This window comes from Tripterygium wilfordii, chromosome 21 (assembly GCF_013401445.1).
Source record: "Tripterygium wilfordii isolate XIE 37 chromosome 21, ASM1340144v1, whole genome shotgun sequence".
In the NCBI taxonomy this organism is placed as follows: Eukaryota; Viridiplantae; Streptophyta; class Magnoliopsida; order Celastrales; family Celastraceae; genus Tripterygium; species Tripterygium wilfordii.
This window is the reverse complement of record NC_052252.1, coordinates 9044364-9116452: the sequence shown is the minus strand read 5'-3', so window position 1 is coordinate 9116452 and position 72089 is coordinate 9044364. Positions and strand designations below refer to the sequence as shown.

Sequence of the window (72089 nt, the reverse complement as noted above, 5' to 3'; positions counted from 1 at the left end):
AAATGGTGTGTGATGCTCTGCTTGTTTATTAGTGGTTGTGAATGAGTGGCTTGGACATTGCAACTTTTGCTGTGTATATTCTCTATTATATCTTGAATATAACTGGTTGCTGGTTATTGTTTTCGACATTGTGACTCTTGTGATATTTATGCTTAGCATTTTGGTCAATTTTACATTAGTTTCCATGAATTTTTGAATCTGTTTTTCTATCTTGGAAGTGCATGACTGACTGCATTTTGGTGATTTATTGATAGCAGTGTGCATACTTCACTATTACCTGTCGTAATTCTAGCCATGCTATAGTTCAACTGAATATATAATCAGTTTCCCTCTCCCCTGCTTTTCCTTTCATGTGACATAATGGTATGAAAGAGGCTCCATGCATTAACCTTCATTAAACTATGCTAAGACAAGAATGAGTTTAATTGGGGACGATGCTTAATAAGCATTTGATCCTGTTTCTTGTTTGGTTTTCGATAACATGCACATGTATGACCTTGTTAAGGTTTAGATTCTTATGACACATTTAAGGTTGAGTTGTTTTACATAGCTAATAACAAGTAATTTCACAATCCCATTATTAGTTTATGTCATAAGTGGCATACAATCTAATTTCCTTTTTAAGGAGCTTCATTGCAACCTAGAGGTCACGAGTTCAAGTCATGGAAATAGCCTCTGCATTTGTAGGGGTAAGGTCTCAAAGACGTTCAAGAGAATATCAGTATCTACTCTGGTTACTGTACTGATAGAAGACCAATTATGGACGTGAATAGCATTTACTAAACATTTTCAGTGGAATAATACTGTAGCAAAATAATTAAAGTATCTCGTGTTTGGATTATTTATTGAATTTAGCAGTCGCTGATCTGGTTCAAACTGTAATTGACTTGTTTCAAGGTTCTGTATACTCATTTGGTAATTTCAAACTGTAATTAATTGAACACTTTAAAATGTTTCATTTTGTTTTGTGGCATGCCAACCCTGTTTTAATGTAGGTAAACTGTAGTGCTGAGTCTTTCATGCGTGGAATAACATTTCTGAGTCATAACCTTCTCTCTTTTTTTTTGCGATTTTTTGGGTGACAGAATTGAACGATGCCCTGAAAGAAGAAATGCAGCATCTGAAGTTACTGACTGGCCAAGCTATGGCAAACTTTGACTCATATGGAGCTGATCAGCAATTCCATCCCAACAAGAATGCTATGCATACTCTTTTAACCACAGACCAGCTTCAACAGCTTAAACTTCGTCCTCAAAAGCAGCAACATCAACTTCAGCTTCTTCAGCCGTATCAAATGCATCAGCTGCAGCAACAACAGAAAGCTGGGAACGTGAAAGTGAAAGGATCCACACCTCCTCCAGGCCAGAAAGACAAAACATCTGATGCTTGATTCTCCAGCCACAAAAAACTGATAAAACAACTGGCCACCGTACCCCTGGTATCAAGGGGTGACTTCTGTTCAAAATCGCCGTTAGAAATATGGAATTGCATAGGACATCTTTGCCTTTATTATATTCCCCTAAACTTTTTTCTCTATCATTATGTTTAGACTATCTATATTACCTTTATTTATATGCAGTTCCATCTTTTATTTTTTTTAATTTTATAGCTTTCCTGGTACTAATGGTGACATAGCACCTTTATTGCAGTCCGTTATGGTATGTCTATATAACCTTTATATGATATGGTTCTGTCGCTCGTCAATGTCATGGTAGTTCTTTGGATAGAACTCTGGTTCTTTCTGTGTTTTCGACCTGAATAGTATTAGTATGTCGTGTTGTGAGCGTGGTTTTCGTTCGATGATTATTATGCTATCGGTTTTGGTAGCAAGAGTGGGGAAAGGTGGATGGGGTTCTCCATCAAAAAAAAGGTGGATGGGGTAGATGAGTGATAATTCTGAGGTAGAAGCATTTTTGTTTTGACAAGTTTGCATTATAATGCAACTTACTTTTCAATATTTGTTAGGTCTAATGTGCTTTGTAATTGCAGAAGTTGGGACTCAGGATTTGGTTCCTGCTCTAGGATTTCCATTTATATGTCTTGCTGGAGTGATTTGCCATAGCAATTGTTAAGTATGAATGCCAATTTCTGATGAACCCTAATGCGCAGACAAGCTAATGGGGTTTTGACTTGAACCCCTAAGGATTGAAGGCATAAGTTGTGGAGTACAGGTCTGATTGGATATTAAGTTCCTAGTTTACAGTTTCATTACATGTTTAGTTTTTGCCTCTTCAGGCTTTATTTAGTTTATAGCTACTGTGTAGAGTATTCATTATTTCTTGTCCAAACAAAAAAAAAAGTATTTTAGTAATTGGAAAATCCGTTAAACCTCAAAATGTATAAAGATATAAATGTATTCAAAAAACTATGAAAACGGTATTGATGAAAATTGTCGCAACCGGAATTGCTACGCGGGTGGGACTTATTAAAAGCAATGAAGTCATCACCAATTGTATTAGAGGTGCAATTGGTCACCTTTTAAAATACTAGTCTACGATTAGAAAATTTGGTTCGGGGGTCAATTGAGTGTGGGGAATGTGTTAGTACTAGGGATGACAATCTTACCCGCGGGTACGGGGACTCGAAATTTCTGGTTCGGGTGCCACCCGAATGCAATGTTGTGGGGACGGGTGGGGTATGGTAATGCCATACCCGGCCCTAAACCCTAAACCCTAATACTCTAATAAATAAATATATATTTATATAGATATATCATATATATTATATAATATATTTAGGGTTTAGGGTTTAAAGACCCTAAACCCTAAATCCTAATCATAAACCCTAAACCTTAATACTCTAATAAATAAGGGTTCGTTTGGTAGACAATTTTGACAGTAGCATATATTGTTACATATATTGTGGACAATTTATGCTGGTATAAAATGGTAACATATATTATTGTTGAAATGCTGGTAGGTGTTTGGTGTTACTTTTGCTGGTAGCATATATGGTGTTAAAGTTGTTGTGTAAATTACGTGCATGGGTATTATGCTTTTAAGTTGTAATTGTTTCATTTAAATTAATTAAATAAAATAAAAATTAATGTTAGATATTTAAATATTTGAAATAAAATCTTTAGAATTATAGAAAGAAAAATGAATAAAATTAAGAGAAATTAATTGCACAACTAAAACGAGGAATTTTTTTTTTTAAGTTATCGTTTCATTTACGAGCTGTGCACCGTTGTTCTCAATTGGAATCAATACTGGATCAAAAGAATATTTATAATAAAAAGAATCGAAAAATAGGTTAGAGAGAGAGAGGCGAAATAGGGGGATAGAGAGAGACGGAGAAAAGCGGAAAATGGAGGTTGCACTAACATAAAGGTCATTATAGTCGGTTTAATAAAATATGTTGGACAAAACTGGAAAATGGTTGCACAAATGTAGAAAATTGTCCATTTGTGGACGATTTCAAAACCACAATAAAATTGTATCAAAAATGTCTTGAAATACCCGCCCGAATATTGCCGTTTGGTGCGTACAAACAATATATGCTACTAGAGCAATATATTGTCAAGTAATATGGTGAGCCAAACGGGCTCTAAATATATATTTATATAGATATATCATATATATTATATAATATATTTAGGGTTTAGGGTTTAAATCCTAAACCTAAACCCTAAACCTTAGTACTTTAATAAATAAATATATATTTATATAGATATATCATATATATTATATATCTATATTGTACATACATATATATATATATATATATATTATATAGGAATATTAATTTGTATTTAGTATACTTATCGTCTTATCTTCTTATATTTTTCATAATGAAATATATGATATGCTCTCCTACTCTCCTAGTCCATATTATATATAATTATATACTCAATAGTCAATACGTTACGTCCTAAACCCTAAACCCTACGTCCCTACTTCCTAAACCCTAAACCCTAACTAAATAACAAAACCAAAATATCTTTTTTGTTGTAATTTGTATCATTATGACATTATAATCATATATGTAAACCTTAAATTCTAAACCCTATGTAGTCATAAACCCTAAGTAAACCCTAATACCCTATATATAAATAGTTCAATACTTTATACTACGATGTATATATTAGACTATTAGTATAATTTCTTTTTAAGGTAAATTTTCCGATTACCGATATATATTAAATATATATTAATATTATTTTTAAGTTTTAGTTTTATTTAATTATGACCATTAGATTATTGATCTCCTACAATCTAAACCATTGATTAATTAATTTTAGGGTTATAATTTAATCTTATTCTTATTAACTTATTATCTTATTCTTAACTTTATTGATTACCAGTTTACCACTTACCCTAACCTAACCCAACCCAATACTCACGACCTCTGCCTCTCGTCGTTCGTTTAATCGTTCCTTTCGAGTTTCGACGACAAGTCCACAACACGAACCCGACTGGCCGACTCTCATCTCTGCCGCCTCTACGTAGCACCTTTGGTTGGATCTAGTCTCTTCGACTCCCCTTATCGAGTCTCATCTCTGCCTCGCTCGTCGCTACACCTTCTCAGACAAGACTCACAATCTCACATAATCTCTGCCTGGCTCCACGACTCGAGTATCTCATCTTTGTCTAGTTTCTTTCTCTCTAATCTCTTATCTCATCGTGCCTCCATATTGGTAACTGGTAAGTCAATTACTCAATTCATCTCTGCTTAATTTTTGATTTAGGGTTTCGGGAAGAACAAGTGAACATAGAAACTATGTTTTGCCGACCCATTATTTTGATATCTATTTGGAGATTCACTTAAGACATTGGTTGCACGTGAATGATGAGGCATATTGAAATTAAAAAGGCTTACGGCATATTGAAATTTTGGCTTACGGCATATTAAAATTAAAAAGGCATATTGAAATTTAGGACATTGTTGTTTAATGTTTCTATCTTCAATACCTAAATTACATCAAATCTGGTGTCCCCTACCTAAATGAGTGATGGAGAGTTGCTATAAGCATTTGCTCATTCACATATTGGTCTGGTGGAAGGCCTGGATTTTGTGGTGGTTGTGGTGCTGCACGCCTGCATTGCTGCTCCATCTTACTCAATTTGATTACCTTGTTTTGACTCAGTTTGATTACTTTGTTCCAGAATTGTGATGGAGAAGGAGAGTCCAACAGTGGGGTCTACTCCAACAACCCAAAGTGCTCCAACAGTAGGTGAAAGTGCAAGTGCTCCTCCTATCCAAACAAGTCCCAATGTAGGAGCTGAAAATGAGGTAATATCGAACTCAAACCGTACTTCTATTGAGGAAAATATTGAGGAAAATTCTAGAAACAATAGAAAACACAAATCACCTGCATGGGATCATTTTGAAGAGAAGTACGTTGGTGGAAAACGGAAAGCAATGTGTCCCGATTGTAAGAAGGTCTTAGGGGGACAAAGTAAGAATAGGACTAAGCATTTGCTTGACCATATGAAGTCATGTTTGTATAAGAAACAAAAGACCATAAACCAATCTATATTGAATCCTACAAAATCTAATGATGGGTCGATGAAGCTTGGTACTTACACTTTCGACCAAAATCAAGCGAGGGAAGAGCTTGCAAAAATGATTACATTGCATGGCTACCCACTATCTATGGTTCAACATGTGGGCTTTAAAAGGTACTCTCATGCTTTACAACCATTATTTAGAGTCGTTTTATGAAATACAGTCAAGAGTGATATCATTAAGATTTTTGAGTATGAAAGGGATAAAACAATGAAATTAATGGAATCAAATGGAAGCCGAATTGCATTGACAACCGATATGTGGACATCAAATAATCAATGAAGAGGATTCATGGCCATCACTTCACACTTCATTAATGCTTCATGGAAATTGCAAAGTCGTCTTGTGAGGTAATTGTCATTATACTAGTATTTATTATTGCTAAACCAATACTATTATTAACTATTATTATTATTATTGTTTTTTTTAGATTTATATATGTTCCTTGTCCACATACTGCTGAGGTGCTTACAAATGCTTTCATTGATTGCTTGTTGGATTGGAATTTGGACTGTAAATTGTCTACTTTGACTGTTGACAATTGCACTACTAATGATGTTATGATTGAAGTCATCCTAGACAAGATTCCTCCTAGTTCACTTATCTTAGAAGGAAAACTATTTCACATGCGGTGTTGTGCACATATTTTGAACTTGGTTGAGAGGGATGGGTTGGATTTGATCAATGATAGCATTGAAAAAATTCGATATAGTGTCATTTTGGACTGCAACCCCAAAAAGAGATGAAAAGTTTGTTGAGGCCGCATGTCAATTGAAAGTTCCAAGTACTAAAAAATTGAAACTTGATTGTAAAACTCGGTGGAACTCTACCTACTTAATGCTTAACACTGCATTGATTTATAAAGATGTGTTTCCTCGTTTGAAACAACGCGAGACTTTGTATAAAAGAGTCCCCACTGAAGAAGAGTGGTCCAAAGTTAGGGATATTTGTTCTAAATTAGAGATGTTTTTTGATGCTACGGAGTTGTTTTCAGGAACTTTATATCCTACTATCGATATTTTCTTCTCACATATTTGCCAAATCAAGTTGGCAATCGATGAATGGATTAGAGTTGATGACATTGATGTCAAAATTATGGCATCAAAAATGAAGGTGAAGTTTGACAAATATTGGGATATCATGAACTATTTGTTGGCAATTGGAAGCATTCTAGATCCGAGGTACAAGATGAAAATGATTGAATTTTATTATCCTCTTGTTTATGGCGACACATCTTCTTCGGAGATTGAAAAAATAAGGCAAATGTTGTATGACTTGGTTAAAGAGTACCAAAAGAGAGATAAACTATCCAAAAGAGTTAATCAAGGATAAGATTTGCATACTTCTTCATCAAGTTCAAGGCCTCCACTTCCCAAGCGTGGTGCTTATGCTACAAGATTTGAAATGTTCTTGGATTCTACTCCTACCAATGAACATGTGAAGTCGGAGATGGATCACTATTTAGAAGAATCTCTCTTGCCAAGAAATACACATGACTTTGATATTTTGTGTTGGTGGAAGACAAATGACATCAAGTATCCTACTTTACATGATATTGCTAAGGATGTGTTGTCCATTCCTGTGACGATCGTTGCTTAAGAATCAACGTTCAGTGCTAGTGGGAGGATTTTAAGTCCTCACCGTAGTAGGCTTCATCACAAAACTGTGGAGGCTTTTGATGTGTGCCCGAGATTGGTTATGGAGTCAATGTATTAAACTATTCTTCAAATGAAACTTTTCTAGGTCTTCAATTCTTGATAATGATTATTTTTTTAGTTCTTAATATTTGTTATTTTGTTTGTCTTACTAGAGTCTACAATTTTAGAGCCCCAAAATTTTGATGATGATTCTGACAAGGAGGTAATATTAGTTTTTTTTATTCTTATTGGTGCTTATTATATTGCCCTCTTATTTACTGCATTATATTCATATTGCAGGAGCCTTGCGATACCACAAACATAAATGTGGATTGTGGAGAATGCTAATTGAAGTATGTAGTTTGCACTTAGCAGGTAGTTTGTCCTTTGTAGACTATGATGATGAACACGTAGTATACTTTTTACATATTTGTGTAATTGGTTAACAGCTATTTATCTATCTTTTTTTTAGGATCTTGCCAATGCAGGAAGCTAGGAACCACCAAAAGACTAACATGCTATGGCTTGTGTGCTGGTGCTAACAAAGCCTACAAAGGGACAACTTGGGCAGGAGGAGGCGAGGAGCGGTGATGGACCATTGATGGTTTATTATTTATTAAGTAATTATAAATATCAGTAGACAATAATGGTGGTGAACTGGTGATGGAGGTATCTTGGACCTCTTGGTGTGTGAATTGTGATTTAGGCTCCTGGCTCCTTTTATTTTTTCTCTTGGTTTGATGTTATGTCTTTAGTATTTTTTTTATCTTGGTTTGATGTTATGTTTGTAGTCTTTAAAAGTAACATTATGAACGTGTATATTCCATTAATAGTAGTCATATCTATTAATTGAAACAATAGCATTCGGGTTTAGGGGGTTCCCCGTCCCCATCTGGTTCGGGGATCCCCGAACCTCAGGGGGGCGGGGATTGAGTTCGGGGACGGGGACGGAGATGGCATACCCGCCCCCGCCCCGCCCCGCCCCGTTGTCATCCCTAGTTAGCACTCCACAACATCCGCTCACGCAGTTATCAGCACTCAGACAAGGGCTAATGCATTTTTTTTTATTTTCTTGAAAAAATTGATTTCTGAAAATTTGACCCATATGGGTACAGAATACCACAAGAGAGAATTTTATAAAAATCCAAACAAAGGTATCTTTGAAATTTGATTTTTGGAAAGTTCCTCCCTTACGGGTACATAATACCACAAAGAAGAAACTTATAAGAATTCAACTAAAGGAATTGAAATTTGTTTCTTGGAATGTCATGCTTTCGAATTTGACAATAATCATTTTGATTAAAATCATTTTTCTCAAGTGGGTGGTAAAACCTTTTTGTTTCGGATGACAGCTATTTCAATTAAAAGAAAATAAAACAAATACAAATCAAGTGTTGGCCCAAAATAAAAACAAAACCAAATGTGGACTCAAAAGGAAAGCAAATGGGCCCAAAAATTATAAGAAAACAAATGAAAGTAAATGTTAATGAAAACCGAAGACCCAAGTGACAAGAGAAACAAAACAAAATAAAATGAAACAAACCCAAACCAAATGCCAGAAGCCCAACTCCTCTTTGGTCCAACCCAAACTTACTTCTTTTCCTACACCAACTCTCTCATCCGTGACTTACAGTGAGGTTGCTCACCCTTCTCCAACTCCCATCCAAGAAACAACAGATCATCCATTTGAATTTAAACAGAACCTTAAATGGAATTAAATCAAGACAAATCAACAATCACGTAGTCTCCAAATTTATTTCATCGGAATAACACAAAGAACAAAGTCCGTATTTGATGCAAATGGAGAAAACAAAAGAAAAAAAAATCGCATCAAGGGAGAAGCTTTTCCTGTACGGGGACAAAATCTCACGAAGGAAAAACTTGTGAGTTCGACGACTCTATCCAAATTGGCGTGCTTCTGTCAATAGGAGCTCTCATCCGTACGAGGACAAAAGACCCACGAAGAAAAGAACTCATGAACCGGAGCAACACCATTAGGGATGGTATCATCGTCTATGGGAGCTTATTTCTATACGGGCACAAGGATCCCACAAAGAAATGAACTCCCCTTTCTCCCTCTCCTTTGCACTTTTGTTTAAGATACTAATGAACAAACAAGAAAATTTTGCAGAGAAAAATGAAGAATATGGAGGAAAAGGGAATGGAGGATGGTCTTTGTGAGATATGCTTCTACCTTGAATCCAAACTCTCTCTCTCTCTCTCTCTCTCTCTCTCTCTCTCTCTCTCTCTCTCTCTCTCTCTCTCTCTCTCTCTCTCTCTCTCTCTCTCTCTCTCTCTCTCTCTCTCTCTCTCTCTCTCTCTCTCTCTCTCTCTCTCTCTCTCTCTCTCTTCTCCTTTCTTTCTTCTCTACCTAGCTTTTTCTCTCTTTTCTTCTTCTGTCAAAAAATCACTCTTCCTAGTTGAAACCCATGCTTTTTGTGAGATATCCTTTCTTTTCTTTCTAAAACTTTTTCTTTCGATGAACCTTATTTGCACCCCATTATTTACTGATGATACCCCACTCTAAATAAACCCCACCTAAAAATATAAGAATTATGAGTTCACCCCATTTTGTGTTTTTTCTAAAAACCACAATCTACACCCGTAGAACCCTATATTTTCAGATTACCAATTGTTTGTCAATAGATGTTCCTCTCTAAAAAATTGAAGAAGAATCTCTAACGAGGAATGAACCCAATTGCCCAGTTCAGGAGAACCCGTATGAGCACAAGCTAAAAGGAAACATCATCCCTCATAGGGCTTTTATCAAACACTTTTCTTGCATCACCCAAGTCACCAATATGCGCATGCATATTGATTAAAGAAGTGTGCACGAAGACAACAAAGTGCCCAAGCTTCAAGATATGTGCATGGATATGTTTCCCTTCACAGGCGGCCCCAAATTTAGCACAAGACTTCAAAAGGAAAGGGAAACTGGGTGTTGTGAAGGCACAAACATGGATGAGCTTGGTCATGGCAAACTGGGTGTTGTGGAGGCCGATTTTGATAGTCGTTGGAGAGTGAGATTGGAAGTGGGTCTCCGTCGAAGGTTTGTGGAAGAGGAAGAGAATGGTAGGGTAATGGGGGTGTTGATAGATTAGGTTTTTTTTTTAAGTCTTTGGGGTGTACTTAGTAAACGGTGGGGTGCAAATAAGGTTCATCTTTCTTTCTCTGCCCAAGGTTTACTCACGCCTCCTCTTCTTTTTAATTTTGTTTGTTTTTTGTTTCACTTGCTACCTCTCCTCTCTATCTCGAAATCCTCCCTTTTTCTTTTGTGTCGCTTCCCTCTATCCCTAATCTGTCTTGTCCTCAACCAGTCGACCCCTTTTATATTGAGAATTTTAAGGGTTCATTTGATTTGTGGAGCTTGGGTTATGGGCTTATGAGTTTTATGGCTTGGGCTTGTGGGCTTTATTTGTCGGCTTGGGTAAATTTGAGAATGTGGCTTGTAATTTATGGGCTAAGAGCTAATTGGATATTGGAACACAAATTTGGCTTGGGGTAAGTTAATTAGGCTTTGAGGAAAAATTTAATTGAGCTCTAAATTTGGGCTTTTCACAATATATTTAAAAAGAAAATGTTTGAATGAAATAAGAAATAAAAACAAAAGTGGCATTTCTATAATTATAACATTTCTATGTTAGAAATATATGTAGGACAAAGTATAATAGTTAACTATGATTTGTGGTAATGAGTTTGATTATCACTTTTCATTTTTTTTCTCTATTAATAGTTTTCTATGAGATGGGGAGTTGGCATAGCCACATAGCCACTTGAAAGAGAGGATATGCAACCATTCTCACTTTCTTGTTGTGAATAGAATCCCACATCAGTTGTTTCACAGCCAATCGAGTGGTTTATTAAACCAAGCTCACTCTTTATTTACAACAAGACATGTTCTTAACTCAAATGAGTTGGGTTTTGATCCATAGTAACTGAGCTTACTTAGTGAATTAGGTTTCAGCCTATAGTAGCTAGGCTAAAGAGAAACAAAGGCGTGCGGGCTCGATGTATTCATAGTGAACTGGAAAACTCAAAGCGGACATGTATTGGGGTGTAGATTTCTGACATGGTATCGGAGCGATTTGATCCAGTTGGACATACCCTCTACTCCAGTTGTTGGGTCTAGCATAACCTAGCCCAAAAGTGTCTGGGAGTGTTACGAAGAGAATAGATTTCTTATATGGTATCTGATGTGCACATATTTTGTCACACTTTTATGCGTATTTCTATGTATATTCTCGATAAATTTAGATGGAATTGAGTTGATGCTATTCAAATTCTTTGTGTTTCTATTGTAGGATAGTTGGCGCGAAGATATAGAGCAGAAAAGATGAGCATCGAATGAATCTGCGTCAAAAATTCATTGGAAGGCCGCTCGAGCACCCTAGAGCACTTGAGCGGGCCATAAATATCCCGTAGAGACGACAACCATATTTTGGGGCACTCGAGCAAGCAAGGATGACTATTCTGGACCAAAAGGCTTATTTTTGGGTGCCCGAGCGTCCTCGAGCAGACTCCAACGCTGACAAGTGTAGATTTTGATATTTTTTAGGTTTCCTAATTTCCTAATCCTAAGATATAAATAGGGGGACCACGAAATTAGTTGATACACATCCTTTTCTGGGTTTTTGGGCTGCAAACCTCTTCCTCTCTAAGCGTTTGTAAGATCCAAGGAATCAAGACTTACTTCCCAACAACAATTCAGTGCCAGTTTGACACACAATTTTGGAAGACAATATATTGTAGTGGTGAAACAAACAGCTTTTTTTGGGTGCATATTTCCATGCAATTTTGAAACCATATTATTGTCTTTTTCAAATTGTCCCATTTTGAACAATTTTGAGACAATATTGAGGTTACATTACCGAAACACCCTTATTTTTAACCATTAAGTCAAAAACACCCTTAACTATTATGTTCATTAGTTAATTAATTAAATAATTAAATAATATTTAATAACTTTTTATTATTTTCATTAGTTAATTAATTAAATTAATAATATTTAAATATTATTTATTATGTTCATTACTTAGTTAATTAAATTATTTAATTAAAATTAAATAAAAATCTTTAATTATTATGTTTTATTATTAAAATGCATATTACCCCTATACATAATTTACACAACAATTTTAACAATAAATATGCTACCAGTAAAAGTACAACCAAACACCTACTAACATTTTCACAACCATATATGCTACAATTTTTTACCAGCATAAATTATGTACAATATATGCTACTGTCAAAATTGTCTACGAAACGGACCCTCCATCAATTCAAGGGACTTTTCTTCATCTCTCTATCATGTTCTCTCTTTCTAGAATTGTTTTTGCTTCTTGGATGATGGGTTATAATTAAATATTATTGTCTTTAATTTCTATACGTATAGTCTATTATTTATTTGATTGCTTGATCACTAATTGGGTATGAAATTAGGCTCATCTAATTAGGACTAAGGAACGAATACAATTCACGTGTCCTAGCGGAATTGAAATTAAAAGGAAACCAATTGTCGATTGTCATAAACAAGGTTTAAGGGATTCGTTGGTTGTTATAGTTCTTTAAATCGTAATGAGTTATTAACCTTAGGTTAACGACTGCATATGAACATGATTAATCCATTGTTAATAATATTTGTTGGCACTGCGAATGAATGAACCAACATATTTAAGAAAGAATCAACCATAATTATGTGTTTATTAATTAAATGCTTGTGATAGGATTGCTATGTAAAGTCATTGCCCTATTATTCTTCTCATATTGGTAACAAACATCTTCATAGAAATCTAAATTTTATTTCTTGCTTGTTTCTTTTCTTACATAGATCATTCTTCCATTATTCACCAATTCTCAATCATTCATCAAGTTAGGTATAACAATTGAATTGAACTAGTCTCGTTGGGATCGACCTCGTACTTGCATACACTGTGTTATTCGTAGAATTATGTGCACTTGCGAGAATTATTACATCAATATCGGAGCGATTCGATCCAGTTGGACACATAGCCTTTACTCTAGTTGTTGGGTCTGGTATAACCTAGCCCAAAAGTGCAGGGGAGTGTTACGAATAGAATCTCAATTGTTGTGTTTGGCATAACCTATCCCAAAAGTGCTGAGGAGTGTTACAAATCCAATCCCACATCGTTTGAGTGTTTATTAAACCAAGCCCACCCCTATACTTACCAAAAGGTCTTTTCCTACCCCAAGTGAGGTGACCTTTAACCCATAGTAACTGGGTTTGCTCAATGAGTTGGGCTTTAGCCTGTGATAACTAGGCTAAAGAGGAATAAAGTCGTGTGAGCATGATATATCCATAGTAAATTGGTAAACCCAAAATGAACAATGTTATTGGCATGTATGATGGTGTGGTTTTTTGATATCTTGATTTCTATTCATTAAATTGCTCTACACTAAATCTTGATTTATTTCTTTTCGACATGTAGTTAGGCATGCACTATTTGGGATGTGTTGATGTGATTATAACTCTTAGTAGGGCTTACATAATATTTTTAGAAAATTTATTTTTCTAAAAGAGTTTTGCATTATGTTTAGGTGTATGGAAAATTATTGAAACACATGCATCATGATATATGATTGATTGTATATGTGGATTGATTGTATTGTGGTTTGTGGAGATGGGTTGTTGTGATGACCTTATTGTTGTTGTATGACCTATTGTGATTTGAGAGTTGTATGGATGGATGTGATAGCCTTGTTGTTTTATAGCTTTCGTTTTGTGCAATGGTTGTGTTCGCAACGCACCATCATAAGATGCGATTCTTTCTTAAATATATACACAATTATGGTTCCAATTCAATGATTGATTCTTTCTTAAATATGCTCGTTCGTTCGTTCGCGGTGCCAACAAGTATTATCAACAATGGATTAATCTTGTTCGTTCATAGTCGTTAACTCAAAGCTAATAACTCATTATAGTCTAAAGAATTATAATAACCAATCAATCCCCTAAACATTTTTCATGGCAATTGACAATTGATTTCCTTAACTTTGGTTCCGTTAGGACACGTGAATTCGATTTGTTCCTTAGTCCTAACTAGAGGAGTCTAAGTGAGCATTCAATTGGTGGTCAATCAATCAAACAAACAATAAACTATAAGCATGAAAATTAAAGACAACAATCGTTGAACCAAAATTATGCATTCATTGAATTGAAAAACTTGTAATAATCATACTAGGCCACATCAAGCCCTAGCAAAGAGATTTTGTTACAATTCATCATCCAAGAAACAAAATCAAATCTAGAGAGAGAAAGCATAGAAGAGACATGAAGAAAATCCCTTGAATTTGAGATTGAGAGAAAGACTTGAATCCTTAGAATCCTTGCAAACGCTTGCAAAAGGATAAGAGTTGCTACCCAAAAACCCAAAAAAAGAATGTGTCGACCTAAATTTTGTGGCACCTTTACATACGAAAGTTTGGAAATTAGGAAACCTAAAACTAGTCAAATTCTACATTCTACAGCGTCGGGGTTGGATGGATCCTTTATAACAAATCTATCTGTTAGGTATATATCTCTAAAAGGCAACAACTACATAATTGGCAGATGGCTCTGTCTATACGGATGGATTGACCAAGTAATGACCTTTAGGTGACAAAAGTTATGTTGAATCCCAAGGGATCCTCCTTCAAGGATGGATCCATCCTTGAAAACACTTAAGCGCAATTTTGCCTCTTTTTTTGCTCCATATGAACGTGTCAAAGTATTATCCAATTGGATGTAATCATGAATAATTTGTGCATCTGGTATAAATCGATTTTGTTTTTTTTAAGTAGGGGTTTTCTTGTCTCCAACCATTAGTTTGGGGAAATGCAATTGGATTTGTTCTCACTTATATGTGCTTATTGATTATCATTGCATATGTGATTGTTAATTTTACCAAGATTAATTAATCCTTCTGATTTGTGATTGCTACATATGTGATTACTTTTATCGAACCTTGATGATTGTTATGTCACTGATATGTAGATAATTGGTTTTCAGTCTTCAATAGAAAAGGAGGAGTTGGTGATAATGTTTTCTCTTTTTAGTTTACAATAGAATATGTTAACTTACTATTTGAATTGTTGAGTTTTGTCTACTTATATGAATTCTCCTTTTCCATTCATGCTGGTCAAAAGTATTACTTTCAACTATATACCTCATCTAGGTTTTTCTTTAAAACTTGTTTTTCATTAGAACTTAGGAGTCCTTTTATAAACTTAAGGGAATTTCATTATTTTGTGTACATTGTGTCACTGCCTCATATTTATTTTATTATTAGTTTAGAAAATGATTAGGGGTGCACATAACCCATATGTGACCCGACCCAACCCCGATAATCCAACCCAATCTACTTAAATCAACGCTTATCCGCGTAGATGAGGGTTGGATAAGAGTTATGTAATGTGCAACCCGACCTTATACGAATCGGATATGAGTTATTGTGAAACCTGACCCAACCCTACATAAAGAAACAACTTCGTTTTACTAGTTTTGACTACTCTACACTTAGTCTTACACTCTTACTCACTTAATATTTGGACTTTAATCCAACATGCACTGACTCAATCTCTCATCTCGAAATAATCATGTATGATTGTGTGAGTTAAGAGACTTCTTAATTTTTATTTTTATATAAACAACCTCTTTGATAAACAACCTATTTAGTTTATCAAAAAAATAAATAATCTATTTAAAAATATATACTTCTCCTATTATTTATTTATATTTATAGGTTGTTTGATATATTTGAATAATGAAATTATGATAAACAACAACCTGACCCAACCTCAAACCCAACTCTACTCGCCTAATCCGAATCTGACCCAACCTTATCTCAAATGAGGTCGGTTGAGGGTTGATGAAAGTCTCATCCGAACTTATGCGAGTCGGATGAAATTGTCTCCATTTGAGTCAAAGCATCCTAACAAGGGATTGCCTTATTACATTATCTAGTTGCAATAGTATGACTAATCATCATCATTTTCTAATTGGGACATCGCACTAAGACAATTTCTCCATTTTGGGCAACGCAATAAAACCTGGTAGTGGCTTATTACACTTTCAATGTAATTAGTTACATTGTCCATTATGAAAGTGTAATAAGCAATTATCTCTATTTACGGTGGACAAGACTCGTCAAAGTTTGTTGGATTTTATTCTTCATCTCTTTGTGGTTCTTTTGGGACAAGCCATGTCACAAACAGTAGCCAGCCGGCAAATATGCCATGTGGGTAGTGGTGAGCTCGTGTGAAAAGAAAGATAGATGAGTAACAAGTTGGTGGATCTGCTGGTCCCATAGGCTGGAGCAGAATGATGGATGGTGGTTACTGTCATTAGCACTGGCCTTATGGAGAGAGATGTAGAATATCACAACTTAAGTACGCAGTGGAATTTACATACCTCTTGTAGCGTGAATTGTCAGGAACTTTCAGGTTGTGGTGATTCAATACTTGATCGGTCACCGATTACACAGCACAAATACCCTAAACAATAAAACAGGTTAGCTTGATAAACACTCTTCTCACAAGTGTTTGATCTCTCTGTTTCAAGAATTGGAAGTATCCAATTCTTCAGCTAACGTACTTCTTAGAAGTGTATGTCAAAAACTCTTCAACCGTCTTAATATAGAGATCTTTTAGGATAGAGTTTAATTTGTATTTGGATTCTATTTAATATTTGAAATAGTATTAAGTTGTTATTTACTGATAAGCTCAATTCAAATCCAATTAGGAGATTTGAGCCTTATCATAAATAACAACCTTATGGGCCAAATCAAATTACATACCCATATTGGGTGCTCTTTATATTGAGCCATTTATTTGGGCCTAGCCCATTTATGATTCCCATATCTCCAACATACTCCCACTCACCCATTATGGGCTTGGGTCTAATCAAGACAGAAGATCTTATATTGCTTGCTAACCTTTTTATGTTTTCATACAGGTAAATGAGCCATGTGACCTGAAGTACACTTGTTGTGGTATCTTCAAAGTAGAAACCCATGAGGGCCACAATGAAGTGTTTTACCATAACAGTGTGGAAGCCGTGTACTTTTACATACCCCAAACTTGGTTGGTTACACCTTGACCAAGCATTACTCAATCCCTCAAAGAGTCCTGTGCTTGTCAGCTTTGTTTTATTACATGTATTCGCAATATTGTCCTATTAGACATCATTGCCTGGCGCCAGTGAATACAAGCAACTTAGTGTAATCAACTACAGTTTTTCCTTGAGCACTCATATCAATTGGATGTGAATATAGCTCGCTTTCCTAACTATGATCCATTAGATCGTATCATCACATGACCATTAGATACATGTTAAAGTAGCGATCACTATTTCACAACTTTATGACATAGTCTGAAGTCAACTAAGGGTACGAATATAGATTTCTTTTTAAAATAAGAAATCTTGGAACTCACATGATGAGGAAGCAGAGATTAATTCACTCACCTTCCAATTGGTCACTAGCACATGCAGTATGAAATGCATGCTATGGCGGAGTTTCTCTCATTTGTTCATGAATTAAGAGTATATGTCTACTCTCAAATTACACCATACAGGTATTAATTTAGTCGCCTATTTCCTTTGGCGCCCAAATTGAAATTACAAACTTCGCTCGCTATTACCAGCGCCAAAAGAATTTCATACTTGGCTTTCTTTATAGGCTCACGATATATTGTGGATATATCATGTCGATTTCTTTAAAAAAATCCTCATCTTAGCATTTACTAAGGCGATCTATATTTGAATCTTGACCACTCTATAGCGCATTAATCGCTTCTAGTGTCAATGTTCAAATTTATCTCATCTTTACTCGCTCCCACTGCGAAAAAGGTGATTGCTCATGTGAGTGAGCCAATCTTGCCTATTGACATATTGACAATATTGTACTTATCTTTTCACAAAATTCATCAAGTGATAAACTGAATAACATTCTCAACATAAAATTAATCATACACATGAGTCTGTGAAAATAATGGACCATTAAAACAAATAATCACATCCTACTTAATCCTAGCGACTTTACATGTGACAAAAAAGAGTCCCTAGATATAGGTTTAGTCAATGGATCAGCTACCATCTGACTGGTAGAGATGTGTTTTAGGACCACCTCATTCTGTGCAATCATTTCTCTGACATAGTGATATTTTATTTGAATGTGTTTGGTCTTTCCATGGTACTTAGGATGTTTAGCATATGCCAGTGCTGCCATACTGTCACACCAAATTTTGACAGGTTCTGATGCAGACTTAACAACTGACAAATGCTGTAGAAACCTTCTTAGCCAAACTGCCTCTTGGACTGCTGAGCAACAAGCAATGTACTCAGCCTCCATTGTTGACAAGGCATTACAAGTTTGCTTCTTACTACTCCATGAGATAGCTCCTCCATTAAGTATAAAAGCATATCCTGATGTGGATTTGCGCTCGTCTACATCGCCTCCCCAGTCAGCATCACAGTATCTAAACAACCGCAAATCCTTTCCTCGATAAACTAGCATATAGTTCATCGTTCCTTTCAAGTACCTTAATATCCTCTTGACTGCTTTCCAGTGTTCAGGTCCTGGATTCGATTGAAATCGACTTACTAGCCCAACAGCATAGCTTATATCTGGTCTAGTACACATCATTGCATACATAAGACTACCAACAGCACTTGCATATGGTACCCTGGACATTCTTTCTTTTTCTTCCGAAGTCTTGGGCTCCATATTTCGACTAAGGCTCACATTTTTCTCACAAGGAGTGTCAATGGGTTTGCAATTATGCATATTGAATCGCTCTAACACCTTTTTGATGTAAGTCTCTTGGGATAAACCCAAAAACTTTGTCGAACGATCCCTAATGATTTTTACACCTAACACATAACTGGCTTCACCCATATCTTTCATCTCAAAGTTTGATGCCAACCAACCCTTGGTGGTTGTAATCAACTCTTTGTCATTCCCAGCCAATAAAATATCATCCACATATAAGGATAGAATGACCATGCCATTCTTGGATGTCTTAATATATACACAATGATCTTCTTCCATCATTGTGAATCCATCTTTTAAGATGGCTTGATGAAATTTGAGATTCCATTGCCTAGATGCTTGTTTCAGGCCATAAATGGATTTTTTCAGCTTGCAAACCTTGCGTTCTTGACCCTTGACCTCAAAACCAGAGGGCTGATCCATATAGATCTCCTCATCCAGTTCTCCATTTAAAAATGCAGTTTTAACATCCATTTGGAACAAGTCCAAATCCATATGTGCGACAATTGCCAGGATAAGGCGAATTGAGGCATTCCTCACAACTGGTGAGAATGTCTCTTCATAGTCAATTTCCTCCTTTTGATTGTAACCCTTGGCTACTAATCTAGCCTTATATCGATCTATGGTCCCATCAGATTTACGTTTGATTTTGAGAATCCATTTATTCCCAATAGTTTTTCGTTTCGGTGGAAGACTAACCAGGTCCCAGACATGATTTTGTTCCATTGACTCCATCTCCTCTTTCATTGCATCCATCTATTCCTTAGATCTAGCACTAGAGAGAGCGTCTTTAACTGACTTTGGCTCATCTTCAGTATCTAGTGGAGCTATCATGAATGCCTCTCCTTCAATCTCAAATCGACGACGAGGGACAGGTTCACGCATAGTCCTTCAAGGTTGAGATTTATCTTGATGATGCTCCACTTGAACATTTTCAGGTACAGAGTCGCTCCTACTGTTCCCAAGAGGTTGAGGTATTTCCTCATTTTCCTCAATTGGGCAACTACTTGCACCATTGTTAGTATCTTCAGTTTCATAGAACTGAAAATCCTTTTCAACCTCCCCTTGAGTAGGGAATTCATTTTCTAGGAATGTGACATCTCGTGACTCAATTTCTGTCACCCTACCATCATTGTCTTCTCCAATGAAAACATAACCCTTGGAATGTTCACAGTACCTTATGAAGATACATTTCTTTCCTCGGGCTCCCAGCTTTCCAAATTTTGAAGTGGGCATATGAATGTAGGCAGCAGCACCCCATGGACGCAAATGCCCTAATTTGGGCTTTTCTCCTGTCCATAATTCATAAGGTGTTGTCGTGACAGATTTCGATGGCACACGGTTAAGTACATAGGCCGCAGTTAACAATGCATCTCCCCAATATGAAATTGGGAGATTAGCTTGCGCCATCATTGATCTTACCATGTCCATAAGGGTTTTATTTCTCCTTCCGCAACACCATTTTGTTGCGGTGTATATGGAATAGTCAGCTGTCTAGCTATACCCTTTTCATCACACAATTCCTTGAATTGTTCTGATAGATACTCACCTCCACGATCGGTCCTTAGTGCCTTTATGCTTTTGTTTAATTGATTCTCTACCATATTCATATATTTAGTGAAGCATTCCAATGCCTCAGATTTATGGGAGATCAAATAAACATAACCATATCGTGTGTAGTCATCTATAAATGTAATGAAATATGAAGCTCCATGTCTTGCTCTTACATTCATTGGGCCACAGATATCAGAATGAATTAACTGCAAAGGAAAAATGGCTCTTTTTTCTTTTCCAAATGGCAATCTTGTTGCCTTTCCAGCTAAACAATTTTCACATGTGGGCAGTTCACATTTGGCTAATGGGCCTAATAGGCCTTCTTTAGCTAGACGATTAAGTCTATCTTGCCCAATGTGTCCTAATCTAGCATGCCATAACATACTATTATCAGAAACACTAGTAGACGTAGCAACAAAAGATGCAGAATTATTATTCGCATTATTAACGGTATCCAAAACCATTAAACCATCAAGCAAAAAACCAGAACCATAAAATACTTTGTCCAGAAAAAACTTAACACAACCAACTTTGAATTCAAAACGAAAACCCAAATTTAGAAGAACTAAAACAGATAGTAGATTCCGCCTAACTTCATGGGCATATAAGACATCATGGATGTAAAGGGTGCGTCCTCCTTGCAGATCCAATTTGCAAGTACCGATCCCCAACACTTCAGCATAAGTGTCATTTCCCATGTAAATCCTACGGCTCCCCTTCGGAATGCGACGATAATCTACAAAGGCCGATCTATAGCTCGGTCTGTTGCTGCTGAGTCTACAGTCCAATGATGAACAGTTTCAGCCAACATCAAACTACTAGTCACATATAATTGAGAAAGAATAGAATAGTCTTTACTCACCTTCGCCTCGGGACATTCACGAGCGAAGTGACCCAGCTTGTCACATTTAAAACAAGCCATTTCTGCCTTGTCTTTCTTCTTTCCACCATGCTTTCCACGTTTGTGATTTGGGTACTTTGGGCCTTTTGCATCATATTTTGCTTTCTTTGGGCCCTTACCCTTACCCTTATATCCTCCTTTGCGTTTGTTGGACTGGGCCACATTTGCCTCAGAGTTGGGCTTATCACCTATAAGACGGTCCTCTTCCAGCTCCACATGTCTAGAAACATCATCAAAAGTAACAATGCCTTCATTGTGAGTGAGATTTACCCTCATATGTTCCCACGAGGGTGGCAAAGATCGAATCACAGCTTGCACCTGTTGTTCATTTGTCAACACGTGCCTAGCCTCCGCCAACTCACTAATCATGTTAGACATTAAGGTCAGATGCTGCCTCATAGTTGTATGCGGGCGCTTCACAAACCTTTCAAAGTTGAGGGTGAGATGGCGCAATCTCGTGGTAGTAGTACCTCCAAACTGCAGCTTCACAGCATCCCACAATGCTTTTGCCGTCCTATGCTTCTCAAAACGTAGCATTAGATCATTACGCATGCTACTGAGCATCAAAATGCGAGCAATGCGATCCTTGCGCTTGAAAGCTACATATGCTTCCTGGTCCCGTCTATGTTGCGCGGTGGTGCCTTGTGGCGGTTCCACCATTGGTTGAGTCACAGTTTCAAGATTATCTTGCTCTTCAAGCAGATATTCAATCTTACGACGCCAAATGTCGTAATTCTTGTCAGTCAGCTTATCACCCTTGTTCAGGTCAGCGACAATGCTTTTTGCAGCAGCCATAACTCTCTTGTCAAAGAAAATTAATTCACATTTAGAGTCAAGTACAATATTTATTGTCACACATTATTGTATCATGTTTCAAGCTAGACATATCATACAGTATCTCATATGCTAAGAAAAACAATATATATACTTGTATATAATCAATTTTAAGTAGCATACTTCTACCATACTAGTCCAACTTAAATAGATCAATATTGGAATATTGTAAAATAATATCTAACGCAATAACATAGGTATAAAACCAATATCCAACACAACTGACTATGAAAAGTCTCAAATAAATTAAATGCATAAAATTAAAATTGCTCTCTTATAATCTTAGTTGCGCCCTAAAATGATGAGAATAATCATTAAAATTAATAAATTCTTCAGATTATCTTGCGGCTCCGCATCTAACATTGGCTCATCCATGTTGGCCACCTCTGGCCCATCATGCATGCCCTCAGCCGCGATGTCCTCATCCATAGTGAGATCAATGATCTCAGGAGTCACTCCAATCCCATCATGCATGCCCTCAGCTGCGATGTCCTCATCTGATACGAGATCGATGATTTCGGGGTCAGACTCAATATTTATGACTGACCTAACTGAGTCATCACTGTCAGACTCACTGTTAAGATCAATCTCTTCGTCTATCTCATCATCTGAATCAGATAATGCGGAGGGGGTTGCACCATGATATTCTCCCCATGCTAAAGGCTTGACATCCAGTGGCTCATCATACTCTAGGTTATCCATACTCTAAAAATAAGTATAGAATTAGGCAGCAATCAAACAATTTAATTTAGCAAAAAAAAATATATATGCATTTTATGTCCAATTCACTACATAAAACATGCTTATTCCCATAAAAATTCAGAAAAATAATATAAACATAATTTTTTTTTTTTTTTTATATATAGGCCTTCACTCTCTCCCACGTACAGCCCAGTTGGAACTAGATTTAATTTTGCAAATGTATATAAACATTTGGGCCAAAAATAGGTTGCAGCCCAGTCCAGTGTGTGGCCCAGTTTGCGCGCGGCCCAACCAGTTGAGCGTAGGTCATCCCAGCCCAGACCCGGATCCAGATCCAGTTCACAAGTCTTCACTTGGGCCCCAGGGGCCAACTCCTAGCTTGCTGTGGGCAAGCCAGTGAAGAACCAATCACGGGCCCGACCATATTGGCCTTGGATCATTTACTAACTTCTAACATGGAATGCGCGGCCAGTAAATTGCATCAGCAGCCCAACCACACATGATTGGCAAGTGTTCCAACTCCTCAAAGCCCCCACTTGGGTTAAAAGCCCAGTATCACTAAAACCCAGTTTTATAAAATAATTTCAATCAAGTCCAGAAAAATTTAAAGTATCATAACTTTTAACCTACACATCCAAATTAGGCAAATAATATATCGATAGAAAGATGATTAAATAAGCTTTCCATACATATCAAAATCAAAGCCTAATTTTATCTGCTTAAAAAATTGTGTTATAAAGAAGTTTCGGGGCACTTTGCTAGGTTCAGCCTTTTTTTATTGCACATATCAACATGAAATTCGCAGGGATAAATCTAAATATTTATTGTAACCCACACACAAAATTTCATGCAAATCAGATATCGTTTGTATCAAAAACAGCAAATCAAACCTTAATATGCATATCTAAGGTACTTAAATAAAAAACAGAAAATATGCATATATACCATCTGCAATTTTAGGTATTTAGCATGTGAAAAAACCAACCTGGCTCCGATACCAATGTAGAATATCACAACTTAAGTACGCAGCGGAATTTAAATACCTCTTGTAGCGTGAATTGTCAGGAACTTTCAGGTTGTGGTGATTCAATACTCGATCGGTCACCGATTACACAGCACAAATACCCTAAACAATAAAACAGGTTAGCTTGATAAACACTCTTCTCACAAGTGTTTGATCTCTCTGTTTCAAGAATTGGAAGTATTCAATTCTTCAGCTAACGTACTTCTTAGAAGTGTACGTCAAAAACTCTTCAACCGTCCTAATATAGAGATCTTTTAGGATAGAGTTTAATTTGTATTTGGATTCTATTTAATATTTGAAATAGTATTAAGTTGTTATTTACTGATAAGCTCAATTCAAATCCAATTAGGAGATTTGAGCCTTATCATAAATAACAACCTTATGGGCCAAATCAAATTACATACCCATATTGGGTGCTCCTTATATTGAGCCATTTATTTGGGCCTAGCCCATTTATGATTCCCATATCTCCAACAAGAGAGAGAGAGGAGAAGGAGAGGGTAAAGAGAGAATGAGGGGATGTGTGGAGAGGAGACAAAATGTTGGAGAGATAAGAATGAGGGAGATGAGAAGTGTAGAGAACAAGGAAAAGGAAAGAGAAAATAAAAAAGCTAAAAAGAAATCTTTGAGGAGAGAAGCAGGAAATATGTTTCATTTTTTTTTAGATTTTTTAGTTTTCATAAATGTGACATGTTGAGTTGGCATGCCACATAGATTATATAACATTATGAATCAAATTTTTATGGAAATTTAGCATTTATGATTGAAAAATGTATAATTCAATTATAACAACTCTCATTTAATTTTTTTCCCCCGAGTAGAAGGGGAGGGCCTTTCCCAAATAGAGGGGGAGGGAATGGAAAAACTCGAGCTCTAGACCTTGATATATCACACACATAAGTACTATTTGAACTACTCGTGGTTATTGACAACTCTCATAGTCTCATTTGACTATTTGAGTTGAGAGCACTATCTAAACTACTCATGGTTATCAACATTGGTAAAGATTTTTTACAAGTATTTCTACTACTTTCTAGTATAAATGGTAGGAGCTAGCCAAACAAGCATTATGGTGCATGTAATCCGAGACAATTTGCAGAGCATTTTAAAACCTTTTCAAAATGATCATTGTTTGAACAATTTTAGTAGCATTTTCACATTTATCCCCATATTGTCCTCATATAATTAATGGAATTCCCAAAATGACCCTGTAAGCTATCCCCTCAAAAGTAACCATTGCCACTTTCGAATCAATGACGTTCGGCGGATGTACCGTTGTCTCGTCACCATCGCCGACCGCGACTATAGACGACGATGAGCAACTAGTCACAAAGTCAAAGAACCAGCAACCCAACTACTCCGACAAAATCTGATCAAGACGAGCCAAAACGAAGACAAACAAGAACCAAAAAAGGACTATAAAATCATATCAAGAGGGCACTAAGGAGCAAGAGAGGGAGAGAGTTATCGCGAGATTAAACGCAAACACCAAAGTAGGAGAAATCAGACGAAAAATGACGGAGAACCCAACATGAACACCAAGATCTCATAAAATCCACTTCTGATTTGTGGTCCAAGATTTTTATCTCTTTTTCTTTAATTATTTATTTTATAAAATTATTAGTTATGCATATAATTATGTAATTATTTTAAAAATATTCTTTCATTATTCTTTAAATAAAATTTCTTTAAAAATGCTTTAATGATTATGTTTAAGGTAATACGCGTGTATGTAATTTGTCACAAAATGTTACACAACATAAATACTACCAGCAGAAATTGAGCCAAACATTACCAACCATTTAGAAAGCATATCTACTATTAAAATTGTCCATCATTTCTGCTATCACGATTTCTATTAGAAAGTTTTATCAAACCAAGACATAGTCTCATTTGATTATTAGAGTTGGGTTGCTCTAAGAGTGAGATGCAATTATGATTAGGTTGGCACGTCAATCCATACTCAGCTAGAGCATCCACAGTAGTAACAGAAATATCCAACACTCCAAAACCATTATCTCTTCTCCTCTCTCCTGGGTGGCACAATTTAATTGGATGAGTGAGTCCCACAAATTACACTATTTATCAACACTCCATACATTCCAACACTCCATACTCATTTTCTCTCTCTTCCTTTACATAACCTCTCTCTTCCTTTTCATCATCTCTTTTAACTATTTATCAATTTATATACACTCTGAAGATGTAGCATGGACAAATTTTATTAAGTTTTCAAGTGTAATTTTTCATCCATTATATACATGTAATGTTTAACTTATCAAAATAATAATATTTCAAGTAGTTGAAATATACTCCATACCCATTGGGATGGTGTGCCAAAAAGTGTTTCTAACTATGTCAAAATGGATGTTCACAATGGATACTTGAAATGATATTTTCTTGATAAGTTAAGCGCTAAATTCACACTTGTGATAAAAAATGACACTTGAAAAATGAGTCCATATTTGATTTTTGAAGTGTATGATAATTGATGAATAGTGAAGAGAGATATGATGAAAAGTAAGAGAGAGATTATGGAAAGAAAGAGAGAGAAGATGAAAAGGAAGAGAGAGATGATGGAAAATAAGAGGGAGATAATGAAAAGGAAGTGAGAGAAAATAAAGAAAATGAGTATAGAGTGTTGGAATATATGGAGTGTTGATGAATAGTGTAGATTGTGGGATCCAATCACCCAATTAAATTGTGTCATCTAAGAGAGTAGAAGAGAGAAAATATAATTGGGTGCATCTAAATGCACATGGTATTTACTAAATACACACAGGACAAGACAGTTAATACTATTAGATCACTTTTTTTTATTTTATAAATACACAAATGATTTGACCTCACTATTGATTACTTACAAATGGCATGTGTACTCATTGTTTCACAATTCATTGATTGATTTGATTTTTTTTTTAATTTTTTAAAATTTTTCTTGTATCAATTCTCGGGTGCTCCATGTCACGCGCGTGGTGTTCTTATGATACTTCACAACATGACAAGAGCAAGAGGACTATATTATATTATTACTTGATTTCCAAAACCATTAATCACTTAAAATTAAAATATTAATTACTATAATTATACAACAAAGTCCAAGCTAATTCCACTTGAGATTCCAGGAGAACCAAGCGTGCAGGCCAGCTCAGCTTCTTATATTTATCAATTCCATTTTATTATGATAAATAAACTAATTAAATGATAAAACATCTCAATTTCTGAGCTAAACAAGTCTTCATTATTATAAATAAAAAAAAAAAACTAAATGCATTTTTGAAACTACCGCAAGTAGAGACAAAGCTTCCAAAATCTCAGCTTTTTAGACATGAAAATAGGACTTGATGACGTGTAAAATGAAACCAAATTCTCGACATTGGGTGTTTGATTTTGCACACATCTCAGTTGATCATACTAGGATTAGGAGATCGATGTTCTATCTGCATAGACAAAAAGCATGAGTTTTGAGGTCCACGATGTGTTCCTCAACAGGATGCTCCGACGCTCAAGTTAAATCGATAGGTAATAGAATTTTTAAGAATTAAGATAACTCGGTGTCTAGGACTCTATTTATCTAATCATCATAAAGTGAAAAGTAAGAGATTTACCAGAATGAATGTTCACTTTTATATGAATTTTGAATTGTTGTTTACCCATATGAGATTGAGAAGTTGCAGAACCTGGACACACTCTTTGTCCAAGTGAATGCCTTTTATGGGTCATTAACGCTTGAGTTGGGAACTTTAAACAGCTTGAAGTCCATGGATTTATCTAACAACATGTTCAATGGGGAGATAATTGCATGAAGAAAGTGATGATTTCAAGTTTTTTTTTCTAATTAATCAAAGGATTTCTTTAGAGTAAAAAAAGGAGAGGATCTCAATTGAATTTTGAGTCAATTATTTCTCTTTGCCTTAATTGCTATGATTGATTAGAGTGATGATAAACTGATAATTAAAGGTTAAAAAAACTTAAGAAAAAATATTTATTTTTTAATTTTATATATAAAGTTACCTGTTTATAAATTAAAATATAAATTTTTTTTGACAAATATTAAAGCTGGCAACAAAGAAAGAATGTATGGCACTGTATTATTATACACTAGTCGAAATCCTGCGCGATGCTCGTTTTTTTTGTTTAACTCATATTTTTTAGATGTTGCATTTCATATTTTATGTTTTGTTTCAATTTCTTTACTCAATTTTTTTTTATAGGAGAGAGTAATTATTTTGATTCTCGATTTGATTTTTAGTAATTATTTATGATAAATTGTATCAAATATAATTTAAGTCATCTAGTTGTCCGTTACAAACTGTACTAATCACTATGTCCAGGTTTCCTTAGCTGGGAGTTACCCGATGCCTACCATTATGCCTCAGTGGAATTACTTCAGGTATGAGTGTGCAGCTGCATGGGTTTTACCATATATGGAACAACTTAATGCATATATGCAGCATACTCATTCTAGGTTTCCTCCTGAAACCATTGTGGTAGAAGATTAGTAATGTAATATGTGCTATTGTGTTTTAATAAAATTGAAGTCAATTTATTGAGAAATGTGTTCAAGCATGTCCATTGTTTTTGCTAAGTAATATTTTTATGAGCTAAGCTTGTATATTTATAAAAAAATGTTAATTAGTAGTATTTTAGTTTACAACTTAACATATAGAAATAGTTTTAATTAGGTGCTCCTAGGTTGAATAAACTATATAAATTCAAATAATAAATAAACTAATATTCTAAAAAAATTCATATTAATAATTATCCCAGTGATCATAATTGTTGATAATTATAACCCATCACTTAATATTTAATTATTTAGGGATGATAGAGTAATTTAAATGTCTTAGAAAATGTGTTCCAATGATTGTATTCACATTCACAAAATTCAAATATAGAAAAATATATCATGTTTAATTATTTTAAATAATTGTTTACTTATAATAAATAGCAAACAAATGACAAGCTCTATATTTAGTATATTATATCCAATCTAGCTATCATGACCAAACAACAAGATAACAAAGACTCTCAAATCCAATGAATATGACGCATAAACACAAAAAATATTCATTTAAGATATATATTGAAGTTCATAGTTTTCAAAGAAAAAAAAAGAATAAATTAATTATCTTATTTATTCCATTTATTCAAACTCCAGCAATTGTAGTAATTAATTAATTATCTTATTTATTCTTTTTTTTCTTTGAAAACTATTAACTTCAATATATATCTTAAATGAATTTTTTTTTTGAAAAAATTTGAAAATAAATATTTCGTCTAATTATTGTATCCTATCAATAGGATACTTATGTATCCTATACTGATAGGATACATATGTATCCTACCGGTAGGATAGTCATATCATAATTCTTGTGACAAGCAAACTTTGAGAGATACCATACGTGAAATCACAATCATTTTAGAGAGACTAAAGTTTGACGAAACAAATTTAAGTGGATCCCATGAGTCAAGTACAAATGGTACATCAACATTTAAGTTAGTGTGATATCTCAATGAAAAGTAGACAAGTATTCAGAGTTAGTTTGCCACATAGGCTTGGAGTAATAGATTGAGAAATATTTAGAATTGGATGTTAGGGCAACTGCAACGGTGCCCTATTTGCTGAGCCAACAAAAATATTGGCCTGGTCCCACCTCTATTACATAAAAAGTTAAGCCAACCACGTCTCTTAATATTCTATCAATCATGATTTGATTTCTGTGAATAAAACTTCCGCCATGTGTAAGCACCCCTAAAATGTCGCTACTTGTCCGTCACTTAAAGAAATGACAGGTGCATTGACCTACTCGTATCAGAGTTTTTTTCCGTACAGAGTCTTTGATAAATTTTAAATACCATAATAGTACTCGTTTGTTTTTTTTTACCAAAATGGTATTTGATACCGTTCAAAACAGCGTCATTGGAAAAAATATCCACTAATGACGATGTTTAAAACGTCATTGATTTGAAATTAAAAATACACTAATGCCGCTGTTTTAAACAACGTCATCATGCAATCGTGAACTATTTTCTCTAATCACGCTGTTGTAAACAACGTCTCTTTCATATTGAATTATTAAAAAAATTGAAAAAAAAAAAACAAATCAACTCCGGTGATCCTCAAAAGCGCTAGAACTGTTGATGGAGCAAGATAGCAGTGGATGCAATGAGAGCAACCCATAGTAAGGCGTTGAACTCCCTGGTTGCGTAGTCCCTGAGCAATTGTGCATGCACTCTCATCGGAACAATCGCAAGTGTCACCGGATTTCAATTTCAATGATTGAAGTGTCAACTCTCCCTCTCTTTCCTCTTTCTAGTGATGGAAGCATGTGACGGGTGTGACTTCTCTCTCTTCCAAAGGTTGCCCCGACTGGCAGTGATCCAAATCATCATCAAGAATGATTCAAGTGTGTCCGCCCAGAAGAAAAGAAGAGGTGGCCGCTTCTCTTCCTCAGATCTGAAATTTTTGTTGCAAGTTCCGTGAAAAATGTGAAGAACATGAATGACGCTGTTATACACAGCATCATTGTGTTTTATAAAACTTTAAGGTTAATGACGTTGTTGCTAACATCGTCATTGTTGATGACGCTTAATAAATGAGAGAGAGTGTTGTTGTCTAATCATTACTTTAAGGTTTATCAGAGACCTTGTACGAAAAAAAACCGACCTAGTCATGCAATCAAATGGCTAGGAACAATGAAATAAGCTTAATAAATGAGAGAGAGTGTTGTTGTCAAATCATTACTTGTTTGTCAAATCAATTTGTGTGCATTTAGCAAAAATGAATGCGCATTTAGTAATTATCAATATAATTTAGTGAAATTTAAAGTATGTGCTCAAATAAGAACATATTGTGTATGCTCTTGCCTATATATTTCACCAGCAGGGGGACCTCCGCCCCACACGCACTTCTTCAACGAAACACTTCCAAATTCCAATCATCGTATTATCGACTAATTAGTAATCATGCACAGGTTTCTGTCAGTTCCCCGACAATCGAACTGTCTAAGAAACCCCAGCTCCATTTTTTCTTGCCATTCCAGTTATTTTGACACCCGAATCTCCAGTTCTACCAACTCAACTAACAACCCCTCCCTTCAGTCTCAATCAAAACCACTTTGGTCTCTTTCACCCTCTAATTCCACATATCAATCTCCAATTCCGACTGCGTATCCCTATTTATGCGGTTTCATTCCCAAGTCACGTTCTTCAGCCTCTCAATGTTGTGCCCGCAGGTTTTTCTCGCCCGGCTCTAGGTTTAATGGTTTCAAATTGCAGAGTTGTGATAGAAATAAAGATGGGTTTTTGTGGGTCAAGAGAGTTGTTGGTGGTTTTAGGAGTTTCAGTGATGCACCGGAGAGGGAGTCTATAGAGTACGATGTTGTTATTGTTGGGGCTGGACCAGCTGGCTTATCGGCTGCAATAAAGTTGAAGCAAATGTGCCGTGAAAAAGATGTCGATTTTTCTGTGTGTGTTGTGGAGAAAGGTCCAGAAGTTGGTAAGTCCCGTGTTTCTGTATTAATCAAATGGGTTTCACTCATAATGCCGGATTGTTTTCTCTGAGTTTATGGGTAATCTAATTGGTTTTTTTGAGTGGAAGTGCATATATAAAGTTTCTGTTGGATAATAATAAGATAGTTGGAATGAAAATCATAAATACAAATTGAAATGGAATAAGTTCAGTTATTATAGATGTTATGGGCACTGGCATAGCTGGAATTTTACTTCACCGGCATCAGTCTATGATTCATCTGCATTATTGGACATTGGAACCTGATCAAAACTTCTTTGTTTGACCACTCATGTTGGCTATTTTCTTACACAATATCTCGAAGAATTAACAAATTTAGACTTTCTAGTTGTAAGTGCATAAGAGAACTTTGATAGGAAGGTATTGCTGTGACAAACGCGCACACACACACTCTCACAATACCTGGGGGTATAAATGTAACCGCTCGTACAATTCTTCTTCATGATAAGTATCAATGATGTGTCACCTAACAATATTGTCAATCATCTCCATTCAGTCGTGCAATTGGTTTCAAAGAATACTGAACATAACTTTGGATGTCCTTTCAGTTTGAGTTCATACTGGTATAATTAATGCTGATTCCATGAACTAATGCACCAACGATGCGGGATGTATTGGTTTGTTCTTTATTTTGATATATCCTAATCTATCAAGATTCTTAGAGTGACTGTTCTTTGTCTTATTTTTGAACGAAAAGAAAAAAGGCAAAACAAAATCAGGGGAATCGCATTTTGGAGATTGACCATCATCCTCTAGTTTCTCACATATATAACGAGTGGGTCTTTTTTGATCAAATTGGGACAACTCAAAGAGGTAAAGGGTGTTACTCATGTTTGACAATAACTCATGAGGCATTTAGGCCACAAAATGTTGTTGCAGTGGAACTGGTGCGTGGTTAAGGAACATGTTAAAAAGGCATTGACGCTAATTTGGGTTTGTGATTGAGTGAATGTTTTACTCACTTTTCCTTGTTAGATTATAAGGCTTGACAAGTTTTTGGGTGACTTTAGTTGTAAGCTAAGATTTGCTGACCCCAACATATTGTTTGGGATAAATGCTTTAAGGATGATGAGGATGAGCTGCAGGCTTAGTTTAACCATGGCCTCATTTCATGTTAATATATATTGTATCAATGATTATAATAACAAATTTCTTTTCTTTCTACTCATTATGCCTTGGGTCCAGACTTTATGTTCAGTATGTGAATTCAGCTGGTTTTGTTGCTTCTTCTTTTTTTTTTTTTTTTTTTCCAGTTTGAGTATCTGCCTGTTAAGCCACTGAAGCCAAGCTGCATGATTTCTATGTGATAATAGGTGCTCATATTCTATCTGGCAATGTATTTGAACCCCGAGCACTTGATGAACTTCTCCCACAATGGAAACTGGAACAGGTGCTTTCTTGTGGTTTCTGCCTATCACATTGCTCCAATCACTTCATCATGTACTAAATGAAGTGTTTGATAACCACTGTTAGTCTGGTAATGGTTGTCTAATATTATATTCACTCATATTTTGAGAGGGAATTGGAACAAACATGCCTGTTCACTTGTTTTTATTGTCTGTTCGAGAAAAGTTGGACCCTGTGAGGGCCTTAGAAGTTAGGAAGGTGGTTGAAATGGAAATAACTAATTCTTTTACTCTTGGAATGCTAATAGGCTAAATGGAAGTGACATTCTTTTCTTTCCTTTCCATTTTTGCCCGCTTACTTTCTCTTATTCCCTTATAATAGAAAAAGTGCAAAAATTTTGGTGTTATCTGTTTGTGAAAAAATAAGAAGAATCTTTGGTTATCTTTTAGGATATAGTTCGTGATTATATCCCCCTTTTAATCTTCTTTTATGTTGCTTCTCTGCTGGCAGGCACCAATAAATGTCCCCGTTACTTCTGACAAGTTTTGGTTTCTCACAGAAAATCGTGCCTTTTCACTTCCATGTCCTTTTGATAACAAAGGAAACTATTTGATAAGGTAGTTATGTAATGCCCTCAATCATGCCTGGTACAGAAAAAAAAAACTTGTCTGGTGCAGTTTTTCTGGAATTTACGTTCAAATTTAATCTGATTAGTTTTGTAGCCCCACTTTTCTTTTGTGTAAAATATATGAAATTTGTAATAGTTAAAGTTTCATTTCTTTCCTTAATGTTACAGAAAAAAATACTCTCTTTAATCTCATACATCTCGCATGTGTAAGTCACTAATATCATAATGCAACATCTCCAATTATCATAATGATTTATTGAACAAGTCAAAACTTGCTCACTAGACTCTGTGCAAGTTTGGTATGCAATCCTCTAGTATGATTCTGACATCTGATGTTTAAAGCAGTTCTGACTCAGATACTCATCATAGGTCATCTTTTCTTCCTGACCCTGCTGGCCTTCATATAATTTTTTTCTAAATCTAAAGATGGTTTTGTAGATCCTTTCTGGATGAAAGTACTCATTATTATTCCCCTTCCTTTTTCTGGAAACCTTCTTCTGATGCACACATTTTCCTTTCTTAAGAATGGTTTGTTTTGTAGCTCTATTATTTTTTCTGACCTTATCATCAGCAATGTAATACTGCAGTTTGAGTCAGTTAGTACGTTGGCTTGGAGCCAAAGCTGAAGAACTGGGAGTTGAAATATATCCAGGCTTTGCTGCTAGCGAGGTACTCTTGTTTCTCTTGTTTTTATTGCTGACCAAACCATGGGATATTATTTTGTGCTTCAAGGTTGCATGGTTGGTCAGGTATTATATGATGCAAACAACAAAGTTATTGGCATTGGAACGAATGATATGGGAATTGCCAAAGACGGTTCTAAAAAGGAGAATTTCCAACGTGGTGTGGCTTTAAAAGGTGGGCCTTCCATCTCCCCCTCTCCCCCCCAACTCCCTATCTCTTTCACTCTCATGTGCATACACACACGAACGCATGCACAGGTGAATGCATATGCACACCCAACATGCACCTGCATATGCATGATGCTGTCGAAGTTACTCTTCAATTATATTATCGTGCAACATGCACCAGTATGCTGTTGCACCTTATCATTGATTCATTCCACTATAGTTCTTTTATATAGCAATTAAAGTCAACCTTACTATTCAGGGTGTGTGACTCTATTAGCAGAAGGGTGCCGTGGCTCATTGTCAGAGGTATGCAGGATCGAGTTTATAGTAATACTAGTGGCTATAGTAGTTATTGGAGTTCTAGTTTTCGTGGATATTTTCTCATCATGCTAGAAGGTGACCTTGAATTTATTTTCCTTGTAACCAGAAAGTAATGAAGAAATTCAAGTTGAGAGAGAAGATCAATGCACAGCATCAGACCTATGCTTTGGGAATTAAAGAGGTTACATACAATTATCGACTTTAATTCTGTTACATTTGTATGGTAGGTTTCACTTAGGAGCATAGATATGTGACACTCGTCCTGATATGTGGGACTTTAGTCAATGCAGTCATGGTCAAATGGCAATGGTTGCCGTTTATCACAAAACTTAGTATATGACTCCTTTTGTTAGTAAAATTTCAGTGAAGCAAACTTTAGTTGTTTTTGTGGTGTAGTTGGCAATTTGGCTTAAAATATAGTAACCAGGGGCTTAAAAATTAGTAAAAGCTCTAAATTTTTTCGTACAACTGTATTGTATTGGCATTATAAGCAATGGCATTGTGGACAGATATGTGCTTAAATTGTTGGACATGGGAGACTATGATGTTCTTAGTTTTTTTATTCCTCCAGCTTATTGTGTTTTGAGTTTTGTATTTTCACACACTAGTTGATAATTTTACTCGTAAAAACTTTTTATGGAATTGTACAACCAGTTTTCCTTTAAATATCAGAATATTGATTAAATGAGTATTCCAGTAGTTGAGGAATTACTCTTACTCACAGAGACATGCATGCATATAAAAAGGTAAACAACTCCCAAGCACAAGGCTCCCACATACATGCATGCATATATGTAAACTATTTTGTTCAAGATCTCGTTGATTATATATTTGTGGTTTTGATTAACCTCCCATTCAAGTGAGTTTTTGAGGGATGTCCTTTGATGTGTTCACCAGGTTTGGGAAATTGATCAAGAGAAGCATGAACCTGGTACAGTTATTCACACATTGGGGTGGCCCTTGGATCACAAAACATACGGGGGATCATTTTTGTACCACATGAATGATAGACAAGTACTCATCCTTATTCTCTTCTTGTTCTGTTCTCTGAGGAATGTGAACTGCTTGTTGTTCTTGCTATCCTGTCTTGCACAAGCAATGATATTCGACTGAAATGATTTGACAAGGTCTACACAGTAGCGGGCATAAACAGTTGATACACTTCTCTTCATATTTTCATGGTTGTAGATATTCTTTTATGTTTTCCTATAGTCAGGGGGCTTTGAACTAACAATTATCATAACTTGTTTCTAAATTCTCTCGTGATGGCATTTTGGAAGTTAAGCCTTTTTGATTCTGATGTCTTAATGCATTTTCTTTGTGTAATAGTTTCTTTCAAATTTGTTGCTGTCAAATTCCCATTTCTGCATCATTTTCCTGTTGCCCTTGTCTGGGATATAGTTTCTCCATTTAGGTTTCCTATTAGATGAGTCTTCAACGTTAAGTTCTTGCAAATGCTTGCCAAATAGAGCTACTTTGCCAAACTAATGCTACATCGGAGCTTGAATAGGACAGGAGTGTCCTAGGGTATTAAACATTGATTGATTAGAAGATATCCTGAACGGTGCATTTGCACATAAATTCTGACATTAGTGATAAGCCATATAGGATTATTGAGTTCAGTATTATGGGGAGAGGAAATTGTCTCTTGCCCTATTAATAGGACTCACCATTTATAACTAATCGCAGATAAAATTGAGGAAATCGTCCTGATGGCATTCGGAAAGCCAGGAGTTACTAATCGTTGATCGTACTACATCACTCAATACTCATGAGAGTTTTACATGAGAAATATAATGATTGAAATACCACGTTTAATCATATATATTGCACGATTGCGTGTCTGAATATCATATCATAAGTTGCTGTATAACTTTTGAGCTATTCCTGAATGTGGTTAATTTTGGCATGATGGTTGTTGATTCAAATGTCTGGAAAGACTTCATTCTGCACCATTTTTCGGTTTTAGAATCTGTTGTATTCTGGTTTTAAGGCGTATTAGATATCGTATGTTGCAAAATCTCATTTGGGAATTGATTTTAATTTTTTTTCTATGGTTGATCGAACAGATTTCAATTGGGCTCGTGGTTGCTCTGAATTATCACAATCCTTTCCTGAATCCTTATGAGGAATTCCAGGTAACCTGGAACTTTTTGTCCTTTATCAAGGATCCAAGTGCACATATTCCCACTTTAAATGGAAATTCACCAAGGGTCTTGCTTCATATCTTTTTCAAGAAAAAAAAAAAAAATTTTAGAACCGTTCCTTTGATATGCTCTTGGAAATGTTTTCATGCATGTCTGCGTATGTGCATGGTGTGTTTGTACGCCGAATGATGTTGTAAAATTGAAAACTGTTATACCATAGAATAATTGATAAATTGTTAATAGCTTTGCACTTTTAGGTTTTTTGGCGTAAGGAATTTAAGTTTATTGGTGTAAGGAATTTGCATTGACATCTTGGAAATCAAGCATTTCTATCTGTTATTATTTGCCCTTCCAACAGTCTTTAACGCAAATATTGTGAATATTCTGATATTTAAAGCTAAATGATGGAAGATATTGGAATATTTAACCCACTGAGAACACCTAAAAATTTTCTGCCAGTGGCTCCCAATATCCATGAAATGGCACGTAATGTCTATGCTTCTTCGAGTGATGATTAACTCTAGAAAATCATCTAGATACTTTAACTATTCCATTTGTTCAATTTGGACTTATTAGGCGAGTTACTGCCCCTTTTGTGCTCAGCTCCCATTTGCTAAATGGAAAGGCAACTCTCTAGAATGATTATCTAGATTCGGCATATTACCTACTTGCCTTTTTCAAGGACAGCAATAAGCAGGTCAACTGTATTTTATTATGATTTAGATTATTGCAAACACCAACTGGTCACTAAATATGAAAAGTCACACACTAATACTGTTCCTCTTCTGTCTACTGATCCTTGTATGCTGAGAAAGCTTTAATGGCTCGGTTGTGTGTCCATCGCAATCCTTCACGAAATAGATTGCATTTAGTGTTTATTGAAAATGTCACAGAAGATTCAACCTAGGAGAAATAACTTGTTTCAATATGTCACTTTCAATTACAGTTCCCACATCATCTTCTTCCTGTAGGTCTTTTAAAATTAGTTCTCTGCATGAAATTATCTATGTACCAGAAGATGCAAAGGTTCCTGAAAAGGAACATTATTAGTGTGTCTGTTCATATTTAGTGACCCAAGTAGTTGGCAGGAGCTTGAGAAGCTCATCTCTGTTCAGTTGCTGAGGAATAAAGGTATTACTTGTGGTACCAGCTGAAGCTACTGATATCAGCAAAACGTCATTGCTGATAATGGACGTGACTAAGTCAAAAGCATGGTACAGAACTCGGTATGCCATTTGGTAGTGTAAGGTTCCTCCATAAGTGGAAGCAATTTGTGGGGTTCCTATGATCTGGAGTTGCACTTTCAAAGATGAAAAAAGGCAGGGTCATTTAATGGCATATAAAGTTCGGGAAAGGATGACAAAGATGGTGCCAGTGCTGAACCACTAAGTGCATTTGGTTTGCTTCAACTAGAAGAGATCTAAATAGGTTTAAGGTAGATTGCAGTGAGTAGTCTTGGATACCATTTCATTAGGTAGGGTGGACTAGTAGAAACGCCTGTGCATGGTCCATCTCATCTAGTGTGTTTTTTGGTTAATAAATCTATTATCTATCTTATGTATTATTGGACTAAGGTTTGGGTTGGTTCATTTTGTTATAGTTCTCATACTTTTTCAGGTGCCTGTCCTAATTAATTTAAAGCTAGCAGAGCTGCAGTGAAGTATGACTAACTTTCTATACTTTCTATGAGATCTTAAAAGATGGAACTGCTAGTTTCTTATGCCTTTGATCACTGAATCTGCTAACAGGAAAAAGTGGCTCAGAAATGATATAATCACTTGTATGAACTAATGGTAGCATATATTTGCCATGTATTCTCAAGTAATTTTCCAGTGCTCCAAGGTCAAAGTTCTCAATGCAGAGTCGATAAACAGACCAACATACAGCTCTGCTTGGTAATAGAATTATAGTGATGGCGTCCATGTGCCTGCATACTTAGCAGCTCTCTGTTTCAATGTCTGGCTTATTTTAGGTTGTTGTCTTCAATGTCATACTCTTACCCTAACAAAGAAGCTTTGGTTGGGATGGTGAAGTTGACTGGGGTAACTCCTTGCAAATGTAGGAGGTCGCAAGTTCAACTCCCACACCAAACAATTTCGGCGCTATTTCCCACACGGGCTTAGGCCTGGTCTTTCCTGTCGTAGCGTGGAGTGGGCTAGGTTGGCGGCCCGAGTTTAGAGCTGACACAACTGTCCAGTGGGTATGTTGGGCTAGGAAATTCTCGGTTACCCAAAAAAAAAAGTCATACTCATACCCCATTAGAATTGTATTATTTGTCTGAATAATACCTAGTGTCGGATATGCAATTACCTGAAGTAATATAGGGCAAAAATGTCAATATCACCTTAGTGGGTTTTATTCATATATTTTGTGGATTGCAGAAGTCTCTGACATTTCCTTGACTAGACAATGCTACTATATCTATATGTGGGTGTGCTTAACTTTGTTAAGATCCTGACTTTTGACTCTAGCTCTAAATTAATGATTTCAAAGGGTGAGTTTTTGAATTCTTTGTGTTTGTTTTTTCCCTATAGAAACTTAAACATCATCCTGCCATCAAACCACTATTGGAAGGTGGGAGTGTACTCCAGTATGGTGCTCGTTCGTTAAATGAAGGTGGTTTTCAGGTGAGTCAATGATTTTTTCTGTTTCTAGTTTGTGCAGGCTATAATCGCAGCAAGACAGCAATAATGGATAGTTTTCTCCCTTGCTGTTGTGCTTGACATATATTTCTATATTGTCAACTATATTGTACCTAATTCATTTTATACCCCCAAAATAATTCATTTATGCTGGCTATCTAAAACAATTTACTAACATGTGGACTTGAACCTCACTCGGGCCAAGTCCTAAGAAGCAGGCTATCACTAGGCCAAGAGCTCCATAATTGGTTGCAATCTTTATCAATAAGGAATGCAATTTTTTTTTTCCTTTCAAAAAAAAATGTATATCATAATCATCATCTTCCTCTTCATCATCATCATCATTGTTATTATTATTATTATTGATAATGATGAACAATTCGATTTGTCTTCTCTGTTGCTCATTACTTGATACAGAAATACGAAATATGATGCTAGTTAAATTTCAGTCTATTCCATATCCAGTTTTCCCGGGAGGAGCAATTGTTGGATGCTCCGCTGGCTTCTTAAATGTACCAAAAATAAAGGGCACACATACTGCAATGAAATCAGGTACTATAAATTATGGTATTCATAGTTTTTTTATTTATTATTTTACCGTAACATTTCCATATGAGGCATTCACTGCCAGTACACAGAAATCTTACTGGCTACAAATTCTTATGCGGTGCTTCAGATAATTATAGATCAGCGAAATTATAATGTGTGGCTATAATTCTCATCCATTTAAATAATACAGCCAAATCCAAGGCCTTTAGAAATAATATAGAGTTCCTTTGTTCGCAAACCATCCTACGATTTTATGGGAAAGGGGAGTATCAAAGAATGAAATATCTTCCATGGTAATTCAAACACATGTTAGATGCATAGAGGATTTATATGGTGGGAGCATCCACTGGCATTTTATTTTATTTTCTTATAGATTTCATGAATTGATTGTGCCAATCTATTATGTGTTTCAAACACAAACAGTTCTTTTTTCTTTTTGGGTCGGAGACTAGTGAATAGTTTAACCACATTACTGGTGTTCAATCTTTAATAGATGACTCCATCGTTAATTGATGGTGCTTAAGTTTCATGCATGGCGTAAATAATATAGTGATCCAAAATGATGTCCTGCTTTTTTAAAAAGACACTACTTATTGGATTTTAAACCAAGTTTCTTAGATCGTCTACATTTCTTACCCTGTTGTTTTCCAGGAATGCTAGCAGCAGAAGCCGCTTTTTGTGTGCTTCATGAGGACTCAAGTATGGAAGCTTACTGGGATGCTTTAAGGAATGCATGGATATGGGATGAGCTTCACAAGGCTCGGAACTATCGACCTGTTAGTAAAGCTATTCTCTGTGTTTCCTTATTTACATGTTTGAAAATTTTCATATATGCCTTATGGCTTATCTATTCTTTAAGTAATGCTTTCTTAATTTCCCTTACACACGATGTTTACCTGGCCTCTGTCTTCTCTCGTTTCTTAATCCCACATGGATAATCATAACTATCATCATTTTCACCCAAGTCCAACAATGCTGCACTTTAATGTTATTTTCTAGTGTGCGGCTAGTAGAAAGGGTGAACCTAGTACATAAGATTCCTGTCACTACAGTTAGGGCAAATGCAATGGTAAAGTGTTATTGGGCCAACAAAGATGTTGTCTTTTGCTGATGTGGCTGTATTGTAAAATGTGTTTTGCTTATGTGGCTGTATTGGGATAAGTGTTTTGCTGATGTGGATGTATTGATATTTGATGTTTTGGTGTAGTTTTGTTGTGGATAATATGGAGGAATGGAATGTTGTTGGCCTCCATGTTGGGTGGGAAGAGAAATTGTATAGAAATTTGTGTTTTGTTGATGTAGTTGTATTGGAATATGTGTTTTGCTGATGTGGCTGTATTAGGATACGTGTTTGACTCGACTTTTTGTGTAATAGAGGTGGGACCGGGCCAACAAAAATGTTGACCCAGCAAATAAACGACCATTGCATTTGCCCTTATAGGGAAAGTTGATGTTCTGCAGTCCTACCTCTATATTGCAGAGATTCTATTACATGATTTGGATTTAGGACTCTGGTTACACTGAAGCTACCTTACCATGGTGCCAGTGTTCGCACTTATAAGATGGCCGAGAAAATAAAAATGTAGGATGTCAAATATTAATAATTGGGAATGCGTGAGTTAATCGCATGCGCAAAAAGTATGATCGACTTATTTGTTGGTAATTTTTCTTGGTAGAGTTTCATTGATAAGAAACCTTCAGTTGGTGGTTCTTTCACTTATGCTTATGATGGCACCTATCATGACAATGTATTTAATTACTGTAGGCATTTGAGTATGGACTTGTTCCTGGCTTGGCCATTAGTGCTGTGGAACAGTAAGATCTCTTTCCCACTTGTAATTTTCCCTTTATCACTATATGTATGGGGATTATGAAGTCTATCTTCTTATATGTACTTTCTCCACTGAAGCCTTATGTGGCCATTGTCTTTGCTTTGCAGCTACATAATGAGAGGAAAGTCCCCTCTCACATTGAAGCATGGGAAACCTGATCACGAGGCAACAAATGTAAGGAAGCATTACCTTGAATATCCATGTGACAATGTTTATATTTAGATTTCCTCCGACATTTAAATGATTTCATATTAGAATTTGGTTTGAATGGATATTTATGGATATTTATTAAACTAAGTTAATAAGGAGGAAGTAGTTTGTCAGAGAAGATCAATAAAACTTAACTCGCTTTCTTGTTCAGTATCTTGTGTAAGTACAATTTTGTTCTAATTTTGTGATTCTTAAAGTGTAAAGCTGGGTCCATCCCTCATTTAGGACATGTTTGTAGCAATGGTATTAAACTTCCCATTGAAGTTAAATAATTTACACACTTCCAACATTTATACACAAGTTGCATTATTAAGTAAAAAGCTCATACCTTTAACTCTTGAAATATCTGTTAGTTTATGTTGTCAAATGCTTGGGTGTGGGGGGCAGTGGGGCTAATTTTCTTGCTTCTGGTCTACATTTATGTTCGTATACAACTTCCAATTTATGATTCATGAGACTGATATTCCTCTTAACCAGTTGCTGCACTATTTTAGCGCACTGCTGTGATTCTTATGAATTATTTTCCCTATCTATATGGACGATTTAATCTGCCTACCGAGACGAACAAAATATTCCTGACAAGGGTCATCCTTGTCTGTCAGCACATTTGATGTAGTTTGAAACTACTGATGCAGATTTGTGTTTAGGATTGAGCAACCTAGACACTAAATTTTAGAACAGTTTGCCCTGAATCTCTTAGATAGGGTTGGATAGTCTGACCTTCCCCTCTCAGCCACTGAGCTTGTAAAGGAATCTCACCTATTGCAAATATTGCTGTAAAATTTCAGACTACTCATTACTAAGGCAAACAAACCTTTAAATAGATGTTACAATGAAATCCTAGTAGTATCAGAAAACCTAGAAGCAACTATGCTTCCTTATTTAATTTAAAGGAAATACTACAATTTAAAGGAAATTCTACTCTAATAAGGACTTGGCCTGCAATTTAAAGGAAATTCTACTCTAATAAGAATTCCTAACCCTGCATCATCATTTTACGTAGTCTAACATTCAGCTGAATTATCATGCTGATCTCTAGTGATTGTATCTGAACAAAAATAAATGAGAACATATTCTCCAGTTTTCTGCTTCAAAACCTTCAAAGGGCAACCCAATGTGAGAATGCGAGAGGTTTTCGCTATTTGGGAATACGAGAGACAAATTTATGTGGTGCTTTTTTTTTGGCCAAATATATACAGCCTCACCTCTCACTAAGAGACACGGCCAAAACACATTTTCACAGTGGAACAACTTGCACTATTGCAGCAGGGCTTGCCCTCCTCTAGAACCACTGAAGTAAATCAAACTCCGGTTCATCTTCATATCATGTTATTAAATCCTTGGGGAAGAAAAGTTAATAATTTGATGTTCCTTTTTAATTTTTACATGCTTGTGGATAATAATTAACTAATAGCATTTGGAAAAATAACTGATGGGTGAAACTTTCACACTTGCAGGTTGCACGGATACACACTCCCATTCAGTATCCGAAGCCTGATGGGGACTTGTCTTTTGATGTACCTACTTCTCTGCACAGGTTACATTTAAGGACACTTATTTTCATAAGTGAAATTTTCTTTATTTTAGCTATAGACATAGGTTCCCTCAAGAGCATAGTTTTTAAACCCAGACCGGCCCGCCGGTTCTACCATGAACCCGTGAACCGGCAGCCTCCGCTATTTATTTCTTATAAAAGACCGTTTATGCGTTGAACAGTATCTAACCGAGAATTAACCCGTCCAACCGTATAACTTGTGACCCGCCGGTTTTAATAAAAAACCGCTTGATGCCAATATCACCTAAAAAACACATATATGGAGATTGCAAAATCACCGACGGAGTATGTGGTGGGGATTGTGGAGGTAGTTTTGGTAGAGAATTTGATGGGTTTTGGATGTGGAAAGGGGTTTGAAGGAGGAGGAGGTTGAAGAGAGTTGTTTACCTTCGACAGCATGAAGGAGCAGCTCCAAAAAAATACAGATCTGGAGCCGTCGGTGATGGTTGTTACTACTGTGGCGGATGATTGAGAGAGGGAGGTCTGCATTTTGCTTGGGAGGAGATTGAAAGGTGACCAAGAAACCAGCAAAACCGTGATCGATCTAGGCTTTTAGCAAACTCCAAAGATAAGAAAAATAAAAAATAAAAAAAATTGTGTGTACACTACACTACTACATGGGCTAGTAGCAGAACACTACATGGATCTCCACTTACTGGTTTGTTGACACTTGTGCACTATTGTGGTCACGAGTGATGGGCGTATATATATGACATTTGAATTTCATTTGGATTTCATTTTCTGTACTAACTTTCAATTTCAAATCCAATAATGGAATTTTTATTTAAAATCTAAAATTACACAAAAATTATATTTTCAATTCAGGTTTATTTTGGTTAAAATGAAACAAAATCACATGGCACCTATTAAACTAGCTAAGGTGGGTCTTTTTTTATTTTTATTTGAGTTCTGTATCATATATTATATATTTATTTAGCATATAGTTATATACTATATTGAAATGTATATTAATTTATTATGTATTAAAAACTTACAGTTCAACCTTTATTGTAACGGTTGAACCTTGAACCTTCGACCTTCACAGTTCGATACATGGGTCGGGTTTAAAAACTATGCTCAGGAGGACTCTCTATTCTGCCATGGTTAATGTTGGTGCGCTCTAGGACCTGATGCAATACTATTATTTGTCTGGTTGAATGCTTGTTGACCAGGATGTAAAGACTATAAGACTTGTTAGTCTTTTACATTTAGAAGGCTTGAGATTCATTACTCTTGCATAATTTGCATGACATTGTCTGGTTTCGGTCCTTGGTAGCTTGGGATTGGACATTCATTAGATGTTGGATAATGCTTGAGACCCCCAAAAGACCCCCATTTAATGCGGAGGGTTGGATGTGAAGTGGGCCCTACATGTGTGTTTTTAATCAATGGCTATTTTAATGCCACATAGATTTGGGGGACTTTTGGGGGTCTCTAGCATTGTCCGTCCAATGTATTGTTTTGATCAATAGTGCTGCTGTTGAAAATTTGAAGAGGTGTTTGTTTCCCATCTGTTGGAGGATTCTATTAAATCAGGTGATATATACGAGAAATTGGTTTTTAGAACTCTATCACTCCTTGGTGTAAGAAAATCATCTTAATAAATCTGTCAGAAATGACAATCATGGCATCTGTTTTATGTTTATTATTATTGTTAAAACACTCCGAGATCCTTAGTAGGTGCTAAAGTTAAAGATATCATGATTTCATGTGTCATGCAAAAGAAAATGATAAATCATGGAAAATCTATTTAATTTTTCGACATTCTGACAGTTATGGTATCTTATATTTCTTTCTCTGCTACTGTAGGAGCAACACAAATCATGAGCATGATCAACCAGCTCATCTTCGGTTGAGGGATCCCAAGATTCCCAAGCTTGTGAATTTACCAGAATATGCTGGACCTGAGTCACGATATTGCCCTGCTCGTGTATATGAGTAATGCTTATTGGTTATGTTTTGTCCTACTACTATTTTTCTGAGAAGGATCTTTTCTTATCCTCTGTATCCGTCAATCTTGCTTTGAGTTGTAGGTATGTTCCAGATGAAAAGGGTCAGCTTAGGTTGCAGATCAATGCTCAAAATTGCCTACACTGCAAGGTACTATCAATTTTTAATATTAGGAGTTTCACGTTACATTAAATTTAACATCAAGCGAATTCTTTACATCTATATGCTTAGATTGTAGACCGGTCCGAAAAAAATGACTTGATAGAAAAAATCCTTACTCCTGATTCATATGATTGGTTAACATATGCGGTAGAATCACATTGCTTCATGTAATGGAGCGTGTGCTCCATGATTTAACTGGTTCAAAGTGCAATATCTCGTCTAAATTGCTTTAAATGGTATGTTAATATATCCCTTTAGATCTGACGTTAATCCTCCCATTCCTGATAATTTGTGTGCTTTCGATGCATCACATACTTTCGTAGAAGGTTCAGTTCTAAAATTAGGATTCATTTTCTTGAAATTACTGCTTTTTGCATACCATGACTCAATTGATTGGCATAAGTTTTATTAAAGCTTGTACCTTCCTATTTATTAAGGAGAAATTAAAAAACAAATTTATTTTAGATGTTTTAATTTTAGTTTTCTATCATTTCTCATCTAATTAATCAACGACATGTAAGCTTTCATGGTCCGTCTGACTCCAAGCAGTGACTGGTTGCCTGATTATAATTTATAATGTCATAAGAATCTCTCTCTCTTACATTCATTAACATGGGGAAAGAGTTATAGTGAACGGTGGAAATAATCAAGAACAGAAAAAACTAATTTAGGAGTTGCGCGTATTATACGGTCAGCTAATAGCAACTGTCAGTGGTAGAGAACCCAGAGTTCTGCAAGGTTGTTTGAACTTTACATTCTATGTGAATCCGTGATTCAACCTCCATATTCATTTCGAATTAGCTCTGCAGCCTCATGCCCAATCAGACATTTTTAACTTGAGCCAAGTTGGGGTGGGTGGAGCTGGTAGGTACAAATTTATGGTTTCTGACTTCCGAGTAGCTTAGGAAGCCATGAACAGCTTTCTAGTAATCTCATTTGCCTTGCTAGTTATGGTTGAAATTTTCTGCTGCATAGGCACCCATTTTTCCTGCACATTAGTCTCTTGCGGGCCTCCTAAATCTGTCGGATAGTGAAATTCCCAAGCACCAGTCCTTTAATGTATCTTTTATAGGTTACATTTTTTTATCAATAATGAGGGATCTAAAACAGCTACTGCAATTTGTTACCAATATTCATTTTTTAAAATTTAAACTACAGGAAGAAATTTATGTCTTTAGAAAACTCGGGATTTTCAAATAATTTTCAAATTCATTAAGGAATTTTTAAATAGCTTTTGCAGCAATGAAATAAGCACTCTTAATACTGAATTTACGATTCGGGATGAGACACCAATTAAGTTTGTCAGAACTCACCTTGATATATAGAAAGAAATTTGCAGTCCTTTACTTCAATTTGAGGGAGGGAGTGCTTGATGCAAGAGTAGAGGTTTTTGCAAGTGTTAGAAGTGTTGCATGAGGTTCCTAGGTGTCTCCGTGTCTTCAAGGTATTTTACGTGCAGAGAAGTTTGGCACCTCAAGTTTCCTCGAAGAATTCATGTTTGTAATATTTTTCAGTTAGGTTGGTCATTGTTTCTTTTGTTTTTGATTTTCGATTAAAGTTTTTGTTGGTTGGTTTTTCTTGTTTGCTATCAACAGTACGTAACCTTGGTATTCCTTAACTTATACCCTTGCTATAAGTGAGGGCTGGGAGAAAAAACTAGAATCAAAATAAAATAAGAATCGGTAGTCTGAAACTGTATTAAAGATTATGGTTTGAGAGGGGCATAATAGCATGAGAAATATCCGTCAGAAGTGCATGATTCAGTGATTCAAAAGGGCACCATAGTAGACCAGTGGATGAAGGCTGCATTCTTTTACGTTTACTCCAGGTATAGGAGATAAGAGGTTGCAGTCTGTCCAAGTTTCAATTAATTGCCAATTGGCAAAATATTTCCCCTTCAAGCAAAGAAAGTTTAATGGCTTTGTTTGGTTCCCTTGTCCTTTAAAAAACTCAACTTCCTAGTACTTTTTTGTGAGACAAACATCTCATCTGGAGAGGCAACTTTTCTTTCTGTTTCGTATTAGAGGTTGTAAGTGTTTGCTTAAATCCGATATTCATGTAAGTTCCATAAAGGTTCAATTTCTGTCATGCTAGAGTGAACATGTTGTTTTCTTAAATGGTTTAGGACGGTCAAAATTATTCCTTCTATAAGTTATTGTAAGAGATCCGATGGACTTTGCTCTGTGTATTTCAGGCATGTGATATCAAAGACCCAAGGCAAAACATCGAGTGGACAGTACCAGAAGGCGGTGGTGGCCCAGGCTACACAGTTATGTAGATGATTTGTATGTATTGTTATTGTCTTTTTAAATGGAAGCTTACATTGGCTCAGAAAGTTCAAAAGCAGCAGAGCAAAAAAAATAAAAAAAAAGACTTAAGTCTGTTGGCAATGTAGAAAGGATGTCTTGCATTTCGAAGAATAAAATGGAAATTTTGAATACTTGTTGGCAATTAATGGCGAATCCCCAGAAATTTTTTTCTCTCATCTGGTGGACTCTAGTGTTGTTTTTCTAGGTTTAAGTGTTTAACATTGGTTATGGTTTGTTTTCGTCTGCGTCATGTGGGATGTCATTGATTTAGTTTGAGGCTCGTCGAGTCCCAAGTTAGGTTGAGTGGTTGACTATGCGTTTGACACTTTTCAATTATAATTTGGACACACTATGACTAACCACCATAAGCAACAATTAAAGTTCCTTCTGCGACTGAACTTCAGGGTAAGGAAGGGTAGCTATATGGTTATGAGCCACACTTCCAAGCCAGAGCTTCCCTTGTGTTTGTCTAACTTCACTCGCTAGTTTCATCACCACACCCTTTGGATCCTCAAGGACTTCCAAGATGTCTCCTTGTTCATTGACGAGTGAGATCATTGTGTACATTCTCATCCCTATAATCCTCGCCGAGAAACTCATCGGGATTGGCAACCGGAAGAAGAAGCTCCTTATCCATGGATTGTGTGTGAGGATCTCCTGTGCCGGAGTTCGACAGCAAACAATCGCTACCCAGAATTGCCCCTTCTCGTTCAGTCTTACGTTGTCCGGAAAACCTGGAAGGTTTGCTACAAGTTCCACGTTTCCGGCCTCCGGACCCTCCAGCCAGAATTTCATCAGCCTGCAGCAACAAAATTCAAGATGACAGGAGAAATCTTGAAAATAAGTTTCAATGTGAGTGGAGTGAATTACCTGCAATTGGTGGTCTCAGTGAAAAGGAGAAAGGTTTGGTCCTTTGATAACTGAACTCCATTTGCAAAAGCGAGGCCATTCAAGACAATATGAGTTGTTTTAGTTGGAGGATCATATCTGAGAAGCCTACCAGTGGCTTCACCCTCCAACAGTATATAGAAATGGTTCCTATAAATTAACAAAATCTTCATCACTACCTGCATTATTGGTATAAGGTAATCAAGCGATCTATCTGTACGTTTCAACGCTTACGCTCTGTCGTATCTCCTGCTGGTGTCTGTAAAGAAGATGGAGCCATTGTTGTGTATGTCAAGGTCATTTGCAAAGACTATTGGCTTCCCATCCACATGAGTTGCCAAAGGTGTTGCAAGCCCTCCTTTAGGTCCAACAACCAGAAGGCCATGATAGGCGTCAGCGATGTACAAATCTCCGGTGTTACTGTCGAATCTGAGGCCGAGCGGACGACCACAGAGTTTCTCATGCTTCCATTGCTTAGGAGTGGTTGAGTGAACACCTCTTGCACATAACTTCTCTGACCTTTCAAACACCAAATTCCACCATAGTTAGGTTGTAGTAAAGAGAACTCACTGTTAAAAGAAATGAACAGATCGATGATATATGACTCACCAATTAGCTGTTACGAGTGCAAATGTTTCCCACCCAACATTCTCTCCCAACCATCTAACGATCCGTCCATCGGCTAAACCCGTGTAAGGTCCACGACCAAATCGATCGAATTCCAAAGATTCGGGGCCGAAAACTTCATCCTTGAACTCCAAATTCCCATCCCCAAGCCTGCTCATGTTGTCTCTAGGCCAGTTCTCCATGACTTGCTTGTAAGGTGCAATGTCATGCTTCACAGGCTTCAACTCATGCCCTCCTATTGAACCCATTCGGAATGGATCAATTATAACAAAACTCAAGACCAATGTGAGGAGAATAAGAAATGGGTGTTGCCACAAAATCTCCTCTCTAAGTGGGTTCTTCATTTCCATGGTGGAGGATCACTGTTAGAATGGGAAACAAAGACAGTGTTTGATGTGTTGATGAAGACACAAGTTAACAAATTGATCTTAGTATGGTTTTCTGGGAGTTGGGATGTGCATTCGTGTACAAATTGCCAAAGTAGGATTTCGTATACAAAAAGAGGTCGAGAGAGCATGCTTTATTTGTGATGAGCTTTGAAATTGAAATTAGGTTGTCTGTAGTTGGCCATGATGTCTGCATTCTTTCCTTACTCTTGAGAAAACAAACAACTAGGAGTCTAGGAGTTCCAATCTGCTCGTGAGAAATATATATATATATAAACTCTTAGCCTAAAATGTCAAGAGAACATTTGGTGCTGCGTAGGGCTCGGCCCATGCCCAAGGCCGGTATTGACCATCGGGCTTCGGGCTAGGCCTGATTGGAGAAATGCTGCCCATGCTCATAAAACTTGAGCCTCGGGCCTTGATTGTTTTTTTAAATACATATTACAATTGAATAATTGTACTAAAATTTTAATACAATTAAATAATATTGAACAATATTTTATAGAGGGTGAAAATTGTATCATATATACTATATATACATCCCAACTAGATTGACACCTATATACAATATACTATCAATCATTTGCATCACTCTCATCTCTCATCTCTTTTACTATAAAGACATAATTTTTAAGCTACAATTTATTATTTATGACTATTCTTCAATCTTCAGTAGAATCGGTAGAACTATCTTCAATCCATTCTGGTCTTGACAACTTTAAGTTGTTCATTTCTTCAGTAAGTTCAGCTTCGCATATATGTTCTTGCAATCTTTGATTTTCCAAACTCCAATCTTTAAGGCAGACTAATGCTTCTACAATTGTTGGACCAAGGCTGCTCCGAGTTGTAGACACAACTCTCCCACCTGTACTAAAAGCTGCTTCTGACGCTACGATAGAAATTGGAACGGTTAGTATATCACGGGCCATTTTGGAGAGTAAAGGGTACCTGCGCTCTTGTACCCTCCACCAGGCTAATATATCAAAATTAGGATTATCGTCAACATCAATCACAGAGTGATCGAGATACATTTTTAATTCAGAAGTGGATCCACCAGATGATGTAGATGATTGAGTTCGTATACTCTTTAGCAATTGAAATCCTCCTAAGAATCTAGACGAAGACAAGGAAGAAGAACTCGAAGCAGAAACATTTTGTAGTGTCCTATGCTCTCCTAGTTGATTTTTATATTCATCATACAATTGAGTCAAACAATTATTTATTTTGTTCGTTTGTGTTTTGACTTTTTCTTGATCATTATCATATAATGTTTCTAACCATACTTCTAATACTTCAATCTTACACCTAGGATCCATAATCACTTAACCACTGTCGTCTGTCCACTGGAGATAAAAGCAATTACCTAGCTTCGTAACCTTCGTTCACCACTTCGATTGTTTGACGACTTCAGAGTTAGCCATTGCCCTCCGGAGTGGAGATTGGGTACCATCGACACTGACTAGGTAGCTTCGTTCACTTCGATCATTCGACGACTTCAGAGACTGAGAGGTCGATTGAGAAGGTTTTAGAGAGAGCATAGAGTCACAGAGAAAGAGAACTCAAAACTCAAAACTGAGAATCTGATATGTGAGATTGAGAAGGTTGAGAGTTGAGACTATGAGATTGAGTGAGTGATTGTGATTTGTGAGAAAGAGAAGGGGGTATTTGTAGCCTGTTGGAGTGTTGATCCAACGGTCGAAACTCGAGGTCTCTACGTCTCTCACTCTCTCTGTCTCTCTGCAACTATGACTCTGTGAGACTATGAGTCTGTGAATTTGTCATTGTGAGGCAGCAAGCCAGCAACGATAACCTACTACTGCTAGTGCTGGCTGCAGTGTTGTGGTTACACCTACGGGCTATGACCTATTCGGTTATTCAGCCTATTCTTAGTTTCTCTCACAAATCTCAGTCTTACAAACGGTAACCTGCTGCCTACCTGATCACTTCAGACTTTAGAGAATCAAATCAGAGTTCAGAGCGATGCTTCTAAACATTATAGATTCATAATACAGATAGATTGTACATCATCGGGCTGGGTTCGAGCTCAGGCTCGGGTCTAGCCAAAATTGGCCCGAGGTGTCAGGCTTCTGGCCGGGCTCGACCCAAAAATCGAGCACAGACCCACCCAAGGCATTGGGCCGGGCTACACAGGCTTGATAAAAATTTGGGGCGGGCCAGGCTTTGGCTTGAGGGCCTAGTCCAACGGGTCAAATGGTGACCCCTAGTGCTGCAAGATAAGCATGAATAGTCTCTACATATCTGATTGAATGAGTAAAGAGGTATATTGGTTATTGCTTCAAAATTAGAGATCTGGGAGAGCTACAATATTTTCTAAGATTAGAAACAAATAGGTCTAACACGGGGAGTGAATGTTACTTTTGGTCATTGACAGATGACCCCTCTTAGAACTTGCTCCCCCACGTTCCATTTGTTTCATTTTGGTCACTCATGTTACAGCATTATTCCACAGTCACATTTTTTGTAAAACCGATCAGTCAAATTACTAATGTGTCACATTGACCAAACATTTTCTGTTTAAAAAATGAAATGGCAAACATTTTGCTTATGTGTCATCGTTAGTTGCACACCATGTGTATTAGGGCACATACTGTATTGGCTGGTGATTTGAAAGGAAAAAATGGCTTAGGTAAATCACAGTTTGTTGTTACCCTAGAGATTGTTTGTGCATGGCAGAGATCTAGTTGTTCTATCTCTAATCCATGTAGGAAGTTCGATGTTCATAACTTATGATTCTTTGTACGAGTGACATGGATTTTCGCAAGTGTACGATATCGTATAAGTAATAAAGTGAGAGAAAAATGTCAAATCACTAATATTCGAAATTAAAATAATTTTAATTCTACTTAAATGAATTGAATTGATTCAAGTTTTATGTAAAAAGAAAAGAAATTAGACAATAACAAGTAATGCAACAGTATTCAATCGATTGAAAAGCTAAGGCATCCAATTCACCCAACTATAGAATCCAAATTCACTATAACCATGTCAATTAAGGTTTATTATTAGATTTGATGATTGAAATTCCCTATCATATCCAATACTTTCTCTCGAGTTATATCAGAATTACCAACGCATGACAACCTATGTTATCTCTATATAGATTTAATCACGTGCAAGCACTTCAAGTTTTATGGAATTTCTAAAAAAAATACACAAATCACGCAACACCTCTCAGGTTGCATTCAACTTATGGCACTTACACATGAAGCAAACATTATAAATAACCTCTCAGCCTTATTATAATCAACATATCAATTGAATGGTGATCAAGCATTTAAAAGCATTAAGAATAGAGATACATACTCAAACTCAAATAATAAACTCAATTGACATAAATCATAGGAATTTGTTCACAGAGTTGGGTTACATGGAGCCCTAGCCAAAGAGAATTAATTCATAATTAAAGAGTACAAAACAAGAGTAGAGATTGAATCCATGGAAGAAAGAAACAAACACTAAATATTGCAAGAACGGAGAAACTTGTTCTCTTCACAAACCTTATGTGGTTGTCTCTCCAAGGATCTTCGGTCATTTTTTTGTGACTTGTAAGGATGTATTTATATATGTTTGAAAATCCCCTAAACCTCCTTGAGTTTTTCTTCAATAATAGAACACGAAAACCTCTAAAGGAAACTCCTAAAACAAGTCACACTTCTCATTTTTTAGATTTCTTATTTTGTTAGGATGCTGGAGCATGGATCGGGCGGTTGTCAGGCATAAGTCTTGGGTAGGTCTAATGACATCTACGCTCAAGTGTCTATTGGGTGTACATCGAGCATGAGTCAAACGCAAGTTCAGCTTATCAATAGCAACATTCCAATTTCGCTTGATATCTTCCATAAAATACAATAAGGAGCTGAAAAGCACAAAAGAAGAATTTATACAAAATATGATCTCATTTTGATAATCAAAACATCAATTTAAATAAAAAACACAAGCAAAAAGGTGTATAATAATGTGCACATCACGCCGTTGTTACTTAGGAATTATGTGTGTTTTTTTTACTTAGGGTTAGGTCTAATAGTTTATTGTTGTTTTGTTATGTGTATTGTATAAAATATTTGGTTGTCTCGTTGTTTGTGAACTTGATTGTAGTCCCATTTTGATGTGTTATCCCCACATGTTTTCCTTTTCACCAATATTTGTTTTCTTTATGCCATATTTGTCGATGATTGTGTAAATTGTATATTATTTTGGGTTTTGTGTTCACAATGGCATCTGCAAATTAAAAGAGAAAGAACCATGTGATTGTTGCTCTAACAAAAGTGATGGTCTTGATGATGTCGATGATGAGGAATTTGATGAAATATTTGATGAATACATAAGTAGTTTAGAGGACAAAAGGAATTCTGAGGTTGTAGAATAGGTTCAACAAAATATCAAAATTTAATGACAAACCGAATCAAATTAGATGAGAACCAAAAATTTAACTAATTCAAAACGCAATTATAAATAACTAATTTCAGCAATTGTTTGAAATCAATAAACCCAAAAGCTTAAACAATTAACTAGAAGCATCTGACTCTTACAAGAGACCTTAGAATTACTAAGAACTATGCAACCAAAAAAAAAAATACTCAGAACTGATAGGAGGTTAATTAATAATACATGAATCTTATCGATGATTCTCTATTTATTTATTTTTAATGCTCAAACAAACACATGCAATCATGATCCTATGGCTACCCAATACTAAAGTTACGCCGAAGGATAGCTAAACCTCGCTCTGATACCATTAAATTGTCACGCCCCCAACCCGAAGGTCAAAGACATAACAACGCCACGCGCTCATGGGTAACCCCAAGTGCACGCAAGGCTAACAATTATCTCTTAACCTAAACTCAAAATGTTCTAATGAAATTAACACAATACTTACTAAAAAAAGTTTGAAACGAGCTTTATTAGATAAACTTAAAACAATCGCACTCTGTGAATATTTGGACACTTATTCAATTCACCTATTTCAACAATTCCTTAGAAAGAGAAAATAAAATCAACTAAGTTCTTGACACAAGAAAAAAAAAAAAAAAAAAAGACTTCGATCTCCCTCCCCAGGCACCCCATGCTCAAGCATCTTCATCTGAAAACAATGAAAACAAAAACTATGAGCTGCGAGCCCGTAAGTAGACAAATCATAAATAAATAAAAAACATTTGAAAACAATAAAACTGTGAACATTCTACTACACCAAAACTTTATCCTCCATGACCATGTACATTCCTTGTTACAGTCACATAGTAATCTTAGTCACAATACCCTCAGTTAACCCCCTGAGGAACGGATCAATGCACTCAGTTCAGCCCCCTGAGTAACGGGTCAGTGCACTCAGTTTAGCCCCCTGAGTAACGGGTCAATTCACACAAGCCAATAGAGACATAAACAGTACACGCTAGACTCCACTATCAATTGACTAAACAAAAGAAACAACAATTATATTGATCTGAAGAGGTATGACTGTGTTTTAACCACGATGAATATAATGCTACGAATGACCAAGTTAAGTGAAAACAAGTAAAGCAAGAATGTCATCAATTTTGATCCCCAAGTTACTAGCACAACCAATCAAATACTCAGATTAACTTGCTTCCCCCATTGCATTGTATAAAAACCATATGCTTAGCCATTCACCACCTCTATCCGCATCAGCTTTTTGAATCACCAAGTCCCAATGTTAACACAAAATCATTAAGTTACTTTAATTGACTTCAAAAACATCAAGAAGGGAAAGTACCTACCGTATATACTATTCTATAACACAAAAAAAACTAAATAAAAACTTGAATTATTAACTAAGTTGACATATTCCCCAATCTTCATTGAAACCCAACTAGATTGAAATGGATTAAAGACCACTACATGTACAGGTACACCTAAAATCAATCTATCATTCATTGCAAATCGAGCATATAGTAAAATTCAATTCCATCAATATCTTATTCACCAAACTATCAATTTCAATCATCAAAGAAAATCTTTGAAATCATTCAACCAAAAACCCATCAACTACTCTTTTCAAACTCCTCATCAAAACCATATTCGTTTAAATTTCATCTTCTTTTAAAACGCAAGGGGATCCGTCTACTTACTCTTTTTGCTTGGACGAAGATGAAATAGAGCCTAAGATTGCTTTCCTCCCAAAGAGCACAATTCTTCCCTCCTTCTCTTTCTTTGCCGCCCCTCTCTTGATTCCCCCTTTTTTTTTTCTTTTTTTTTTTGTAATGAAAACCTAGCATTTTACAAGATGTAGGCCTATAAATAATTGGCCTATTATGATTAAAGGTTTCAAGGGCCCATCTTGGTTTAGGGTCCTTTCACCTCTGGTGGTCCATCTACTGGTGACTTTGCTGGTCATTTTGCTGTAACCGCTTCTGGAGCGTCTAAACTTAGGAGGAATGTTGCCAGTGGAGGTGGTGCTCAAACTAGGTCCAAAATGGCTATCAAAGGAGCAACCACTATAGAGACCCTACAAGCTGCCATCTCATCTTCAAAATACACAACCATACTAAATTCCACACAAGAATCTAGCAATCACACTACTAAGAACGCTTGAATATTTTTTGTTCCCATTTTAAAAGATTTCCAAATATGTTTTGTTTGAAGGATGAATGCTTCTTTTTTTTCCAGAATGTTTGTTTAATTTAGACTGTTGTCTTGTTTAAAATCATCTGATGGATTGTGTACTAAAATTCTAGTATGATAAATTAGACCATTTTGATGCATATTTATTCTGTTAAGGATATTTTTGTTACAGTATTGATAAATTCTGATATTTTTAATTGCTATTGACAAATGTCAATATGGTAACATGTCATATGTATTTTCTTTAAAATAATTATAAAGAAAATTTCCACTTACGCAAAAGTTGGTTAAAAACGGTTAGTTTAACTTTTCTGTGATACATCAGTAATTTGACTGATTGGTTCTACAAAAAATTTGACCCTTGAACAATGATGTAATATGAGTGGCCAAAATGAAGCAAATGGAACGTTGGGGAGCGAGTTATAACAGGGACCATTGGCCAAAAGTAACATTTACTCCTAACATAGGCATGACTGTTTGCAAAAGAAATACATTTTGGATTTGCTTGTTGATACAAATTTAAGGGATTGCAAAGTCATAAATTCTCCAATGGATATCAATTACAAGCCATCCATCACTCAAGGAGAGCCTTTAGAAGATACTATATGGTATAGAAGGCTAATTGAGAAAGTTATGTACCTCACTCAGTCTAAACCAAACATTTGATGTACTATCAACACCCTAAGTCAATTCATGAGGGTTTAACAAATCATCATCTCAAAACTACACACAAAGTGCTTAGATACATGAAGGGAACTCCCAATCAAGGACTATTCTTTTTATGCTAGACTAACTTTTGATGTTCATACTTGTTGTGATGCTGACTGAGCATCTTGTTCAAATACTAGGTCTACCACTAGATATAATATCTTGCTTGGGGGGTACTCTGGTAGCATGAAAGTCCAAAAAACAATAAAATTTTTCAAGTTCTTCAACAGAAGAGAAGCTGAATGTATAACATCTATGACAAGTGAGCTGATTTTGGATCAATGCTTTGATGAATGAACTACAGAACCCCGTTTAAAAAACCAATTCCTTTGTTTGGTGATAGTAAATCAACAATACGCATGAATACAAATCTTGTCTTTCATGAGAGAAGATAGATTGTCATTTTGTCAGAGAAAGAGGTGAGAAGAAATTGATTATTTTAAAGCTTATTAAGACAACTCAGCAACCATCATATATGTTCAGAAAAGCCTATGTTGGTGGCTTAGTTGCAGGAGTTTATGCTGAATCTTAACAAGAGAAACCCCTGTTAAGTTTGAGGGGGTGTTAGGACGACGTTGTATTCTAATGCTTCTTATTTAGTCACCATACGACATCATGTTAAACCTCACGGGCTCAATTGTTATTGACTGTTGGTTGTCGTGTAAATTGTATGTCTCTTCATTTTTAGTACAATTATTACCGTTGCTTATTCTTTGACAGAGGAATATATGATCATTGTAACTATGCTTTGTATCAAATGAATGCTTGATTCCATTTCTCTTGATTATATTGGCCATTGGGCTTATCCTTTTAGGCTATTTGGGCTCTCTTTTTAAGTTGGCCTAGCTGGTTTGGGCATCATAGAAATATTGTAATCAATTTCTCTTCCAAATTTTATTCTCCGATTGATCTATTATGAAGAAGATGACATAACAAGTGGATAGACATAATAAGAATATATAAGATTCGTATATTAAAAGAACTTGCAGTATCGAACACAAGAAAAGTTGATGCCATTAATTGGTCATAAGATATATAAGATATCGCTCACAGCGAGTTCCCAGAAAAATTACATAATTTGTTAGTTTCCTTCCCTTGTTTGGTTGGTTGTATAGAAAACATGCCAACACATGAGAAATTACAACTTTATTTACAATCTTTGACACCTACAGAAAACAAAATCTTGAGTCAGTTAAATTTAGTAATCCCATTCGATTGTTTTTGTCTCCTTCAAACCCCAGATATACATAAATGCAGGAAATTCCCCAAGTTTTTCTTTTCACTCTTTCATTTCTCGCATTTTCTTGGTATCCAAATGCTTCCAATCATCAACAGAAAAGTATAAAACTGCCTACGAGCAAGATAAGGCTTCCCCAGTTCCCCCCACAACCATTGTTAGTTTAACTGTCCAGATTGTGCCTTATTGAACGGTTCAGATCCAACTTTCCATAGCCGAGTTCGATCTAGACTTGACCTCTGCGAAGTGCCAGAGATCGACACTCATCTTTTGAAATTTGTGGAGTCGATTGTAACTCTCACTACACAATCTCTAATACTAAGGTAAACTGAGTTTAACTGTGAGTGATTGTATTTCTATTTTCTATTATGAATAGTTATGATAATGTTGTTTCTATGCAAGTTCTTTAATCCTTTTGGGTGTCTCATTTTCATGATGAATGCATTTTGGAAAAGAGATGTTTAATTTCTCAACAAGCAATTTCTCAATATGAACACCATGAAAAAAAAGTATTCTCATTGGCTTTCTAATCTTTCTCTTTCCTACCTCTCAGGTTAAGCACATTCTAAAGAGCGATCGATGGTAGACACTGGTAAGCTTACTCTCTGGATTTGCTAATCAATCCATTAATCTACATCCGTTCTTCCGTTCTTCTTTTTTTCAAACTAATAGAATGTTTGCGCGTTCAGCCATTGCGAGTTTGATCTATGTTGGGAATAGGAGATTGGTTGAGATCTTCCCTGAAGGCTGGAGAGAACTTTGGAATGAGTGGGAGATCCGTGCAATGGTTATAATCAACCTTTCTTTGCAGATAGTGCTAATGGTGTTGGGTAATAAGAGAAAATTGTGACTGGAAATTTGATTTCAATCATCCTCTGGCTTGCTTACTCGTCGGCAAATACAATCGCAACTGCATCACTTTGAGTTATCTCTAATGAAGAAGGAGATGGAAACAATAGTCTATCGAATCCAAAAGATGTCATATTGGCATTTTGGGCATCATTATGCTATTGCATCTTGGTAGGAGTCACAATATTACCGCATATTCATTGGAAGATAATGAGGTATGACTGAGGAATGTGATCGAGCCTTTACTCCAGTTACTACTAGCAGCCTACATCTTCCTTAAGTCCTGGATGGGCACTCCACTTAATTTCCTAGCTATTCCATTATTCATAGCTAGAATAGTAAAAAATGGATAGAGGACTTGGGTTTGGAGATCAGCGAGTATTGATCGCTTTTAGGTATCGGTGCTTCCTTCTCATGACTCTGGACCTAGCTATGTCAAATTCATGGATGATTACTTATCAAAAATTGCTGAGGGATTTGATGTATCACTGGAAGCAGTAGTTGAAGGTTCCACGACATTGTGTTACTTTCCGATGACATTGTTCTAGATACGGCCATATTACATGATGCTACTTACTTCTTCAACATATTCAAGCAGTTATTTGCCAATTGTATCCTCAGCTTTCAAGATATCAAGATTAGTCAATCCTTTTTTCATAATGACAATATAAATTGGGAGAAGGCCTTTAAAGTGATTGAGGTTGAGCTTGGATTGATGTATGATATACTCTACACAAAAGCTTCAGTGAGTTATACATGGCTGGGAAACTTCCTTCGTTTGATTTGCTTAAACTCCATCATCTTTGCGTTTATTGCATTTTTGTTCATTGACAAGCATGCTTACTTATTCGTTGACATGAGTATTACATACTGTCGCAACCGGGGTCACGACGCAGTCCGACGTTTGAAAGGATGAAAAATGTTTAGAGTCGCCACCAATTGATTTAAGGTGCAATTGGACACCGTAAAAACCTGCGAACCAGAGAAAAGGGTACGGGGATCGATTGAGTGTGAGGAAGGTGTTAGGCACCCCACAACTCCCGTTTGAAAACAGTTACCCTAATTAATTTCATGGCTATCTTATGGATACTTGCTCTTTGCAAGATATAATTGTTAAAGTTTGAATTATTACTTTCAACACACTTATCAACTTATGATAATGTTTGAAAAAATAGCTTGGAATATTACTATCAATTTATGATAGTTTTTATTTGGAGACACACTACCAACTTTTGGTAGGTTTAATTTTGAACACCAACTTATGGTGTTAATGATAAAATACCCTACCAACTTTTGGTAGGTTTAATTTTGAACACCAACTTATGGTGTAAATGATAAAATGCCCTACCAACTTTTGGTAGGTTTAATTTTGAATACCAACTTATGATGTAAATGATAAAATACCCTACCAACTTTTGGTAGGTTTAATTTTGAATACCAACTTATGATGTAAATGATAAAATACCCTACCAACTTTTGGTAGGTTTAATTTTAAATACCAACTTATGGTATAAATGATTATTTGGAAAAAATGTCATTTGCCAATTTAATCCATTATTGCCAACTTATGGCAAATTCATAAATGAAATCAAATATGGTCCATAATCCAGATAAATGAAATCAACTTATGATTTCCTTAATTGAAATGACAACATATCAAAGAATCAAGATTTGCACAAAACAGATTTTCAAACCACACACTGCGCACAGATTTTTCAACTCTGATTTCACCTATCAAATGAGGTCGAAATGCAACGAAATTTTATATACAATGTCACAACCCCTTAATAAACATTATATCAAAATTTCAGAGCAAAATTCAAAGTTTAAAGCAGTCTGCTAATCTCGGACAGATTAGGGTCTTGAAAATCCTGCAGTTTGAAGTCCTTGATTGTAGAGGCTCGCATTGGAGAAGATTGTTGTAGCAAAAAAAATAACAGGAAAGCTTGATGATTGATGAACTTGATAGCAAGAGGTTTCTCCCCTTTTCTTTCTCTCTTTTTCTTTTTCTCCCCCCTAGCTCTCTATTTTTGCTCTCTTCCCTTAGCTCTCTCCCCTAGCTCTCTATCTTGCTCTCTATCTTGCTCTCTCCCCTAGCTCTCTATTTATAGGAAATTAGGAGCTACCCATCCATTGAATGACCAACTATGGCAACCTAAGTGGAGTCACCACCATTGAATAACCAATTTGCACTAAGTAAGTGGATTCACCACCATTGAATGTAAATGGAGTCACCACCATTGAATTTGCACTAAAATGATGGATTCACCACCATTGAATGTAAATGGAGTCACCACCATTGAATTTAAGTGGAGTTGCACATCAATTTGCACTAAAATGATGGTGATGCATGGAATGATGTCAAGAGAGATATACATATATGTGTATATATGTATAGGTGGAAATAGTAATGGGTTTGACAAATCATGTGGTGGGCTTTCAAATGATAATCAAGACATTGGTCAAGATGGTAGTGGACACAAGCAAATTAGCTCTTCATGAAATGGGCCAACAAATGTTGAACATAGGTTGGTATGAATTGGGCTAAGATATGAGTATTTGTGGGCTTAAGAATCCAAGAAAGAGAATATTTATGGGCTTATAGGTACAACAAATGTGTTTTTTTGCATTTTTGTGTTTTTTCTCATTTTTGTATTTTTTTGTATTTTAGCCGGACGAAAATCGGGTACTACACATACTTTCTGCTAGTTGGAACAATAGCCTTGGAAATATATGAGATACTTGTTATGGTTCCCTCTTATCAGAGTATGCTTTGGTTGAGTAAGCACAATAACTCACTCGTGGATTTTGTTTATAATGCCATCTTTTATCTCCAATATTGGTTACAATGGTCTTCGTTGATTTCTGTCAAGAAGCATTGGTCTAGTACAATGGCAAAGTACAACCTAATAAGTTTTTGCCTCAAAGATAAATCGACGAATTGTGCTAAAATTCAGAAGTTCTTATTTATTTATGAGCTGCTTGAGAAGCATCGGTACCAGTATTTTGATACTATCTCTCCGAATTTGAAAAGCTTAATTTCTAAGCAGCTTATGAAGAATCATGGGATGCATTGAATGTTCAGGTGTCAAAGCAACTGTGTGCTCAAAGGGGTGAGCAAGTACTTAAAGATATGGGTTGTTTTAATGATATTGGTTGGAGTGTAGAGGCAGAATTCGATCAGAACATTCTTTTGTGGCACATTGCAATAGATCTATATTATTATATTGATCTACACAAAGACACACATATGGTAGGAAATTTGAACTGTGAAAGTAGCAAATCTTTAGCAGATTATATATTGTATCTTCTGGTCATGCATCCTTCCATGTTGCCTAATGGGATTGGACTACTTAGATTTCTAGACACGTGCACAGAGATTTTTGGGGATCAAAAATCCATAATTTAATGGCTAAAAAGATGGAGATGGGAGTACCAAATTCCTTCCCTTATCAACTCTTCTCCAATGCAAGCGGAATAATGTCGAACGACTTTAATTTCTACACTACTGTTACTAATATCTCATCTCCTCATGAATTTGAGGAGCACCCTCAGGTCTCACTGAATGCAGGCAATAGTCTCTTAGTTCCAGTTACTAAACTATAGGTCATCGAAGCTTTAAATCTATGAATTCGTATTAAACACCTGGACCCGATAGCTTTCAACCAATATTTTACAAGAAATATTGGCATATTGTGGGTGAAAAAATCCATCAGATGATTAAGTAAGTTGTTATTTTAGGAACCTTTGATCCAGACTTTGGTTACTATAATTCCTAAAGAGTGTTCTCCAGTTTCTATAAGCCATTTTTGACCTATTAGTTTATGTAATGTGTCTTATAAAATCTTGACGAAGATAATTGTCAATTGATTAAATTATTATTGGGTTCGATTATTAGCCCTTTTTAGAGTTGCTTGCCTAGTCGTAGTAATACAAATAACATCATAATTGCTTAGGAGGTATTGCATTCTCTTTGACAAAGTAAAAAAAAAAAAAAAAAGGAGCCATGGCTCTAAAGATCTCCCCAAGGTCTATGTTCGAGTTGATTGACATTTCTTAATTACGACATACATACACTAATATCCTTTGCATTCCAATATGGACCAAAATGTTTAATTATGAACTATGTCTCTCAAGCTTCTTTCTCCCTTTGTGGAATGGAGAAAAACTACCAAGGTTCAACTAATCAAAAGGCCTTCGACAAGGATGATGTTGTTGGCGCCTACGGTTATTTCTCTCAGTAGGCTGTCCTCAGACAAATCCTCTGACACACGCTTTGTCTACTTCGAGTCTCATGTCATCTCTGTTAAGGTTCATTCCATTCAACAAAATCCTGATTTGTTATTGTTGCTCACGCTGCTCTACTTGTTGTTCGTCACGGAATCCCTCAAATTATTCTCAGTGTGCCGTTACCATGCGATCTCCGTCAAAAAGGTTGATGTTTTTGTATACGTTTCTTGCCATTGAACAAGGAAAATCCTCCCTTCGATACCAACTAACGCAGAATGAAAACTGATAAAATGTATGATCGTCGTCAATACCTTGGGTAACAAGTAAACTCAGAGTAATCCTGAAACGGCGTGTTTATTTTATTTCAAAGTTACCTCTCCGAAGAGGTTACAATACCTTAGATAGTAATTCATAAACCCTAATTATGGCATAATTAAAAAGAAAAATAATATAATAAAGCAACAAAATAAGGGAAATCCTAAAAACACGCTGAAAATACCAAAATACGCAAAAGAGACCCGAAACCCATTGAAATGTCCATTTTTTAAGCCAAAAATGGTGCCTAACTCCCTACGCTGTCGGGCTCGAAACAATCTTCGATTTGATATATTATGGGCCCAAAACGGATATGAGGCCTAAGTTATGACAATTTCAATGAGAATGGGTCAAAGCCCCTTGCTTTCAATACCAAGCTTCATAGAACTCGGTTGCAATCTGTTATACATCATAAAGTAAATCGGGTATTTGGTATTCTATTCCCACGTCTCAATGGAGAGATTTAAGGCACGATTAGTGGCAAAAAGATTCACTCAAACATATGGTATTGACTACCTAGAGAACTTTGTATCGGTGACAAAAATGAATTCAATATGAGTGATTCTCTCATGTGCTGCTAACCTGGATTGAAAATTGGAACAGTTGGATGTAAAAAATGCTTTTCTCCATGGAGACCTTGAAGAAGAAGTTTATATGGAGATTCCTCCAGGATTCACTTGCAAAGCCACAGAGGGCAAGGTTTGCAGCCTAAAGAAGGCTTTTATGGTCTCAAGCAGTCTCCTAGAGCTTGGTTTGACAGGTTTAGAAAAGCTATGGTGACAGCAGGGTATCATCAAAGCAATGGAGATCATACTTTGTTTATTAGACAACATAACTCTAAACTCACTGTTTTTGATAGTGTATGTGGATGACATTATTCTTACTAGGAATGACCCAAATGAAGCATCCAGATTGAAGAATTATTTAGCCAAGGAGTTTGAGATTAAAGATCTTCGGAGATTGAAATACTTCCTTGGCATTGAAGTTGCTTGGTCACTTAGTGATATTACTATATCTCAGAGTAAGTATATCCTAGATCTCTTGGAAGAAACAGGGATGCTAGGATGTAAACCTGCTGACACACCTATTGAGACCAATCATCAGTTGAAAAATGTTGTTGGAGAAAAAGTTGACAAAGAAAGATATCAAAGACTTGTTGGGAGGCTAATTTATTTGACTCACACAAGACCAGATGTCACCTATGCTGTGAGTATAGTGAGTTGATTTATGCATGATCCTAGAACTGCTCATATGGAAGCAGTATATAGAATCTTGAGGTATCTGAAATCAAATCTTGGGAAATGTTTGTTTTTTTCCAGAAATGAGCACCTCAAAATTGAAGCATATACTACCAGAGATAAGCAACATAAAATTGAAGCATATAATGATGCAGATTGGGCTGATTCTCATGATGATAGGAGATCCACCATAGGATATTGCACATTTGTTGGAGGCAATCTTGTTACATGGAGGAGTAAAAATAAAGTTGTAGTTGCAAGGTCAAGAGCAGAAGTGGAGTATTGTGCTATGGCTCAAGGTGTGTGTGAGGTCTTATCGCTAAAAGAAATTATGCGTGATCTTAGGATTATCGAGGATGGTCCAACTCAGTTGTACTGGGATAGCAAAGCCTTTGTCAATATTGTTCATAATTTGGTGCAACATGATTGGACTAAACACATTGAGATTGACCAGTATTTTATCAAGGAGAAGTTAGTAGATGGTGAGATTTGCATTTCGTTTGTCAGATTTGAAGATCAACTTGTTGATATTCTTACAAAGGGGCTAAGTAGTAAAATGTTTGGGAGCATTATTAGCAAGATGGGTATGAAAGACATATATACTCCATCTTAAGGGGAAGTGTTGTAAATAGTGGTATATATTTGTAATTAACAAATAGGGCTATTATTGTACTTTTACTAATACTTCCTCATGAATATATATAATCAACTGGCAACCCTAATTTGGGCTGAGCCGCACAACTTTCTTCTTTGTAGAACTCCCTTCTCTGTATTCAATAAAAAATATGAATATCCTTACTCCTTAAGTATGGTTATAGGTGACAAGTTGGTAATGGTGCATCTATATCTGTATGGTATGATAATTGGATTGGGATTGAACGACTTTTTGATTTAGTGGCAATTATTCTAAGCCATCACTTCATGTTAATGATATTATCTTTATAATGAGGACCCGATTCTAGATCCAACACCAAGTCTCGTCCAACAACACAAACACCTAAATAAGACTAATCCAAGCAGCACCAAATACCCAAAAACTCCAGACTAGAACAAGAACAACAAGAACAAGAACAAGAACAATGGTTGTCAATGGATATATATATATATATATATATTTTTTTGATTGAATAGAACTTGCACAAAGAAGCCCTAATACAATCTCTAGATTGACACCTATGGTTGGGTTCCTCACTAGCCCAAGTGGATCAAAGCAAGAGTACAATGAACCACTAAAAATCTAAACAAGAACCTATGATTGGGTTCAAGCCTAGCCCAAGAAAATCAAAGCAAGAATACTTTAAAGTTCTGATTCAAACAAAAGGTTTCCCCTTTTTCTGACTTTGTCGTTTCTCAATCTATCTTCCAGATAAAACCCTAAAACCTACAAGTCATGCTTTATTTATACTACTTCAGTTGCCTTAGAATTTGGAGGAACCAATCATGGATTGACACTTGTTCAGCCTTGCTCGCCACGTCTGGCTAGCCATGCCTCGTCAGCCACTTCATCATCGCTAGCCTTGACATCATTGCTAGCCCTGATATCATTGTTAGCCTTAACTTCATCGCCAACCAAAAGACTCTTATTCACATTATCAGTCAAAAGCCTCTTGCCCGCCCCGTCAGCCAAGAGTCTCTCGCTCTCCTTGTCAGTCAAGAGCCTCTTACTCACCCCGTCAGTCAAGAGCCTGTCGATCGCCTCGCCAGCCAATAGCTTCTCCATCGCCTCGTCAGGCAAGAGTCTCTCGCTCGTTTTGCAAGCCAAAAGTCTTTTATTGACCTTGCTAGCCACGCCCAAACCCAAAGGCCTCATCACACTTTTGTTGTCCACCTTGGCATGAGTCTTTTATTGGCCTTGCTAGCCACGCCCAAACCCAAAGGACTCATCACACTTTTGTTGTCCACCTTGGCATGAGTCTTTTATTGGTCTTTTATTGGCTTGTCAAAGGGTTCTCATCACTTTACTCCAAAATCATGATTGCTTGATTCTGTTATGAATATAATTCATTCTAATATCATTTCACATATTCTTGCAATCCTTTATCTCATTTTCATCGGGGTAAAGATAGAAGGATTTTTAATTGGTATTCTAATAGATGTATAATGTCACTACTAGATATGCTTTGTTGTTTGGGAATTTTACAATTAATCATGGGCTCTTGGAGTGGAATTGGATTTGGCATCTCCATGTTCCACCAAAATAAATCTTTCTTTGCCTTATACTTTGGGACAAGATGTTCAACACTGATGTTCAACATTGTCGAGTTTTATCTCAATATAATTTATGTGTGTGATGCAAGAATAGTGTGCAAGATGCAAGAATGGTAAAGAGGATATTCTACATTTACTATGTGACTGCCCTCATTCGAAGCACTTCTTGGAATGGTTATTAACTATGGAGTTGGTTTAGAGTTGAAGTGTATTTTTATAAGCAAGAACTTCATACCAGATTGCCCTTCCTCGAGATAGCCACGGGCCTGACTTGTTTTTCATCTTCAGAAGCTATAATTCTATTAGGTTTTGAGTTAGAATCCAAAATGGAATTAGGTTTATTTCTCTTGTGTTTTTAGGTAGCCTATAAGAGTTAAGGTTTGTGCAACTTTCTAAGGAGTCCTTAAGAGAGGGATTTGAGGTGTGAGAGTCCAAAGAAAGGGATACATTGCCTTTTGTAATGATGTCTCCTTATTGTAAATGCATTCCAACCATGGTGGGATCTTCGTGGATAACAACACTTACTACATTGGTGGGAAGTTAAATATTTGGATGAATCCAAAGTTCAGTTTGTGGTGTAGAGAATATCTTTTGAATTTTCTGCAGCATCAATTTTGAATTGACATCAACCATGTAACTCTTAGTTATATGAGGGATTCTGATTGTTTAAGTTGTGACTTAGTTGAGGTTACAAATGTTGTTGATTTATTCACATTAGTCTTCTTGGATTAATGTATGGGAATATCAATCTATGTGTGTTTTGTTATCTCAGTTTCTTCTCTCTTCTAGTTTCTTTAGTTTTCTTTTGTGGTTATTGGTAAACATGTGTATTTTATATCTCTGAGAATGATGAAGAAGGAAATATATAGTTAAAATTTAGCCAGAGCATTATTTTGTGACACATTACAACGCATTTATGTTATTCTATTCATCTAAATAAAAATAACATATGGCTAGTCTACTTAATAATATCACTTTTTTATGCCAACACAAATATCATTTTTTTTTATATTTTTGTGTTAACACAAATATCAGTAATGCTAATGACGGAACCATACAAAGTTACTCACACATGGAGGAGAGCTACTTACCCATGTCTGGGTACTGATGGATCATCTTGACATTACTGAACAATTATATATTTCTCAAGGTCATGTGATACAGGTGAAAATCATGAATTCGAGGTCAAATTCAGCCCAACCAGGGGAGGATCTCGTTTGCTTTTAATTTTAGTGGTAATGTGATACAAGTTTTAGATGCCACTTATAATAGCTTGTGTGAAGTAGCTTAGATGGATACCCATTATTATTATTATAATATGTTTTGTGTGTTTGTTTTACTTTGTTGGCTAAGATATTTATTTTTGTTTTATTTATAATGTGGGGATTGTCTACTTCTTTTTTAAAAATTATTCTTTTTGGATCTCATTTTATTTTAATTTTAGTGCTTGTAATGTGATACAAGTTTTAGATGTCACTTGTAATAGCTTATGTGAAGTAGATTAGATGGGTACCCTTTATTATTATTTTTTGTTTTGTGTGTTTATTTTACTTTGTAGGCTAAGATATTTGATTTATGTTTTATTTGTCTACGTCTTGTTTAAAGTTATGCTTTTTGGATCTCATTTGATTTGGGCTCATAAGTCTATGAGTATTGATTGCTTTCAAGCATTCATATTTTCTCCTCCTAACCTTGGAACTAACTATGCTAGGTCCATGGAGGAATACTCAACAAAAATTGCCAAGGGATTTAATTTATCACTAGCGGAAGTTGAAGGTTCTACAATATTGTGTTACTCTTCGAAAGGTGCACCATCTATATTACATGATGGTAATTACATCTTCAATATATTCAAGTGGTTATTTGCTAATGATATTCTTGCCTTCTAAGATGTCAAGACTAGTCAATCTTTCTTTCTTGACACGAATATGAGTTGGGAGAAAGCCTTTGAAGTAGTTGAGGTTGAGCTCTGATGGATGTACAATATAGTCCACACAAATGCTATGGTGAGTTATACATGGCCGACAAACTTCCTTATTTCATTAGTCTACACTCAATGATTTTTTCATTTATTGCTCTTTTGGTAATTGATACACATACTTACCCACTGATTGATTGACATGTACATTACGTAACTCTTGTTGGTTGGAGATTGACTATGGAAATATATTATATACTAGTTAAGTAAGCACAAAAACTCACTCGTGGATGTTGCTTAAACTATCATCAATTATCTCCATTATTGACTATGATGATCTCCTTTAAATAATTTCAATAAGCATGTTCTAGTACCACGAAAAACTACAACTTTATAAGTTTTTTCCTTAAGCCTACGAAGTGTACCGAAATTTAGAAATTCCTATGTATTTATGTATTTATGAACTTCTAGAGAAGCATCGGTACCAAGATTTTCATATTGCCTCTGCATATTTGAAAGCTTAATTTTTGAACATCATATAAAGAAATTGATTCATGCATTGAATGTTAAGGCTTCTAAGCAATTGTGTGCTCCAACGGAGGATCAAGTGCTTAAAAATGTGGGTAGTTTTGTTGATATTTGGTGAAGTGTAGAGGTGAGATTTGACCAGAGTATTCTTTTGTGACATATTATGACAGATCTATGTTATTCTAAGAATATTCCTTTTGTGTTAACACAAATATCAGTAATGTTAATGGCAGAACCATGCGAAATTACTCAGACATGGAGGAGAGTTGCTTACCTATGTCTAGCTACCGATGGCTCATCTTGGCATTACTAAACAATTATATATTTCTCAAGGTCATGTGATGCAAGTGAATGTCGTGAATTCGAGGTCGAATTCGGTCTAACTAGGGGAGGATCTCGTTTGATTTTAACCTTAGTGCTTGTAATGTGATACAAATTTTAGATACTTCTTCTAATAGCTTATGTGATGTAACTTGGATGGGTACCCATTATTGTCTTTATTTTGTTTTGTGTGTTTATTTTATTTTGCTGGCTAAGATATTTGATTTATGTTTTACCTATAATGTGAGGGTTTGCTACGTCTTGTGTAGGGATTATGCTTTTTTGATCTTGTTTGATTTCGACCCTTCTTCTTTACCACCTTACAGCTGGTTCGTAATTCTTCTTTCCCTCTTTTTCATTCTTGCTAGTTCTTTGTGTTGCTACCTGCTTACTCCTCCCCCCCCCCCAAAACACAACTTTCTCCTTTGTCTCGCCTTCCTTGTATTTTCTCCTTGCTCCCACAAATATTTATAATTAGTATTTATATAATTTTTTATTATATTTACTATTTATAAATATTTATATAATATGTAAAAATTTTTATTGTCACTACAGATTGACATTTGCATTTAAGACATTCAATCGATTATTTGCTAATGACATATCCCATGTCAAGATTAGTCAATCGTTCTTTCATGACATAAATACAAGTTGGGAGAAAGCCTTAAAGTAATTGTGGTTGACCTCGGATTGATTTACGATATACTCTACACTAGGGCTATGTTGAGCTATACATGGCTCGCCAGCTTCCTTCATTTGATCATTCTATCCTCCATTGTTCTTACATTTGTCTATCCATTGATTGACAAGAACATTACATACGTATATAAATAGTATTTATAAACATTTATACATATTATATAAATATTTACAAATAGCAAACAATATTCACAAATATTTATATAATATGTATAAATATTTATAAATACTATTTATATAATTGTTTATCATACTTATTATTTATAGAAATTTATATAATATGTATAAATTTTTGTTGTTGCCACAACTTGGCTCTTTCTTTTTCTACCTTATTTCTTATCTTTTTATCACCGATTGCTATGTCCAACACCCTACTCATTTACTACCTTACAGTTGGTTCTTAATTCTTCTTTCCTTATTTTTCCTCTACTATTGATCCTTACTAGTTGTTTGTTTGTCTACCTGATTCTATCTCCCCTCTCACAGATTTCTCCATTCTCTTGCTTTTTTTTTTCCTTGCTCGCTCAGTGTCCTTTCTAGTGGCTTGTTTGACTGCTGTTGTTATCACTTGATTTAACTCTAATATGTTGCTTGGCTAATAACAGACAATTTGGTATGTTCAGATTATGATGGTTGTATTTTATGAATTCTTCTTTAATTCAATTGAGTTCTCTTCTTTTTGTTTATCTCAATTTCTAGCATTGCATCATTATGTATTGAGGGGGTACCCTCTTGTGCCCTTTATAGTAACTACAATTTGTGAGATAGTTTCACTATATGTATATATATATATTTGATCATGATCAATGCATTTTGAAAATAATATCACATGGTTAATTTTTTTATATGTAATTTTCAATATTAACACCATGAAAGAGTGAATTTTTATTTCCTTTCAAATTCATTTTTTTGTTCCTTTTCCCCTAACAGGTTACTGCACATTCTAGAGAGCTATGGCAGCTAGTGGTAGGGTGGGTTAGTTCTTCTCTAGATTTGTTAATCAGTCAATTAATTTGCTTCCATTCTACCATTGTTTCCAACAAATACTACGTTGTGCACTTGTGCTTGCAGTCATTGCTGGTTTGATCTTTTCTAGGAATAGGAGACTAGTTTGATCTTTATATAAATATTTGCGAATATTACTTTTTTAATATATTTATATAATACATATAAATATTTATAAATAGAGTTTATGTAATTGTTTATTATATTTACTATTTATATAATATCTATAAATATTTATTATCACCACAAATTAACATTTGTAGGTATGACATTTTTCTTTTCTATGGTGATACAATCACATCTCCCTTGTGTTAACCTAGGTCTCTCATTGTGTTACTCTCTGAAAAGTGTATCAAATAACATTATT

General features: G+C 35.8%; 4 protein-coding genes across 9 annotated transcripts in view; 3 read left to right on the top strand and 1 right to left on the bottom strand.

Annotated features, from left to right (window-relative positions):
* Nucleotides 1–1683, top strand: part of LOC119988117 (probable transcription factor PosF21) — a 4870-nt gene extending 3187 nt beyond the window's left edge. For all 5 annotated transcript variants that reach the window (XM_038833047.1, XM_038833049.1, XM_038833048.1 and 2 more), the window contains one exon: nucleotides 1086–1683. In XM_038833047.1, the coding sequence (XP_038688975.1) occupies nucleotides 1086–1390 (305 nt within the window). In that variant the 3' untranslated portion in view covers nucleotides 1391–1683. The remainder of the gene's footprint in view (nucleotides 1–1085) is intronic.
* Nucleotides 1684–5112: 3429 nt separating this feature from the next.
* LOC119987871 (zinc finger BED domain-containing protein RICESLEEPER 2-like) lies at nucleotides 5113–7107 on the top strand. The gene is made up of 4 exons (XM_038832776.1): nucleotides 5113–5621; nucleotides 5939–6102; nucleotides 6221–6767; nucleotides 6864–7107. Exons 1-4 carry the CDS (start codon nucleotides 5113–5115, stop codon nucleotides 7105–7107), a joined length of 1464 nt encoding a protein of 487 aa, XP_038688704.1.
* Nucleotides 7108–30801: 23694 nt separating this feature from the next.
* LOC119989937 (electron transfer flavoprotein-ubiquinone oxidoreductase, mitochondrial) lies at nucleotides 30802–48096 on the top strand. 2 transcript variants are annotated; one of them, XR_005465916.1, is made up of 18 exons: nucleotides 30802–31429; nucleotides 32776–32852; nucleotides 33320–33426; nucleotides 34025–34106; nucleotides 34187–34295; nucleotides 34548–34594; nucleotides 34716–34790; nucleotides 35507–35623; nucleotides 36679–36747; nucleotides 39291–39383; nucleotides 39848–39950; nucleotides 40599–40723; nucleotides 41713–41762; nucleotides 41887–41953; nucleotides 43447–43526; nucleotides 45354–45474; nucleotides 45578–45644; nucleotides 47851–48096. XR_005465916.1 is itself a non-coding variant. In XM_038835710.1 (18 exons), exons 1-18 carry the CDS (start codon nucleotides 30898–30900, stop codon nucleotides 47932–47934), a joined length of 2013 nt encoding a protein of 670 aa, XP_038691638.1. In that variant the 5' UTR covers nucleotides 30802–30897; the 3' UTR covers nucleotides 47935–48096. The 2 variants fall into 2 exon arrangements, 1 of the variants encoding a protein (XP_038691638.1); XM_038835710.1 differs by having other exon boundaries at nucleotides 45354–45482.
* On the bottom strand, nucleotides 47958–49950 carry LOC119989938 (protein STRICTOSIDINE SYNTHASE-LIKE 13-like). The gene is made up of 4 exons (XM_038835712.1): nucleotides 49463–49950; nucleotides 49088–49372; nucleotides 48836–49003; nucleotides 47958–48764 (listed from the first exon to the last, which is right to left on the bottom strand). The coding sequence occupies exons 1-4, from the start codon at nucleotides 49828–49830 to the stop codon at nucleotides 48341–48343; spliced, it is 1245 nt and encodes a 414-aa protein (XP_038691640.1). The 5' UTR covers nucleotides 49831–49950; the 3' UTR covers nucleotides 47958–48340.
* Between the last annotated feature and the right edge of the window lie 22139 nt (nucleotides 49951–72089).

What these genes read in the sequence shown, in the direction of transcription:
- LOC119987871 (XM_038832776.1), top strand. Translation starts at nt 5,113, where the DNA reads ATGGAGAAGGAGAGTCCAACAGTGGGGTCTACTCCAACAACCCAAAGT. An exon ending in CAACATGTGGGCTTTAAAAG is followed by an intron (nt 5,622 to 5,938) that starts GTACTCTCATGC and finishes TGTTTTTTTTAG; the next exon opens with ATTTATATATGTTCCTTGTC. An exon ending in CCTAGACAAGATTCCTCCTA is followed by an intron (nt 6,103 to 6,220) that starts GTTCACTTATCT and finishes AATTCGATATAG; the next exon opens with TGTCATTTTGGACTGCAACC.
- LOC119989937 (XM_038835710.1), top strand. Translation starts at nt 30,898, where the DNA reads ATGCACAGGTTTCTGTCAGTTCCCCGACAATCGAACTGTCTAAGAAAC. An exon ending in ATGCTTTGGGAATTAAAGAG is followed by an intron (nt 34,791 to 35,506) that starts GTTACATACAAT and finishes TGTGTTCACCAG; the next exon opens with GTTTGGGAAATTGATCAAGA. An exon ending in ACCACATGAATGATAGACAA is followed by an intron (nt 35,624 to 36,678) that starts GTACTCATCCTT and finishes TTGATCGAACAG; the next exon opens with ATTTCAATTGGGCTCGTGGT.
- LOC119989938 (XM_038835712.1), bottom strand. Translation starts at nt 49,830, where the DNA reads ATGGAAATGAAGAACCCACTTAGAGAGGAGATTTTGTGGCAACACCCA. An exon ending in AGCAGGAGATACGACAGAGC is followed by an intron (nt 49,004 to 49,087) that starts GTAAGCGTTGAA and finishes GTTAATTTATAG; the next exon opens with GAACCATTTCTATATACTGT. An exon ending in ACTGAGACCACCAATTGCAG is followed by an intron (nt 48,765 to 48,835) that starts GTAATTCACTCC and finishes TTGTTGCTGCAG; the next exon opens with GCTGATGAAATTCTGGCTGG.